This window comes from Lepisma saccharinum, chromosome 18, assembly GCF_977018435.1.
Source record: "Lepisma saccharinum chromosome 18, izLepSacc3.1, whole genome shotgun sequence".
Taxonomy (NCBI): domain Eukaryota; kingdom Metazoa; phylum Arthropoda; class Insecta; order Zygentoma; family Lepismatidae; genus Lepisma; species Lepisma saccharinum.
This window is the reverse complement of record NC_139246.1, coordinates 3,641,045-3,713,133: the sequence shown is the minus strand read 5'-3', so window position 1 is coordinate 3,713,133 and position 72,089 is coordinate 3,641,045. Positions and strand designations below refer to the sequence as shown.

At 37.1% G+C, this 72,089-nt stretch overlaps 4 protein-coding genes across 4 annotated transcripts in view; all 4 read left to right on the top strand.

Annotated features, from left to right (window-relative positions):
* LOC146002694 (mannose-binding protein C-like) overlaps positions 1–1,714 on the top strand; it is a gene marked incomplete at its 5' end in the record, with an annotated part of 2,115 nt that extends 401 nt beyond the window's left edge. The window contains one exon of the mRNA XM_083140654.1: positions 1,134–1,714. Coding sequence (XP_082996780.1) covers positions 1,134–1,327 — 194 coding nt within the window. The remainder of the gene's footprint in view (positions 1–1,133) is intronic.
* A 30,364-nt stretch (positions 1,715–32,078) lies between these two features.
* Positions 32,079–36,853, top strand: LOC146002633 (uncharacterized). The gene is made up of 4 exons (XM_083140595.1): positions 32,079–32,142; positions 32,815–32,947; positions 35,159–36,701; positions 36,812–36,853. Exons 3-4 carry the CDS (start codon positions 35,163–35,165, stop codon positions 36,851–36,853), a joined length of 1,581 nt encoding a protein of 526 aa, XP_082996721.1. The 5' UTR covers positions 32,079–32,142; positions 32,815–32,947; positions 35,159–35,162.
* Positions 36,854–36,946: 93 nt separating this feature from the next.
* Positions 36,947–67,693, top strand: LOC146002632 (uncharacterized). The gene is made up of 3 exons (XM_083140594.1): positions 36,947–38,546; positions 46,229–46,248; positions 62,975–67,693. Exons 1-3 carry the CDS (start codon positions 37,095–37,097, stop codon positions 67,050–67,052), a joined length of 5,550 nt encoding a protein of 1,849 aa, XP_082996720.1. The 5' UTR covers positions 36,947–37,094; the 3' UTR covers positions 67,053–67,693.
* Positions 43,830–49,892, top strand: LOC146002334 (uncharacterized). The gene is made up of 2 exons (XM_083140062.1): positions 43,830–43,894; positions 48,110–49,892. Exon 2 carries the CDS (start codon positions 48,141–48,143, stop codon positions 49,554–49,556), a length of 1,416 nt encoding a protein of 471 aa, XP_082996188.1. The 5' UTR covers positions 43,830–43,894; positions 48,110–48,140; the 3' UTR covers positions 49,557–49,892.
* Positions 67,694–72,089: the final 4,396 nt, after the last annotated feature.

The following is a 72,089-nucleotide window of genomic DNA, read 5'->3' as shown; positions in this document are numbered from 1 at the left end:
CCGGAAACATCATTGTTCAGCACCACGTGTGCAGTTGTACAGTCACGGACACTTCTGGGTTGTAATAATCCCATTGATTTTCAATGGAATCTTTACAACCCAGAACTGTCCGTGACTGTACCATTAACTCCCGTTCATTTGTGTTGCTGACGGTATCGTTGTCGGAGAACTCCCTCGCTTTACAGTACGTTTGGCAACGGTGCACCCGACGTTCATTTGTTTCGCTCCTTGTGACACGTAAATGCCCGAGTCCAGTCGAAGATTATTCCACTGATCCCTGATTCGCTCTTTTACAACCGCCAGCTGGAAACGCGACCAGTAAAGGTATTCTGAGAGTTGCATTGCAGGAAGTACTTCATTTCTCCTGGTAGTACGCAACGGTACGCAGTACCTGCATCTTTTAAGGTGAGAATAGAAAGTAATAAAGATTTATTTTAAAAAGAAATGTGTGTGTGTGTGTCTATGTACATGAATACACAATAATTTATGAACAGACCACAATGTTTTGAGTACTACTACATGGACACCTTAAGAAAATTTTCCAAGGGATGTCAAAATCGACATCATGTTTACACGAAGTGTTTTAAGGAAGATAAGATGAAAGATATGAGAGAAGTAGCGGTAGAGAACAAGAAGAAGGAGAGAATTCTAGAACCACACAGAGAGAGAAAAGGCAAGAGACGGGAAACATAAGTGAGAGAGTGAGATAGGAATAGGGAAGCGAGAGAGGGAGGGAAAGGATTAGAGAAGCTAGAATTAGAGATAGAAGTAGAGATCAGAGAGAGATAAAGAAAGGACACAGAAAAACGAAAGACATAGGAAATAGACATTTGAAAGAAACCAAGCAGAAACGCAGAGAAGAAAGAAATAGAGATGCGAGCAAGAGATAAAGAAATAGATAACCCATAGAGGGAGGAAGAAAATAGAAAAGCAAGAGAAAAAGAAACAAACAAGAGAGGAAGAGAGAGAGAAAAAAAGAACAGAGAAAAGCGAGAAAAAAAGACGAGAGAACTTGTCTGTGCAGCAAGCCTAAAGAAAGTTATGGTGAAAGTGCTTATAAATTTTAACTACCCCTCGTATAACCTCACAATTTAATGAACTTTGGGTAATTAGTGTACTTTTGTTTCCTGCAGGTGATCTCGTATATGGCATGTACAATAATTGGAATAGTGGAGAGCCTAACAATGTCGGGAATGAAGACTGTGGACTTTTACTTAAGACGGGAAAAGTTAATGATCTCAAATGTAACTATAGAAGATCCTTCTTGTGCGAGAAGTATGAAAACGATTGTACTAACCCAAATACATGTTGTGAGTCATATCATTAATATATCTTCTGTATTGTAATGCTTAAGTATCCACTTCATCATTTTCTATGCTTCTTGCACACGAAGGGGACACCAATCTATGTATGACTTTGTTCTGTATATTTTAAACACGATGATATACGTTACGTCACTTTCACTTACACAAATATAATAATTTTCACGCATTTCAGGCACCTGAATGTGCCGAATGTTATCAAATATTTCTGAAAAGTTATCATGTGTCTTAATTTAGTAATGTGTGTAATTATTAGTAAACAGTTATCTCCAAATTAGAATTAAAAACTAAGCCACTGCTTGAGCTATTATTTTTTCTAGCTTCTCAATAATGTCTAATTTAGCTTCAACTTACACTAACATTTAGCTAATAAAGTCTCACATGTAATTGGAATGGGGAAATAAATGTGTAATACATTGAAAGATATTTTTGTATTTTCTTTGTTGTTTTGCATTAACACTGTCTAGTTTATGCATCATGTTTTTTTTTCTATTCCAAATGATATGAAACCAGAAAATATTTGCAAATCACTTAAATAACTGCTACTGGTGTATTTACAATCTTATGTTCGTCTAATTCAGGATAAAATGTATCTTCTTTATAATCGTTACGTAAAGTGACATTACACCACATACTCTATGCAATTGGATACGATTGTCTATCGTAAATAAATTTTCATGCTTTAAAGGTTGAGGTGATTTCATTGCTTCCGAAGAAGATTGTTCCTAATTTATGATTTCAATGCCTTCACTTCTATATTATTGTTGGTTCATTACGCTCGATTTGTGATAGCTTTTAACACTCTTATGCAGCCCGCTCACCGGAGAAGAAGCAATACGACGCGACGCGACGCGACGCGACGCAACGCAACACGACACGACGAGTCACAAGGCGATACGACATTCATTCATTCATTCATTCATACTTTATTGGTTTTAGCTGTTATACCAGCTCTACACAAAGTGTCCTAAAAATATGTCATGCATGACACTGTTACACAAATTACAAATTTTGAATATATACAGTTTTCTTATACATAATTTATCTACATTATTATCATACAAATTTAAAATTGATAATAAATACAATTGTTAAATCTGGTGACTATATCAAGTTACACATTTTGAATATTTACAATTTTCATATGTCTATATTAATATCATGAAAAAATCTACAAATGATAAATACAATTGTTACATCTGGTGAGGATATTAAGCAGGATAAAGAAGTTGGAAGAGGTATTCCTTTTTTTATTAGATTCTTGAATAACATCTCCCTTTGAGTGGTATAAAGTGGACATTGAAATATAACATGATGAGCATCTTCCTGATCTAGATTGCACTTGCACATAGGTGAATTTACTAAATTAATTTTATATAAATGGTGATTTAAACGTATGTGACCTGATCTCAATCTTAGTATTAAAACTAAAAACTTTCTGGGTATATTAAATGTATAAAACCACGGAGTCTTATTGTTTAAATTTAGTATATTTTTATATGAATGACCCATATATGTAACTTTTTGTTTGACCCATATCTCCCAATCTTGTTGAATTTTGTTTTTAACTCTTGGTAACATATCTGTTGATGATAATTATATATTCGTTCTGCGATCCATAATTCTTGCTTCTTTAGCATTTTTATCTGCCAGTTCATTATAATGAAACCCTGAATATGCTGGTATATATGCAAAATGAATTGTCCTTCCCTCTGTAGTTAACTTACCATACAATCTTATTATGTAAAGTACCAATGCTGATGCCTTATATAACTTTTTATATGAAGATTGCACACTGTACAAAACACTTTTAGCATCTGTTAATATTAATATCCTTTTATCTGGAATATTATTAATGTACATCAATGCACGATATATTCCATATGCTTCTGCCGAGAAAATAGAATACTCTCCAGGTAGTCTAAACTTTTTAATATTTCCATTTGAAGAGTCTTTATTTTTTTATTTATTTACATTTTACTTGGGATTACCGCTAAGCAGTTTTTCCCATATCTATATATGTACTGTACATAAACTTACATTTTTTAGTACATTATTATTAAAAGATACTATGAACAATTTTTTTTTTTCTATTAAATAGTTAAGTCACATTTTCTAAAAAAAGATAACAATATATATCCAACTGTAAGGTTAGGTTCACAAATCAAAGATTCCAAACACTGAGGAAAAGGAATTTCACAGTTTATAAGAGTTTTATAGAATGTCTCTCTTTCTTGTGTGTATCTATTACACTCAAATAGGATATGGTGTATATCTTCCTTGTTGCCACATGTACAGTTTGGGTTTTGTAGAATCCGGATCTTTTGTAGTTGTATGTCCTGACCTAATACGATTTAGTAATACTATCACATTCCGTGAACCTTGAACCTTTGTAAACCAAGGCCTCTTTCTATTGAAATTAGCTATCCTCTGATAAAAGCTGCCTGCATTTTGAAATTCACCTTTGCACCATTCCGTCCAGTTTTCCTTCAACTTTTTCTTCACCCTCGGTAGAAGGTCTGTGTACCAGGTTTTCAACTGCAGTACAGGTTGAATTACCCTAGCTTGTTTTGCATACAAATCTGCCATATCATTTCCTAAATTTTGACAATGTGCTTTAACCCAGGTTAAATGAATTATCTTTCCCCTGCTCCTTAAATTTTGTAAAGTTTTTACACAGTTTATAATGTATGGGGAGCATTTAAATAATAAATCATAATTGGACTGAATTGAATATAATACACTTTTGGAATCCGTTAATATTAATATATTTTTTTCTTGCAATTTATATGTATAAATTAGTGCTTGATAAATTGCATAAGCTTCAGCTGTAAAAATAGAAAAATCTTCCGGTAAATGTATCATAATTGATTCCTTCTTCTGTACATCATAAACAGCACATCCTACATTTTGACTACTTTTTGAACCATCTGTATATATAAAGTAATAATCTTTCCATCTTTCCATGTAATCATATTTGGTATATTGTTCAGGAAAATAAATATCTCTATATTCACAAACAGGAAAATCTAGAGTATATATGGGCTTACTCCTTACTTTCAATAATTTTTGATGATCCTCATAGTACTCATTATATAATTGCACCCATCCTATATCTTCGCAGTTATTAATTTTGCCTGTATCATATAATTCAACCAAGTCGAATAGAATGTCGTTAAACGGATGATTAACTTCTGACATTGTTTTTAACAGATATTTAATAGACATTTCCCTTTTCCTATAACTTAAGTTCCATTCGCATGCTTCCATGTATACAGCAACATTAGGAGTACTCTTCATCAGTCCTAGACACTTTCGTAGAACTTTCCTCTGCATTACTTCCAAAGGACGAAATACACGTTCTGAAATTGTATTAAAGACTATAATCCCGTATTCTATTGTTGGTTTGTAATAGTTTTTGTAAAAATTCATCATGGTACTAGGATGACTTCCCCATTTTGTTGTAGCCATAGAACGAAATACATTGTAAATTACTTCTGCCTTTTTCACTAACATTTTTACATGAGGTTTCCATGTTAATTTACTATCAAATATAACGCCTAAATATTTCACTGAATTTTCTATAGGAATGTGTAACTTTTTTGTATATTGATTCACATTTTTCGGAGCTCCTTTTTTACTAAATATAATCAACTTGGATTTTTCTGACGATATATTCATAGACCTATTCTCAAGAAATTTCTTTATCTCTATTATTTTCGCTTCCATGTTGGTGACTCCTTTATCTACTTGCTTGACACTCTCATATATACATAAATCATCTGCATATTGTATAAATCCAAATGGCTCAGGACATATTCTTTGAACATCCATTAAATATATATTAAAAAGTAGAGGACTTAAAGGGCTTCCCTGTGGAAGTCCCCTTGTTATCCATCTAGGACCCTCAACTTTATTGTGAAAGTAAAAATATAAACAACGATTTTTTAATAGATTCCAAATTATTTTTAGATGCATATAAGGTATTTTCAGATTTTGTAGAATGTTTAATAATTTATTTATATTTACATTATCATATGCCCCTTTAATATCTAAGAAAGCAGCAATAAGACTACTTTTCCTTTTCATTGTATCATAAATTTTTGATGATAACATTGCCAAGGCATCTGTACACCACATTCCCTTCCTAAATCCAACTTGAAGCCTTGAAAATAATTCCTGTCCCTCTATATGCCAACTTATTCTCTTTAGAATTAATTTTTCAAAAATTTTCCCCAGTACTGAAGACAAAGCTATCGGTCTATAAGATTCTCCTTTATGTGGACTTTTGCCAGGTTTCAATATTGGTAAAATCATTTGAGTGTACCACGATTGCGGTACATTTCCTGAATTCATTATATAATTGTAGATGTTACAAAGATATATTATACCACATTCCGGTAAATTTTGAATCATCGAGTATGTTATTCCATCTTTTCCTGGAGTTGTGTCCTTGGTTCTAATTATTATGTCTCGATCATGATATTGGTGTATAATCCTTGTGAATGTCTATCTTTAGCACTGAAAGAGAAAATTTCATCAGGGTCATCTGCAGGTTCGTGTTTATTATTACATGTTACCTTCATAATAAATTCATCTTTCCAGGTTTCTTTGAGTGGTATTAATCGAGGGGTATGTGGTTTGCGGATTGATTTAAATTTAGCCCACACGGTACTGATACCCTCTTTGTTATTTATGTCTTCACAATACTTTTCCCACGATTGTCTTTTTGCACTGATATAACATTTCTTGGCCTGCGCTATTGCTTTCTTATAATTAATCCAAGTTTCCTGATTTGGTATTGTTTTATAAACTTTAGTAGCTTCAATTCTCTGTATTTTAAAATTTTGGCAATCTTTATTCCACCAGTGTACTATTGGATACTTTTTTACAACTTCCTCTTTTGCCCTTGTACATGATCTGTCCATAACAATACTAACAGAATCTACAAAATAATCATATGTACTCTTATCAATATTATTTAAATCTGTATTTTTAAATAAGATTGTAAGTAATTTAGAATATTTATTCCAATCAGCTTCCTTAACTTTCCATTTTCTGAGCGGAATAGTGAAAGATCTCACTGAATTAGTATCAGTATAAAAGAAACATGGATAATGGTCACTGGTTCTTTGATCACTGTCTGTTTCCCACTGAAATTGACCACATATATCATCTGACATGAACGTTAAATCTATAGCTGTTGGCCGAGTACCTAATCTTCCTATATAGGTAGCAGACCCGTCATTAATTACAGTAAAGTTGTACAAATCCATACATTCTACTAACACTTTCCCCAACTTATCTTCATCCTGATCTCCCCATATTGTGTGATGGCAATTGAAATCTCCTGCTATAATAAAAGGCTTTTCTATGCATTGAAACATTTGCGATAATGTATTTGTCGTTAATTTCTGTGACTCTGCACATGTAGGAATATATATAGATATAATACTAACTTTTTGATTCATAAAAGCAATTTTAATTCCTACGACTTCAATTTTGTATGTGTCGTATATAGACAATGTATAATCAAAAGATATAGGTTCAAATGGAGTGCTTTCATGAATCATAATTGCAACTCCTTTACTATCATCTTTAATCTTTTCATAAATCATGTGATAATGATTTACTTTAAAATAATTTATGTTTGATGGGTTCACAGAGATTTCCGATAAACATATAAGTTCAGGTCTATATTCATCTATTAATTTCACCAGATTTTGCTTTCTTGCTTTCAGTGATCTTACATTCCAGTGTACACCCACGAATGTTTTCCATTATTTTTCCTTCCACACCCTAAGGTGTCTCTCCAAAAATTTCCAAATCCTCAATAATTTTCTGCACCTGGCCATTTATTTGTGAGCATTCTGTTAGTATTTCTTTTATATTTAATAAGTCAGAATTTTTAGTTAATGTCGCCATAAGTTTCGCCATTAATTGTAACAAATTATACATAAGATCCTTCTGAGATGTTATGTGAGGAAAGTACACAATTTTTTTCTGTTCTTCATTGTTGTAGATTCCGATATTCACCTCCTGCAGGCTTCTATTTGTACTATCCACGTCTTCCTCATTATTCCTTGTCTTAATAACAGTTCCTGTAGACTTTCCATTTAATTGTTTTTGATTACTTTGTAATTTCTTTAGAGAACCTTTACTTGATTCTCCTTCAGAATTTCCATTATAATTCTTTGTTTGTGAATAGGAATTTAGTCTGAAATTTTTTCCATATTTATTTTCAAATTTGGAATAGTCTCTATGATGTTCTGGAGGAACTCTTTTCCATGAAACATTTTCCAAGTATGTATCTGATTTTCTTTCACCACAATCACTTAAGGCTTCAAATCTGTTTTGTATTGTTATGCTATTTCCTACAACACCAGTCTTTCTTGTGTTAATTTCACTTATTTGACTTTTGTTTATATGTTTTTTTATTTGATCAGCATATGAGTTGCCTTGAACAACATAATTGCTTGGAACATTACCTGTTATTACTTTCTCTCTTGCATCTTGCCGGGATAAATTATCATATGCCATAACTCTCATGATTTCTCTTTCCATTTCCCATTTTACACATGACTTATCAGTAGCAACATGTTCTCCTCCGCAATTTAAACACTTCGGAGTTTCATTACAATTTTCATGTTCCTCTCTTCCACATCTAGCACACTTAGCTTTATCCTTGCATATGGCTGCTGAATGTGCGAACCTGTAACATTTCTTACATTGCATCACATTTCTAACTTTAGGAGTAACATCGAAAATGTGACTAACCACTATAATCTGTTTAGGCATTTCTTGAGATCTAAACGTGATTGATATTAGCTTAGTAGGAACAAAATAATATGAACCATCATCTCTTCGAATTCTCTTTTTCATTCTTTCCACTGATATTACTGTCGGGTCTTCAATACTTTCCTTAATTTCCTCCTCTTCAAATTCAGTGGGTACACCATATATCAATCCTTTCTTCACCAATAAGGATTCTGGAATGAACACATCAATATTATTTACCTTATGAAAATGCATATTTTTCATGAAATTGTTAGCTTCATTCCTGGTGTAAAAATAAATCTTTGCTCTATATAAGCCACTTGGTTGGATATATCTGACCCTTATATCTTTCTTTCGCAATTCATTGCCTATTTTCATGGAGTTAAATTTCTTTTCTGCACCTTTTGTACTAGTCATTATTACTAAATATGGCCCATTATGTGTATCATAATACATTTTACACTTGTCTACATTATTTTCTCTTCGACCTTCTCCAAACGTGTGTACTTTATCTCTATTATCTAATCTGTCTATCCTTACCGCTTTTGCTGGAACTTGATCATCTTCAGAAGATCTGACTCTTTTAGCTTGTTTTCTAGATGTTTCTTCTATAATGTTATCTTCTATAACAATATCATTGTCTTCTACCAAGTTCGTTATAATTTCTACTTGATTATTAAGTTCCATATAACCTATGGCATCCGCCATGACGTTAACAAGAACTGCCTTACGAAAATCACATTAATGAGTATAATTCCTTTTACCGTAGTTTTAAACTTCAACTTAAATAAGTATATGGGATTAACTCAATTCCAGTCACAAAATTATCTCTTTATAAACAGCACTCACTTAATTAACAACTATTAATATTACCACAATATTACACAAACAGCTCAGTTTCCATCAACCACAGGCTCAAGTCCTATATGTCCATTTGAAGAGTCAATAAAAGCACATCCTACTTCTTCTTTATTTTTTGATGCATCTGTGTATATGAATCTATAATTCTCCCAATTTTGTAAATATAATTGAATATTTGCATAAACGCGATACGACAAGACGAGTCGTTTTGTTTGTTAGCTAAAATAGAATAGGAGATTTCGATCATGTACGCAATAGGCCTAGGTCTGTCTTTTATAATTTGGGAAGTGGGTAACGATGCATTATAACAGTTTACAGCAGAATTAGTGTATCAATGTGTATGTAGAATTGATATATCAGTTTATATGTTGTGAATTGAATATATTTCTAGCAAATAATTGGTTAGATTATACGAAATTAACCATTTAATATAAGATTCAATGACAACATTTAATTGCTGGCTTCAAGTTGCCCGAGTCTCTGGTCTGTGATTAGATGTCTCTGCCTGAAGTAAATCGATTCGCGCATGCGCAGATCGTTTCGTTCCAAACTGCTCCACGCAAGACGAAATTCCAAGGGCCTTCGTTGTATTGTCGCTAACCGTCGCAACCTGTCGCACGCTGACTCGGGTCAATAGTTTCGTATGGTGTGCGGCTGACCTTAACGTTCTTTTGCCGGCGACGTTACTAGCTGTGAAACTTCCACGTTGTCTCAGCAGCAAACAGTTTTTTTTACTGAACCTGTTTCTCTTCTCCAATCCACCCCCATTTTGGCATTGGATTCGTCCAGCCAGCGCATGCGCGCTTGCGATGTTCGGCGATAAAGGCAGACGGATTATCCCAACCAGCAAAAATCTCCCAGGAATATCCATTGGATATCCACAATGTCCAGATAAGATCCATGGATATTATGGATATCTATTGAATGTCCATTAGATATAAATTTCTGGACGTCTTATGATATCCAGAACTGGACATCTAAAACTCGACAAATTCTTGATTTCTAATACATAGCCTAAACGTGTGTAGAACTGGTTGTAAGAAACATTGTCCAATTCCGAATATCCAATACGTCGCCAGATCTCTTCCAAAACTGGATATCCAAAATACATACAATTCTGGATATCTAATACATGTATAGAACTGATCCAAAATTTGTTATCCAACAATGAACATAAATAGGATATGTTTTGAATATTAGAAAATGGTAGGAGTGTGCTGGATCTCGAAAAGTCGGGACCGGGATCGGGAAAAAAAATTATCTTCCAAATCCCCACTTCGCGAAATGAATTCCCTACTTTTCGCCATCCCGAGCAGTCGGAAAATACCGAATGGTCATTTTTAAAAGTCGTTAATTCTCGGCGTTTTCTGCATTATAAATGTCTGTAACTTATGGAAAATTGTTCGTTTTTGTACCAGAAATGCGAAAACAATCACTTAAAGTGAAAGTTACGTGTAGAATTCGAGATTTCCAGAGCTTCGGGAAATTTTGAACATTAGCAATCCCGAAAATTTCCCGACTTTGTCAGGAAATTGCGAATTTTTCCCCTCCCGAATGTCGGGATTTAAAAAATTTCCCGTCCCGACCCAAAAAGTTCTGTCCCGCACACGCCTAGAAAATTGTCATAGTATTCCCGTTGTGTATACTTTTTTTATATTTTATCTTGCAATTGAAACAATAATTGAATTGAAGCATTAGCGTTTCTGTACATATATGAAATGTCATTATATGCAAGAAAAAATATTGCGCTGCGAAGTTCAATAGAACACACATATAACACCCGAAATAAGCAGCTCTTAAAGCCTTACTTCACCAGGCTAACATTAGTTCAAGAAGGACCCCAACAGATGGCAATTAAAATATTCAACCATTTACCAAATGACATAAAAGCAGAAAGTATGACAAGTTTCAAAAATAAATTAAAGAAACTATTAGTTAATAAGGAATATTATAGTGTTAGTGAATATCTAGATTGTAAATTATAGAAAATTTGTAATTATATATTTTTATTTTATATGAACTGTACTGAACCCTCCAAATACCAATGTATATGGTTAATATGGAGTAATAAATTGAAACTTATTTACTTGTTCTATTTAGTGATTTAATATTTTTCTTCTTAGAATCAGAAAATTTCGATTTAGTCTTACTAAACGCTACAATACAATCGAGACTAAAATCGAGTAAATCCTACTTAGCTCAACCGGGAATACCCGTTCCTTATATTTAGCATAGACATATGTACTTTTTGTGTTCATACAATATCCAAATTACGTACAAAAATTTCTAAATCAAAGCATAATGTCCAGATTACGTCCCCACTTGATGTCCAAAACATGTTCAAAAGTGATCCGAAAATGTCCAAAACATATCCATTTCTGGATATCTTTTGGATATCACGTATGCGGACAAATAGATACCCAGCAGATATCCAGTGGATGTCAATTGGACATTCCTGGATATCTTTAGGATATTCAGAACTTCCGACACAAATATACAAAATATATCCAGTGGATATCTTTTGGACGTTTGTGTGCTGTGTGGGATATTGTACAGGTTTCTTATTACCTATGGCGCAGTTATAGGCTAAACACAGCATGAAATTGTTTATTTATTGCCCTTTACACAGTATCTTGACAATGATTGATCAGATAATAGTTTTGTTATCTTATACCTTAAAAGAAAATTAAGCCCATGTATGCAATTGATATGGGGTTCCATCATGCAGAGTTGGTGAAAGTGTCGTTCACTTTTTATGTTTGCATAGTTGAACATAAATCGACAGTGTCCATAAATCAATTATCAACTTAAGTGACCACACGCCAGTTGACAAATCACAGGCTAACTCTCCTAGTGGTGTCAGCCCACCTTATTAAGTTTAAAGATAGCAACTGTTGGCGTTTATACATTCAAGCTGCAGGGAGTGAAATAAGCCAAGGGCAGAGCATTGATAATAACACTGTGCAACAATGGTTTTGTTAAAAGTAAAATTTCAACGGTTCTTCATGTTTTGCCACCTGCTGATTCCGAAAATGAAGTCAGAGATTGTCAATCACCCACCATTTTTTTGTAACATTAAAAATATAATTCTGCATTATTATTGCAGCATGCAGTCCATAATTAGCTGATTGGTGTTCAATATTTAAAATACTTTTATGTCTTTGCTCCAACAATACGCTAGTAACTTTATGCCTTTGATGTCTGCATGAATGACAACAAGTAAACTTGTTAAACAATTCAACTGAAAAATTTGACAACGATTAACTTTACAACACAATGCTGTGATTTAACTGTTATGTCTACTTCTCATTTCAATAGCAAGTTGACTGGAGGAAAGAAGCTTTTCCTGAGTGTTCTTCAGTTCCAGTGAGTGTTTCGAAGCAAAGACAGAATCATGTTAAGAAGTTGCGTAAATGACAGGAACAATTTTTGTTATATCGGTGGTGAGTTGACCTTGAAAGCAAATAGGAGAACATTTACTCCTCGTGTAAGAAGAGCTTGAGTGTTAATTTGACAATAAGATAGACGAAAACAAGAAATGGGCCCCTGATATCTGTTGTGCGAACTGTGTAACGCTTTTGAGTGGTTGGCTGAGAGGATCTCGTTATATGCCTTTTGGAGTTCCTATAATATGGCGGAAACCTAAGGATCGTATAACAGACTGCTATTTTTGCTGACAAATATATCTGGGATAAATTCGAAATCAAGGCATACAGTGAAATATCCATCACTAGAATCAGCAACTCGACCGGTGCCTCATGGACCTGGAGTTCCCATACCTGCTCCACCAGATGACATATGTGTAACGGAAGAAAGGGAAAGTGTTCCTGACAAATGTAGCGAATTGCATAATGATCCTGATTTTGTGGGGAGTGTTTCAACAGCTGAACCTCACTTAATAACTCAAGAGGATCTTAACGATTTAGTTTGAGATCTAAAGTTAAGTAAGGGTAAAGCAGAACTGCTTGCATCGCGATTAAAAGGATGGCATTTGTTGGAGAGTAACACTAGAGTTACTTTTTTCCGGTAACGCCAAAAAGACTTTGTAGATATGTATGCTGAAGATAAGGACCTTGTTTTCTGTTGTATCATCGATGGTCTATTAGAGTCACTACGTGTTGTCCATAAAAGTGAAGAATGGCGTTTGATTTTTGACTCTTCGAAAACAAGTTTGAAAGGAGTTCTACTGCACAATGGAGATAAATATCCAAGCATTCCCGTAGCATATTGCTGGGGCATGAAGGAAAGTTATGAAAATATGAAACTGTTATTAACAAATACCTAGTACTGTAAATACTCTTGGCAGATATGTGGAGATTTAAAAGTTATTGCTATCTTCTCAGGATTGCAACTAGGTTACACCAAATGTTGCTGTTTCCTATTGGAATAGGACAGCAGAGATAGAAAAAATCATTGTTAAAAAGAACTGGCCGAAGAGAGAGTCACTCATCGCAGGACAGGAGAATTTTGTTCATCCACCACTTGTAAGTTCAGACAAAATCTTACTGCATCCTCTCCACATAAAGCTTGGTCTGATGAAGAATTTTGTAAAAGAAATGGATCGTGAGGGTGGTGGATTTATGTTCTTCAAAGAGAGGTTTCCGCAAATTACTGAGGCGCAACTAAAAGAGGGAATATTTGTTGGCCCTCAAATCAGGAAACTAATGAAAGATTATGACTTTGAAAAGAACCTAAATGAGCTGGAATTGGCTGCTTGGCAATCTTTGAAGGAAGTTTGCATACATTTCCTCAGAAACTACAAGTCAGAAAATTACAGAGAACGTATCAGTAATTTGATTCAGAACTATCATGCTCTGGGGTGTAATATGTCTCTGAAGATACACTTTTTAGACTCTCACCTCGTTTCTTCTCGCAAAACCTTGGGACTTCTCTTTTAACAGACAAAAACTTCAATTTTGTTGGACAGTGTACTTAGTGATAGAAACATTTAACTCGCTACATTTGTGAATGGTATAACATATTTAATAATATTCTCACAATTTTCTGAACTCTTACTACATTTATGATGAAATATCTTCACATTTTTTTTATGGATTAACAAAACTGCTCATTGCACAAAAGAGGATTGATTGTACCTGAGTATGCACAAGTCAATATAGAAAAAGGCGATTATATTTGAGGAGTGCACAACCGAAAAGTTGTGCTCCTTTCCTGAAAGGATTTTTCGCAAAGGTAATAAAAAAATTTAATGCCTCCTATTTTAAATGAGATATTGTTTTTAAACGTAGGTGTTCATAATTCTTTAAAGGATGCTCAAACATTGGATTGAGGCTGAGATGGAAACAAAGCAGACAGTGGAAGGAATTAATATTAGGGAGCAGAGGAGAGCAAGAACAGTAGGTCTAGTTATTTTAATTTAGTGTGCACAGCATAAACTATGATGCTTTATTTCAACCTGACCACTGAGTCGTCGAATGGGGATGCGATGAAATTTACCTTCATCAATTTCATAATATTCCTTCCCAGGCCCGTACTCAGGACTTCCTTCAGGGCTGGCAGATCCGAAAATTTGGAACTTAACTGCTGTTGGATGGATTGACGACAAAATGCATCGTACTGACAACAGTTCAAAATTTGAAAAAATAGTATTAAATTATATTTTATTTCAATTAGAAGCGGAAAAATATTTGTCCATCAGTTATGAATTAGTAACAAAGCTTTAAATAATTCTCTACTACTCAAAGCTTGGAGATATATATATGCATCTACAATACGGAATGACATTGCACAGCTCAAAAATAAACATAAGGCAGAAAAAAGACATGGTAAATTCCTATTGCCCGTTCGCACCTATTTAAACACTTGTCTGCATAATGTCACACCTCTTATGGGAAAGGAATAACAACAAGATTGAAGAGTACTTTAGTGCAACTCACATGATTTATGTACGTGTCTTTTTTGCTCTAGCTGTTGCTTTAGTGTCTCATTCAAATGTCTTATTATGACTACTGAACAAACTGTGGAACATGAAGGTTTCGTTGCAATCTTAGTATCTTATAAGAAGTGAATAATTGTGTATCAACGTTTGGACGTTCAAAGTATGAATATATGAATTATGGTAAGGTAAAAGTGAGAATATGTTGTCAGTATTCACACTTCTTGTTTTTTTACTTACAATGGCAATACTTATCTAACATCGGATGCTTGTAGGATAAAGTTTATGGCTTCCAAGCAAGTTGTAATCAACAACAGCAAGAACAATTCCTATATATAATGTGAGCAAATGGAGTGACAAAAGTGTCACAAAAGCATAGAACAAAGGAGCAATGATCCATCCAGCACCAACCGCGCGGCTTGCAACATGCACAGCGAATGAATTCACCAACTGGATTACTTCTCCCATAATAATTCGCATAAGAACGGCCTAGAAGATTCACAATCACAGGTGCTGATTTTCTCGTTTCTCCTCACACAACCTGCTACCTTCACTTGGTGCAAAGGTACATAAACCTTAATCTTAAAACTCAGCTAGCTTATCTACAGGGTAGGGTTATTTGTAGACAACGAAACCAGACAGGATGCCTTCCAATGGAGACGTTTAAACGAATATATTATGTAAACACAGGATACATGGAGTAAGAATTTTACATGATAAGCTACGTTCTTCTATAATTTTCTCGTTTACAGTCAATTTTCATCTCTATATGATTTTTATTATTTATTTTCTCTATTTGAATATTCTTCTATCTGGACTTCCTTCGTAATGGACAGATCTGGATCTGGACTTCCTTCTTGTCTTCTTTGTAAACTTCCCTCTGGATTTCAATTTGTTTATGTTTTGACTATTTAACGAATTCCTTTATCCTTTTCCAACTTTTTCCTTTAAGCTTTGGGAATAATACTAATATCCTCCCTTGCGGCTGAGATTGTAACGCGCCAACACTAATTGAGTACAACAGAGTGTATACTTGGTGCAAACGATTGACACGCGCATCCAAGTAGGTGCTACGGTTAAAATGCGCAACCAAAAAGTGCTGTGGGGCGTCGATTGGAACGCGCACGCCACTGATGTAAACAAAATTTCCGCTACGGGAATGGTAAATCAACCAAACAGATGCAATATCTGTTCAAAAACACAAACTTGTATCAGTGCTTTGCCTTCGTTAATTTTCATATTAACTTACATATGATCACTGATTTGATTTATAAAATGTATATATTAATTTATTTATTTCATATTTATTCTTTGTCTTCTTATAATATATTCTATTGTTTTTCATCTTTCCAATTTGCTTTGATCTTATTTATAAAGTTATTCACATATATTATGCCAATTCTTAATCTTGCACGCCTGGTGCTGCCATCTCTATTCCTCTTTGGCAAACTATTTACATTACTGGGTCCTATTGGGTACGTAACAATCCACAGTGTTTATCGTGGTCAGGTTGTCCGTCATCTCAATGGGTGTAAATGGAGTGCACATCGTCCCCTGAAAGTAATGCAAATATCATAATTTAAGTTAATATTCATCTCACATGAGCACAGACTACACAGTTCTACAAGGCTTTTGCTACCAGTGCCGAGTCCTAAATGCCAACGGAGTGTTATGCTCATCAAAGTGTGGGTACAAATAACCCGTGGTGGTTATTTAGGGCCAGAGGCTACCCACCGACTGCAAACTTCACACCCACATGCCCCAGCAGAGGTGTCCAATCAGTGAAGGGGTGACGTGTGGTCAGCACGACGACCCCCCAGTCGTTGGTGTAGGTTTCAATGACCGGGTTACGCTACTCATTCGTAGCTCCCCAATTTCCTTGCGTAAGTGAGTGGCCACCTGTACCATACATAGACCGAAATCTGAGGAGACAAGTTATTACGCTTCCCCCAGAAGACTCGAACCAGCGATCGTCCCGTAGGCGGAACCTAAAGCATTATGGCCTAGACAGCATGGCCACGGTGCGGGAATGTATAAAGTAAAGTATATGTTTGCATTTGCTAGTGTGGGCGTAAAGAAATTACGGTGAATATTAGAAAAAAAGTGTCTTTCACAACCTCAGAACAAAACCAAAATGCATTTTTTGTATCAAGGAAACAGATCTTAATCGTGTGTTAGCACTAAATATTCAATTCAAAATTCTCTCTTGTGGAAACACCCTTTCATTTTCCTTCATACTGGTGTCTCTCATATCTTATCTTCTCTTTGATAACAGAATGAGTATGTCATGGTTCTTCGTTGCTAAGTTGGCATGGATTTTTCATATTTAAGAATTATTAAGCAATAATTGCAATTTTTATGGTAAGTACTCTTAATATAATTTAAGTGTATTGAATATAGTAATATTAACTAAATCAGTCACTACATTACTCTGTAATGCAGAGTATTATAATCAAGTATTCGTCAGTATATTTTTATCTTAGCCTGGTACAGAATGGGTGTATGCAATATGGTGACATGACAGTACACACTCAACGTTTTCGTTTCACGGCGCCCGTAATGTTTCGAGATTTTTCCGTGGCGCCCAAGTCAGGATGTAGGCCTATCTGACACTTGTAAAGCTCAGTTAGTGTGGTGAGGTTGCTAGCCTTAAGTTATAAAATAAATACATATTTCAAATTCAGAAATATTTTATTTGAAAAAAGGACTAAATAAGCACATAGTGGAAAAATCATATCATTTCAATGAAAACATTGGGCCCACTATCATATATAAAGCCGTGAATGGGTTTACGTTTAAAAAGGCTAAAAAAGACTTCTTAAATGGAGGTAAAAAATCACATTCCAAACAGAAAAGATTGCTTTATGGTCATTTTTTTCTTCGATAGGCTAATCGATGGTCGGGTGAGTAGTAGGACATTTTGATAGATATACCCAACCTTCAACAACTCAGAAACTGCAAAGTGACCAGTATGGTGAATGGTGTTAGGTGACATGTATGGTGTGCATTTCTTGCGAACTGCACAAAGTAATTAAATAGATTTCCAACTACATTTTCACTTATGAATCTTGAAATATTATTTAGATTGCATTACAATATTAATTACATCCCATTCATCATATTTTGAGAAAATACACTATCAAGTATGCGGTGTGCTTTTATGGATTTTTAAAAACAGTGCCTTAAAACATACGAAGAAACTCTTCGACATTCTCGAGATCAATCATGGTAAGTAAAAAATTAAAAGTTTGACAAACTTTGCTTCAAGGCAATTTTCTGCTTAGAAATAGTAATCCGGAGAAAAGGATTTTTTAAAAAATATAAATATAGTTGTTAATATTTGTAAATATTTTAAAAGTAATTGTGAAGGTTAATGATAAAAGTATTGAGTGTAATGAATATATTCGTGGATACTGTTTGAATATTGACAGAATGTTTTGCTTCCAGCTACTAGTATTAAACTTTATATTCAGGATGTTTAGGAAGCAACATTTGAAGTTCCACCTGGAAACACGTCCCCAGCTCCTCCCTTATTTCGCCAGTGGTGACACCATTAAAACGGCTGCCAGGAAACACTACATTCGTCTTTCTATTGGTAAGTTAACTCAGGAATTATTTATCGAATTTATTTTCTTAAAAAATTAACCCATTTCGTATCTCTCACCGTTTTCAATCTACGCGTAAAAAAAAATCCTTGTTTCACAATTCACCCTGTAGCACAGTTAAATCCAAAGGTCATATAGCAAAGGGAAGATGAATTAAGAGCTATTATGTGCGTCCTATAAAAATACCTGTTTTCCTGCCATTTTCAATAAAGAAATTAGTAGACATATTGGATTTCTGAACTTGTTCATTTACACTCAATTCCGGAATATCTGGAGCAAACGAACGAAAACAAGACTCGGGAGAGCTCGAGGAATGAACGCGTGAGAGGGGATGTTAGTGCATGATGGGCAACGCGACTGCAGCTGCTAGCCGTTTGCAGCAGCGTTCACTGCTTTGCTCCGCCCGCATGCTTTCTCCTTTACTCTCACGCGAGGCCTTGCTCCACAGATTCCCGAGACAGGGTTTAAATCTTTTTGTCTTATGCCTTACAACTTTGGCAATGTTCCTTTTGAAACGCTGTTTCAATCTATTACAAGAATGATTACTTTTATATCTAGGGTTCTGTTCAACTTTGAGTTTTCTAAAAATCTGAGAAAATAGTGAATATTTCGGCAAATTACTTTAAATGGTGCATTTCATGCGGCAAAAAATTCATAGTGTAAAAATACCATTATATTTGTCCAGGATGCGAAATCACTGAAGATTGGTGGGGGAGGATGGAGCAGGCAGACAGACAGACACACAGACACACACTATATATATATATATATATATATATATATATATATATATATATATATATATATACATAATGCTTTTCAATAAATAAATATGTGTCAATTATTAAATAATCATATTATATTTCAAAATATAAAATAGCTATATTATATCCACTGTCCATCATTCAAAATTTGATTGCAAATTGAAGATTTTAATATGCCATGAACAATTATTTGCGTGACTAAGGAGGGAGGGGCAAAAATTAGGCACGTTAAGAAAATAATAATAATAATTTCCTACATAAAATTCACATATAAATGCTATTGCGTTTTTTATTAATACAGTATATTTGGTAAGAGTCTAGTTTACGTCCTTTTCATAAGGAATACGTGTCATATATCGTTGGAAAGGTTATTGTATAAGGAATTCAACAAACTAAATCCCAAGGTGAGGAAAAATTTCCTCGAGGAGAAAATCGAGAAAAACCCATGTTGTCCGGATATGCATGATTGAATGTACTGAGAACATTTTTCGATGATGAAGCACATATTTAGGGGTGAAATGAGTGCTAATGGAACCTTACCTAACAGGCCTAACCTAACCTCGTAGGCATACCTCGTTCCCGTGAATGGTTAGTGACAGAAATTGTAAAAAAGAAAAACTTACTTACCCTACGGGTGCCGGAGCGCCGGCTGTCTGCTAGCACGGTTTTGTAAACGGGCAAGAAGGACGTAAACTAGACTCTAGCCGTATATTTATATACTTTGCGGTAGCTGACGAAAGGCGATGAGAAATGGAGAAGAAAGAACAAGTCGAGTTCTAGGATTTGCTGGGTTCAGTGTTCTTAAAGATGAGGATATTTGTTGTCCGTTCTTTGTGTATGTATTCTATATTATTCCAGTAAAGTATATTCGATTCCAAAACTAATTTTTTATGTTTGTTGTGAGATCAAAAACTCTCCCCCCGGAAAAGGTTGGTGGGGAGGAAATTTAAGGACAAAATCGTTGGTGGGCGGGCAATTCCTCATGTCCCCCTCCCCCCCCCCAGAATTTCGCACCCTCTATTTGTCTTCGAAATTGCGACAACAAAAGGACCCCTTAACCGAACATGACCTTTTGAAACGTCAATATTTCACGAGTCACGTTTTAATAACCCATATATCCAGGGGTTTCATTTCAATGATCACTAGTTTCTATTTTCGAAAGGAAAGGAATACTTGGGTCATTATCTCTCATCAACTCTTCCCTCTCCTAGGTTCAAGTACCACAAAAGTACTCTTAGTTTACTTAATTCAATTTTAGTATATTTTTTTTCCAAATTAAGGATTCAACTTGGAGAACTTGCCGAACATCAATTTTCACATATCTTCTATTCGTGGGCATATTGTACCGCCATAAATATAACAAACGCTTACGAGTATGTTACAAGGTTGTCTAAATATTTTTTGTTCACACATTATATATTTGAACATATAAATCTAACTTTTGTAAACATAATTTAAAATCAATGACATTGTTAAACTTCATTATATTTTTGCAGTTCTGGCTATATCGTTGAATTAAGAGCAGTAGATTGTCTGAGGTACTTTTTACAAATATGGCGTTGAAGCATAAGAAGTGTTCAACGAATTGGAAAAGGAGAAATTACAGATGATTCTACGCATACAACCTACACAGGTAAACATTATGAGTTTATGACTCAAGGCTAGAACAATAGAAAACTATTTTTTTATGTGAAACTATAACACATGTGACATATACAGGCCTACTATAATTGATTCATTCGATTTCAAAACACTGTATTTTCCAAAATATTGCACATACAGATATGCACGATACATGAAAATAACTGTAAACTCACCAAGTTTGCATCGTGACACACCAGATGGCAGAACGAGTGCAGTGCCTGTACAAAATGTCGAAAAACCGAGATAAGAGTTTTTGTGTGTTGGAATATGCGAGATGTTCTGTTATTGCAGTGCAGCGTGCATTCAGAGGAGAGTACAGAAAAGAACCAGGGAAGGCTCAAGGAACGCATCAACGCTTCTCTGATGACCACTGACAGGGGATTGCTACAAAATGTATGGGTGGAACTCGACTACCACTTGGATGTGTGTCGTGTGGCCAGAGGTGCACACACAGAACATTTGTAGAATATGAGGAAAACTTGGTGAGTATACAGTTATTTTCATGTATCATTCATATCTGCATGTACAATACTTTGGAAAATACAGTGTTTTGAAATCGAATGAATCACTTATAATAGCCCCGTCACGTGTAAATATACAAATATTAAAAATAACAGTTTATGTGTGAAGGAACATTCAACATCAATTCGACGTTCCATTGACTCTTGTTAATCGTTATTAATGAATAGATAATGAATTAAAGAAACAAATATAATAATGGGAATTATTAATGTAAGCATCAAGAAAAAGTTTACTGTAATAATTCCCATTGTTGCCACATATCATTTTATGAGTTATATTTATGTCACAAATATCAGCAACACACATCACAACAAAAAAAACAACATACAGGATTGCACTCGTTAGGAACTCCATTGATATCCACGAATACATTTTTATTGTGTGCTACAGTGGGATCCACTAGTAGCTATTGCTACGCAAATTGTCAATGACTTTTTTCATTAATTTTTATCTTACATTCTATGTGTGTTTAAGCGATGGATTTTTATGTATGCTGGTGCAGAAGTTGTCAACAGCTTGTTTTGACTTTTCTTTTAATTCTTGAAGCTCTTATTGGGTCAAAAAGAAGTGAACGAACATGGCGATGGACAATTTGCAATGCAATACTCATGGATCCCACTGTACAAGGAACAGACAAGTTTACATTTTTCTGAATTTCGAAAACGTGAGCGCTGTTACATCCTAAAGTGCATTGAATATTGTCAACAGTAGTCTAATTAAAGCTGAATAGGTGTACAGAAGTACACATTGTGGTCACGGCTTCTTTTGCTAACAAGATGAACATGTCAATGATTATGATGGCTAAAACATTCTGATATGTTTCTTATTTTTTTATGAATTTCTCTTTAAAATAAATTTACATTAATCGTCGTGAGAGAGCAAGGGAATGTAACTCCAATTTATCAAATTTATTGGAGAGAGGAAATAATGTATTCTTACTAATATGTCATTAGAAGTGGAGATATGTCTATCCGACTCATAATGGAGTTCTATCAGAGGAATTTTATTTAAACGAAACTGAAAACAGCATTTTTGTAGTTACGTTCCACTGCTTCTCATGCGACAATTTGTACACAACATATTATTTTTAGTAACGTGCAGTATAATTTTGCGTTTACACAGCATAACTTCTTTGAATTTTATTATGTCAATTAGACACACACAGTGTGGTATTTGTATAATTGCTAGGGTGATTTGCTACCTGTATTTGTGCAAGGTACATAAATCATAATATTAAACCACGGCTAATATATCTTCAGGGTAGGGTTCTTTTTGAAAACGAAACCAGACAGGAAGCTTCCAATGAATACGTTTAAACGATTATAATTATCTAAACAAGGATGCATGGATTTGGATATTTACATAATAAGCGACGTATTGCTCCGATTCTGATTTACATTCAATTTGTATGCTTTTACGAATTTATTTCTTCTCTATAATGTATATAATCTTCAATGTGGTTTCTTCTGGACTTCCTTCTTTGTGGGAACTCGGATCTGGACTTCCATCTGGACTTCCTTTTCATATGTAAGTTTTCCCTCTTCACTAAGTTCTATTTTCACAATCTGGTAACACCTCACTTTTTCTTCATTCACACCAACTCCTAGAGGGTTACAAGTTCGAGGGTGAGGGTTGATGTCTACACCGCTTATTTCTACTCTTCTCCCTTGAGGCAACGACTGGAACGCGCCAACACTAAATAAGTCCAACAAAGTGTATACTTGGTGCCAGACCACTGAAACGCGCATCCAAGTAGGTGCAACGACTGAGACGCGCAACCAAAGGTAATGTGGTTCGCGACTGGAACGCGCCGTCAATGATATATATATATCAAAATTTCCACTAAGGGGATGGTAAATCAAGCTAACAGATTCGAGATCTGTTAAAAGGCAAGAATTTGTATCAGTGTTTTAACTTCTTTAGTTTTCCGGCATATTTACATATGAGCACCAATTTAATTTATTGAATATTGACATTAATTTATCGTTTTTATATATTTTCTTCATCCTCTTATAATGGATTCTATTGTTGTTCATCTTTGCAAATTACTTTGCTTTTATTTACTCTGCCATTCGCGTCTCTTATGTTAATCTTCAATCTTGCACACCTCGTGCTGCCATCTCTTATCCACCTCGGCAAACCGTTTACATTAGTTGGTTCTATTGTGTACGTAACAGATTTCATTAACTACATTTGAAGCATTTCGATATAAATTATGTATAGAGGGTGATTCATAAGTGATGGCCAAAATGTTGAGGGAGAGAAGTACGCATTAGTAGAAACAAAATGTCAGTGTCAACATGAGTCAAACCTACCATATAGTCTACTAGATGCCACTAGTACTAGTAGAGAATGAAATATCAAAAACAAAATGTACTCTACTGACTTGTTTGTTGGAAGTTTTTTTCTCAATTTTACATGAATCACTGAATTGATTGTCTATTCTCCCTTGAACATATACATTCCAAAGCTCAGGTTTATAGAGTGGCTCTGGGCCGAAATAGTATGTGAAAAACTTTGAACAACTATTATAACATAAGTTAGTACTCGTTAGCCAAAGATATGTGCATAAATAAGCGAGACGTTACGGGACGAAAATACCGGCATCTACGCCATGTCACGCGCTATCTCGGCCCAGAGCCAAAACGAGCGCAATATATATAATATTAGTTTCACTCAGCTCATTGTGAGTATACTGTACTCTGTATGTCCATTTCAGTGCAAATGATTATGGCAAAACTTCCTGTAGAAGAATGAGGATTCATTGGATTCTGATATTGTGTTGTCTGCAATATGAGACTTTGATTTGCGCAGAAATGGATACTCTGTGTGGAATCTGTACGTGCCATAGCACCAGAAGAATGCAAGTAAACTGCACACACAAGGGACTATCGCTTGTACCAGAGGTAACTGTGGGAAGCAGAGTAGAAGTTCTTGAAGTTGATGATAACAATATTACCCAATTACGTAACAATGTGTTTGATAATTATGTGACACTGCAATGGTTGTATATCGCAAACAATCACCTTACGATAATAGAACCTAACGTGTTTTCAAACTTATCGAACCTGTTTGGAGTTGACCTAAGTTCAAACGAACTACAAACTGTCCCTAAAGATTTATTTGTGAAGTGCGCATCACTAAAAAAGTTATATTTAAGTAGTAATCCAAGTCTTCATTTTCAAAACGATGGGCCGTTTATAATCTCTGAATCTCTAGAAACGCTTAGACTTAAAAGTTGCAATATTACATACATACCTACTATGGCATTTGCAAACTTGAGATCCTTGACGTGGTTAGATATCAGCTACAATCACTTAATATCAATACAAGTGTCTGTCTTGGTTCCTCTGAAAAGTTTAACAAAATTGGAGCTTAGTCATAATCCTTTGTCGTGCAGTTGTGAACTTATTGAAGTACATACTCTGTACGTTAACCATTCACTGACTAGCAATGACCAAAAAATCCTTTGCCTCTTGCGAAACAGTACCAAAATTGACTGGATCCATAGCAATTATGACATGTGTACAATGAAAGAAACACGTTCCACATTACCATCTACAAGTATAGCCATTGTAACGACGGACACCACAACACGTCATATCGAGACAACCAGTACCACATATCTTTCAACGTACATTACAACCCAGACAAGTACAACAGACTTGCTAATAACAGAAATGCTTTGGACAGTGTTGTGTATTCTTTTGTCTGTCATAGTCGTGGTAGTGATTCTCGTTTTGATTGTTACGAGTAACTGTGTAAAGAAATGCAATAACCATCAGAGCTTTTGCTGCTGCTTTGGTACTAGATATTCTCAAGTCAGTCAAATTTCGCCTGCTTGTATTAGAATGGAACCCCTTTCTCTGATCAAAGAACAGTGTGAGGAAGCTTTGCGTGAAGATGAAGAATCGTCCACTTACAAACGGTTCTCTGATCACATTTATGAAGAAATTGACTGAAAGTTTATAAATTTTCACATCTGCATGACTTGTGGTTAAGCTATTAGATAGACAGCTTGAACGTAAGCATAATGGATCCAAATTTCACCGAGCATCATGGAGTAGCCGTAGATCCGTATCAGAAACTGACATATTCGAGCTACCACTATTTCTGAACATGAAATTTTCCAACAAGCTGGATAACAGCCAACCCAAATGCAGAAATGGCACAGCAAATCGCGTGATACACAGACCATTTCATTGTTTTGAATATGTTGTGTAAAGTATAATTACGCTGTCACTAGCGACGTGTAGCCGACCTCCATGGACGAGTGGGTAACACAGCGACGCCAGAAGTCTCGGGTTTGAATCCCGGCCTGGGAATGGGTGTTCTTTGTGAGTGTCCCTTCATCAATTTCATCATATCATCACTCATCCTCGTCGTCGCGATTAGCCGAAAGTGGCAAACAAGCGGCTCTAATTAAATCACAATCAAACTGGCGACGTGAAAACAACGGCTCTCTTCAAGATTTTAATGAAGAGTTTTATCATTGGACGTCTGAAATATAAAAAATATCAACGGTTCTGCTCTGTTGCACCGAGTAGACCCATAGACGTTTGTGGGTCCGATAAACATAGACTGGATGTCCATTTTCTCCAGTTTCAAAGTGAACTTAGATTATTGTGAGATAAAATCGGTCAAGAAAAATACATACGGAGATCTGTGACAACAGCGTTCATACGACCTTGAGAGCGAATCAGATTTAACCTACTCACTTCTGGAAATTGATTGATTGATTGATTTGAAATGTTTTGGGTGCGTCGGCACTTAAGGCCATTTTGCACCCTTCCGTGTATACGGGGAAACATCCCCTTATCTAAAATTCTGACAAAACTAAAAAAGGGGTGTAAATAGCCCCTTGGGAAAAAACTAAAAGAGCAGGTTGTAAAAAGACCTGCACGAGTCAACACAACACATTAAAAAGTCAGAATAAACTAAAAACCTCCTTACAGACGGTGGAAGAGTCCAGCTCTTCGCAAAAAACTAAAAACATTTGTTAAAATACTGCTGTCATCACCCAAGAGGGATGACAAACAGCCCGAAAGGTTAAAAGTCTGCCGGAGGTAAGCAAGATGGACACATTCAACGAGAATGTGTCGGTTGCTTAAAACCACATTACAAACACGACACAACGGAGGGTCCAGCCCTTGCAGTAGGTGACCATGCGTGAGACGGCTGTGTCCTATACGCATGCGGGTGAGAATAACGTCTTCTCGCCGAGAGGGACGAGACGAGGAACGCCAAGCACCTATGGTGGGCTTAACAGCGTGAAGCTTGTTCCCCGTTTCCACATCCCACTCGTTCTGCCAAGTGTCAAGAAGGCGACAAATGAACACGTTCTGCAGGTCGCTAGCTGGCAAAAGGTGGACGAGAACATCGCCGTCTGGATAAGCAGACCTGGCGGCAGCATCAGCTGCTTCGTTCCCCTGGATGCCCACGTGGCTAGGGACCCAACAGAAGTGTACAACGGCACTAGCAGATAAGGACACAAGCCGTCTGAATATGCGTTGCGCTACTGGATGCCGGGAATACGGCGAATCCAGAGTCTGCAACACGCTGGTCGAATCACAGCACACAAGGACCTTCTTCAGACCGTTGACGTCTGCAAAGTCCAGTGCCTTTAGAATGGCGTACAACTCTGCCGTATAGATGGAACAGGCAGGATGTAGCGAGTAACTGGAACTTTCAGAGTCTAGGACGAAGGCACAACCAACTGATTCCACTGTCTTGGACCCATCCGTGTAAAACACATTAAAATTGGGGTGCTTCGCACGAAGTTCTAAAAACCTTTGCTGGTATACAACCATTGGTGTCTCTGACTTTGGAAGGGCAGTCAGAGAAAAATCGATAGAAGGTGCAGGAAACTCCCACGTAGGGAGAGGCGGAATGAGTGGAGAGACGCCAGGAAGATCACTGTCAACACCAAGTGCTGACAGGATCTCGTCTGCACGAACACCAAATGGTCTAGTGGCACTAGGGCGGAGCCGATACCTTGCCAGTCTATTCTCGTCTGAGACGGTGTGAAATGAGGGATGTGAAGGCATCGAGCGAAGATGGAGGAAATAGTTCATTACCAGCCGCTGTCTTCGCAGAGACAGCGACGGCTCAGATGCCTCTACGTACAAACTGGCGACTGGGCTGGTCCGAAAGGCACCAGAGCACACACGTATACCAGCATGGTGGACGGTGTCTAGGATGCGAAGTCTAGATGGGCGGGCAGAAGAATAATAAGTATGTAGTAGGCTATATGAAGCACACGTTCGCAATTGCGCACATTCAAGTGCAATTGCTGTAGGAACACCAGGCACACAGCAACAACGAAGGTGAAGCGAGAGAAGAAAACAAATGACTGTCCATTTTAGTTTATGGGTTTGCCGTTGTCTTTCTCTTCCTGGTATCACAGTAACTTGGTTTTTAACAAAATAAAACTTAAATATATGGGGTTGTTTATAAAAGCAAGAAAGCATTGTTGATATCCTACAGCATTATTCAACTCCCTGCATACTTGATAATTCTGGGTTTGAGATCTGACCACATATTTGTGATACTCTTTCAACACCATTATTGCGATTCGCTTAAACAAGTAAGTAGAACACATAAATCCTGTTGTGATTACTTATACATTATGGAAACATTTTTAGCATTACTTCATCCACTTTTACGAATTAAAAATACTATTGATTTAATTCATTATTCATCCAAAATTAATGTGTTACCTAAGATTGTTTTACAATACATTAAATTGACCTTAATTTTTCTATCACTGGTGCTAATTTATGTTAACACATTTATATTTAAAAATATATAAAATAAAATGTTCTGTTTATTAAACAATTATTTTCATAATATAAATGGCCCTTTAAGACACATATTTGGATTGTTTATTATCACTATAGTCCCTAAAGGTTACAATCCTTACCCACATCTGTTCTTTATTGTACACAAATAAATGTAAAAAAAAATAATTATAATGTAATTCTAGATACTGTATTGACAAATAAATCTTGGTATTTTCATCAATTCAATAAACGTTTGAAGAAATTGATAATGTTATCACAATTACTATTTTTCTTAAAAAGGTTATTTCATAAAACATATAACTCCTTTATATATCTGCACATCTTGCTGCGACGCCAAGGGTCCCGGGTTCGAATCCCGCTCGGGCTTGGTTGTTTGTGAATGTCCATTCATCCATTTCATCATTTCATCACTCATCCCCATCTTCGCAAATTTGCCAAGAGGCACAAAACGCGAAGTAAAATAAACTAAATCAATCAATCAATCCTTTATATATCTAACATTAATAATGATATGTAGGATATTGATGAAATAATGAGTCTCTGTCTTATGATACAGTGATTGAAGGTCTAAAGCTTATTTGCTTTCTCGAAAAGAAATTGGGTGACTACTAAGGAATTTCGTATTATCTTCAATAACGTATTTATACGTAAAAATGGATGGATATGGTTGCCAGAATACAGAAGGTATTAATTTTTGTACTGTAGCCGAGAAACACCGATGAACATTTGAATGAGCATTAACATGGGAATACCAAATTATTAATATTGTTTGTTGACAAACAAAAACGAACAAAATTTACTAAATACCTATTACAGTTATAGTCTTCTAGCAGTGGTGGCAATAAGGGGCCGAGGGGGCAGTTGACCCCACTTTTCTCCAATTTTGCCCCCGCACTGTGCTATCTATAAAGGAAAATATATTGTCTTTGCCCCCGCCTCACCCCCCCCCCCCCAGTTTTGGCACTTTGCCCCCGCGGTTTTGGAACCCAATCGCCGCCACTGTCTTCTAGTATCGAAAAAAAGACCAGATCCAGTAAACGGTACATTCCGACTCCGGTGACAAATTAGTTTTATTTTTATTGACAAGAAAGAACTGCTCGTAATATTTCCTATTAAATAAAGTTGGGGTTGATGAAGAAGTTATCTCGGGAAGCCAGGTGATCTCTGGATACACTTCCGAGCTTTCAAGAGCTAACGTCACTCTCATCTTCAGACGTTGTTATAATTGTGTGATGAAAACTACTGGCCCCAAGATTTCATATTATGTTACTGAGAAATATTGAGAACTTGACACCGATAATATCCTTGAGAGGCATTTGTGCATGTACATTAAAGATAATAGTATATTGACAGTGCACATATTATATTAGGCAGTATAGTTTTATAGTACTATAACAATGATATAAACTAATATAAGAACATACAAAACTAATTTTATCTTTATATTCTTGTTCGATAGTACATTTGTATTGTAAAAGTACAATATTATACAGTATTATAGAACAGTATTATGTAATGTATACAATCTATTTTGTTATATAAAATTATTTAATTTCTGAAATTCGTGAACTGAGCAGAATAGAGTATATTCGAACACTCTCAACGTTTTTGTAATTATTTGATAAGAAATTGTGTAACTGGATGCTTAGAGTGTACCAAATGCTCCTTTTTGGTATGTAGTTAGCCACATTTTGGGAATGTATTGTAATTGTGAGTATCTAAGTTTGTTTTGTTTTGTGTATGAAAGTAAGTGTTTCAAGAAGGTGTAAATTTTGAAATGTTAGTTAAAAAGATGTTTCCATGTTTCGGTTTCATGTGCATTTTGCTAAAATAGACAATGCTGTTTCTTGTATTTTAAAAATCCTCTGGGATTGTATCGAGTTTTCCCAAAATTGGATGCCATATCTCAAAATGCTTTCCAATGTTTGCAAAATAGTTAGCGTATATACCATGTTGAAGCTATTTTAGAAAATTCTTAAGTAATAAAATGTGGTGTTTAGTATATTGCATAAATGATCTGCGCTGTCTTCAACTTCGCTCGAAGTTACGAGAAAAATGCCTAAAAAATACAGTCTGCTTGACTGAAGGTCTTGTCTTCTAAATATCTTGCTCTTAGTAGTAACCAGAGCATCTAATTGGCTCTAATCCTTGCATTTAGCTTAAAGGTGTAGAATGAATATAATTTGTTTCTTTTAAGATTGCAACAACCCAAGTTTTGTCGTATCAAAAGACTTATTAGTTCTGTTTATGTTCATTTGACCAAATGTTATTCGTTCATTGTATAACACCGCCTTTATGGTCAAAGTAGATTTCTAGTGTTATCACTCGTATAGGAGGGCCTGTATGTTCATATGATAATTTTCTGTGCGAGGTTGGCAACTCCGCAAAATTAAGCGAGTTGGTGACAATGGGAAAAGTTAGAGATTTTATTTTTCCCTTGGAGTTTGGTTATAAAGCAGAGGAAAGATTATTTTACTGTAAGTCTAAGTTTGTGATTTTTCAAGGCATTATGTGAGTAATCTTGTGACTATTTCTTGTTTCTAATCTGCTGCAAATAGCAGAGTTGAAATTTAAGTGAAAGATTTGCGTATGCAAGGCTTTCTAAAGTAGACATCTGAGTGGAAGTGTCTTTTAAACGTGTAGAGTATAGAGTGAAGTGTGTTAACTAGTTTCTAGTCAAATCAATTTACTGTTAATAAAACGTTAATTATGTGATATTAAGAATGTTACTTAAACCCAGCAAGACCCTTAGTGTAAAAGAGTTATCGTACTCCTAGCCGGGGACGTAGCAAGATGTCTTAAATACTGACTCCCTACCCATAAAATTTAATGATTTGGTGTTTTAAGTCCAGTTTATGCACAGTACGGCTAATCACGACTGAATTTAAAGTGGAATGCGAACCACTATGTGCCTCTACCGGGTATCGAACCCGGAACCCCTTGATTACAATGCGACGACACTACCACTGCACCATAGGAGAGGCCCATACAGTTTAAAACTTGAATCTAGCTTTACGTGCAGATACACGAATTAACGATTTTGTCAGTTCTGACTTAAGAATTTATATCTGGCAAGCACCTTTCAAGTTTCTAGGATTATACATTCGTTATTACAGCTGGATTTGATGTACTTCTGCCTGTCTCATACTGCAGGATATTGAGCATAACATTTACTGGATTGAAATGAATAATTGTGTCCGTGCGAATAATGCATCGAAGTTCCATATTTAGGAATGGACTTTATGTGTATCAGGCAGTGGCGGCGATTGGGTTCCAAATCTGTGGGGACAAGGTGCCAAAACTGAGGGGAGGGGGCAAAGGCGGTATATTTCCCTTTGTATATAAGGTTTAGCATAGTGGGGGGGGCAAGAATGGTAAAAACTGGGGGGCAACTGCCCCTCATCGACCCTCCTAATCGCCGCCACTGGCTATCAGGTGACTAAAATGTGTGGGGTAACGTTATTCAGAGATCCTGACCAATCTATATATCTTCCACGTACTACGCAGCAGAGGTGCAATTTGGCGGGGTAAGGGTAGCTCGTGCCTCCAAACTTTTCAAGTTTATTAAAATTTACAAGTACATAGTATTTTTACTATCTTCCTATAGGACCTGAAGAGCAAAGTAATGAGTAATTTTTATGATTTCGCAAATGTAACAGTTATTTAAAAAAATAGTTGTGGACGCTATTTTTATGTAATAGAAAACTTTTTGATCCTGCCCTTCCCCCAAGGTATGTCCAAAGTTACGCCCACACTACGCAACAGATGCGTAAAAAACATTATTTTCATTATCATTCAAATTCCCTTATCATTCAAATTACCTTATCGAAGGAGGTGAAGTTCGGTATGCTGATAAGATACTTGATCAGCCAGTTGAAGTCTACATCATGTCGTGTGCGTTGTTCTTCTTGAAGCATCTGATTCTCCTGCTTTCACTAACACCACAAAGTAAGTTGAATTTTTAATTAAACAGAAAATTGTATTTTCTTAATTGTAGGAATATTACAAGTAAACTTTAGACCAATGAGTAAATTGTAGGCAATACTTTTTTCAAATTCAATTGTTGTGGAAAGTAATAGAGAACCCACAGTAGAAGTTAGTTCGTTTAATCTGTTCAATGTGTCCTTCAACCACGCGCTACTTTTGTGTGGATGAGTTCAGTACAATTATGAGTCAAATTCCTACAATTTGTAGAAATTGAAACATATTAATTATTTAACACATAATACGCCATCCTTCGTGTGCGTAGTAATGGCATGAGCTGTACTAAATTTGATAAGATAAGGTGAAGCAAATAGGATAAAATTATCTCAGCTGTAAAAATTGAGTAAATACTCATGTATCTGCAGTAAACATAGGATGTACTGTACATGGTCTATTTGGTTTAGATACCAAAGCCTGAATTCAACCGCATCCAGCATGCTACAAATCTTGACCAAATGGTCGCGTACAACCTTTGATAAAACTGCTTGTCAGGTTGGACCAGCCGCGCTGAACCATCTTAACGGTGACTAAGATGAAACGGAGTACACTTGATAAGTAAACAGTTAGATAATAACTAACCACCTGATTTCTTTCGTATTTGTGTATCTTATCTTAAGAAATTTTCTTCATCTCCAGGTTACTCGCAACGATGAGGATGAATGGTGATTGGACGGAGATAATGAAGGAACAATCTGAGCGAAATTTCCATGTCTTATCCAGGATTCCAATCCAAGTCACCTCTTTACCATTTGTAAAATTTGTTCGCAAGGTATGTACGGCTGTTCTTGTATTTGATGAATATATTTATGAAATACGTAGTTAAAGGTATCGCCTGTAATGCTCCTGTCAAAGAACGGGTCCTTCAATGATTGAAAGCTATCAAATGAATATGTGATAGAGGTTGGTGTTCGCATGGAGAGACAAATGAATGGGTCAATTTGTAATTATCTGTTTGATGAAGTATTATTAATTGCAACCTTCCAAACCCTCCCGGGATGAGCGGGAGGCTGCCGGAATCGAACTGACTCTCCCGGACAAACTTTGTTACCTCCAGGAATGACGATATTTAATATTATTCTATTACTTTCTTTTCGTACGCATTTGTCTCTGTGTATCTGTACAATATATTTTTTTGTTTACTTATGACCTGCGATTGTGAAGCTGCGTCCACATAAGCGTAACAGAACACCGTTCCGTAACCGCGTAGCCTTATCACGCGTTCGTATCTGGACGGTATTGCGTATCTTGCACGCGCAACCAGAGCCCGCAACAATTATGTTACGCTCAGTTCCATGACCTGTCGGTTTTTCCGCGTCGCATCAAAGGGATCAACGCGTTCAAGTTGCAGCAAGTCTGGACGTGCATACAACAGAGACGCGTAACACTCATTCCGTGACAGACGAAGAGAAACATGGAGTGGACCCAAGAAAGTACTCTAAATTTTATTGAGTTATACAAAGAGAAAGAGATCTAATGGGATACAAAACATCCCAGGCATTTCAACAAAATTTTAAGACATGATGCGTGGGAGGAGCTGGCGTCCGAATTGAACACAACGCACTGTCACAGCCAGTCTTTTTTTGGACCGAGATTGCTTCCCAATATCTAGTATTCTGTTTTGCTACCTTAGGCCCTATCAAGCTTACCTGTTGGCGACAGGTAAAGTTTTTGTACTGCCCACTAACTGATTGAAACTTCATATCCGCCAGCAGGTTTGAACCACCATATTTAGTTCTACGTTTGTATAATTGCGTTTCCCACCAACGTCTCTGTTTTCCTTTCCTTTTCAATGCGTAATGCAGGTAAATGTACGCTGCAGCTACTTCCATGTTCGTACACACTCAACTGGTGGAACGCGGGAATGTTTCAGTTATGGACTCCGGTGCGGATTCATGCCGTAACATCGTCGCGTACATTGCCCCGTATCCATCTTGATACGCTACGCGGTTACGGAACGGTGTTCTGTTACGCTTATGTGGACGCGGGCGGCTTTACATTGTCTTGATCAAGTTGATTCAATTTTGTGTTCACAGTGGCAAGACCACAAACAGGCAACAGCTGATGTTCAGGTCATTACTCTTCCAGAAAATTTTTAATGTAAAGTGTTTGAAAGCTGTAAATAAATCTCCGGGAATTTTAATCCTTATAAATGGCAAAGCCTAATCCCTAGAGAAACAAGTAAATATCGGATGCTTCACAAATACTTGAGTCCGGGGTTCGATACCCGGTGGTTGCACAAGTGGTTCGGATCCTACTTTAAACTGTAGGTCCAGTCCCAATTAGCTTTACTGTGCATAAAGTGGACTTAAAACACCAACTCAAACCAAACAAAAAATACTTGAGAGGATGCAAAAAGATTATTGCAAGTAAAGAATTGTATTGGACTTACGTTAATGAAACCAGTCCAGAACGAACTAGGAGCTGAAACAGTTTTCTTTACACCTACAAATGTTCAATGTGTACACCATGGGTGACACGGCACACATCGACACGATAGTCTACTTCTTGCCACACTCGGAAAAACATGGACCTGTCGATAGTGTCTATCGCTGCGATGATACGCTCCCTCACGGCTACGATATCACGCGGCATCGGTGAAATGAATACCCTGTCTTTGAAACCCCACAAAAAGAAGTCACACGGTGTGTAAGGTCCGGTGATCTTGGGGACCAAAACATTGCACAAAACACTAGGAGTGATGTGGATAATTTGAATGTCGCCTAGCTGCAGAGATATGAACCCTCAGCTTAAAGAAACATACACGCACATACTGAGTCCCTCGTTCGTTCTGGACTGGTTTCATTAACGTAAGTTGAATACTTTACTTGCAATACATTTTTGTAACCACTCAATTATTTATGAAACATCCGGTATATTTCTTTACTAGTCTCAGTCTTTTTGTTATCATCTCGCTATCGTGTTTTGATTTTGCTGCTTTCACATCTTGAACTTGAATGTCTAACACGTATCTTCTTTTTAGAGAAATGTTCGTACGAAGATATATACAACGAGAATACACCTTACGTAGAGGATTACAAGTAGATTGGAGGTTGTGTCTCAAGAACAAGAATCATAAAGGACAGACAGTTTTACATCTTGCCGCCCTGGGAGGGAGCGTGCAGTGTGTTATTTTGTTGTTAAGTGCTGGAAGTGACGTAAATTCCTTGGACAACAATGCATTCACACCACTCCATGTGGCAGCTAAGAAAGGTATCAGTGAGTGTGTGAGGTTCTTGTTGGAGAATGGATCAAGATTTAACATTCGCTCTACACACGGGCTTACACCTTTGCATGTCGCAGCTTCGTTCGGACATGCAGATTGCGTTCAAGAACTTGTGCGAAAAGGAGCAGATGTCACTGCGACAGACGACGAAGGATACACGGCTCTGCATTTTGCGTGTGAGAAAGGTTGGGTACACTGTGTTAAGTTCCTGGTAAAGGTAAAGTGCATTCTCCTTAATATACCCAACAACCAAGGTGAAACTCCACTAATGCTTTCCATAATGCATGACCATAAAGACTGTGTTGCTGTTCTGATGGAGCACGGGTGCCATTTTGACTATTATCAAGTTCTTTACTGGGCTGTTGAATCGTCCGCATATGATTGCGTGAAATTGTTGATGGATTGTGGGGTTGCTGTGGAAACCGTCAACTCAAGAAGTACGACTTTACTGCACAAATCAGTTCAGTGTGCAAACGCAGGCATATTCGAATGTTTATTGGATTTCGGAGAAAATGTAAATGTTTGGGATAAGGAGGGAAATTCATCCACTCACATCTCCGTTGTCTCTGATTGTAGGGAAACGATGAACTTTTTAGTGATGTCTGGTGCTCTTCTTGAATCTATAAATAAAAAGAAGCAGACGCCATTGCATTTGGCAACTGCTATCGGGTGCAAGGAGTCTGCTCTATATCTTGTTCAAAAGGGACAATCCCTAACTTCAAAAGACAAGAATGGTTGCAATCTACTACACGTCGCATCTGAAAACAACCGCATTGATTTAGTTCAATATCTCATATATAAGGGTGTGTACACAGATGGGAAAGACATTTGTGGCAGAACACCTCTGCATTTAGCGGCATCAAAAGGATTTAGGGATTGTTGCTCCATTCTTCTATGCTATGGTGTTTTACTACATTTAAAGGATAAAGTCAAAATGTCCCCTGTACATTTGGCTGCTTGTAATGGGCACTTTTTAACTTTACTGGAAATCTTGAAGATTAACGTTTCACTTAATTCCAATGTGGATTTTGAAGAGCATTTGTCCCTGGCAACAGGGAATGGCCACTACGAGTGTTTATATTTTATTCTAGAATATTTACATTCCGATACTGTACATGTCTCTGCAAGAGATAATTATTTAGAAAATGTTGTTGAAATTGCTGCTGTGAACAATCAAATTAAGGCCATTAAAGTTTTATCAAAATACTCCAAGGCTGAAGAAATGAATAAAGCATTACGTAGCGCTGCTACGAGAGGCTCATACGATTGTATTCAGTTGCTAATAAATATTGGATGCAACGTAAACTCTACGAATAATAAAGGGGAGACTGCGTTGCATCTTGCTGCTAAGGCAGGACATGTTACATGCATTTCAGCATTAACGAAACATAATGCGAATGTACTATCCAGATCAAGGGATGGTATGACACCATTGCATCTAGCAGCCATTAAAGGCCATGTTAAATGTTGCGAGTATCTGTTACGATACAGTACACTGAGTGAATATGCGGATGACATAGGTCTCACACCGCTAGATTACGCAGCGCAAAATGGCTGGCGTCATTGCACGCACTGTCTTCTTTTACACGATTCGCGCGAGAAAAGAAAGAAAACTTTGAAGGATCCGTTACTCTACGCAGCGCGGTTTGGATTTTCTGACGTAATAGATATTTTAACAACAGACACAGGAAACATGGAGTGTAGAAATAAAGACGGTGATGCGGCCATACACATTGCAGCCGAACATGGATTCGTCGAGTTTGTGGAACTGCTCTTATCAAAAGGTGCACACGTTGACAGCAAGGGGAATTACGGCAGTAGTCCTCTGTTTCTTGCAGTTCGAAGCGGATACAAAGAATGTGCGGTTACACTGATTGATAAAGGAGCAGATGTAAACTTTGTGAACGAGAATGGGTGGACCCCGCTTCACTGGGCTTCGGACAAGGGACATTATGATTGTGTTTCCTTGCTCCTGTCCAAAGGAGCGTCGGTAGACAGCCCAGGGAAGAGAGAGAGCACGGCGTTGTTCTTAGCAGCCAGAAGTGGGCACGTGACGTGCGCGAGGTTACTCATTGAGAGTGGAGCTGACGTCAATTTTTTAAACAACCTTTCCTGGACTCCCCTTCACAAAGCATCTTGGAACGGAATGTTGGAATGTGTCAAGCTCCTGTTGTCTTCTGGTGCTAAAGTGAACAAGGAAGGGAGTGGTAAGAAAACGCCATTATTTATCACGGCAGGAGCAGGAAAGGTTCAATGCCTGAAAACTTTGATTGGGCACGGCGGAAACGTTAATCACAGGGACTACAAGAAGCAAACACCCTTGCACTTAGCAGCTGAGAACGGAGAGATGGAATGCGTGATACTTCTGCTTGAGAAGGGCGCAGAAGTGGACGCTCAGAAAATCAAGTCCGTGACTCCATTAATGCTGTCAGCTAAAGAGGGACATACCGAATGCTTGAGGCAGCTATTGCAATATGGAGCTAATGTCAATGCTGTAGATTCGTTCAAGAATACGCCTTTACATTATGCTGCGGAAGAAGGCTATAGCCAGTGTATGGAACTACTCTTGCAAAGAGGAGCAAAGGTGAACGTTAAGTCGAAATCTGGTGTCGCACCGTTACACCTGGCTGCACAGAATGGTCACATAAATTGTGTGAAGCAGTTAATATCCTGTGAGGCCAAAGTGAACGCTGTAACAGGCAAGAAAGAAACTCCGTTGCACTGCTTACTACGAGGAAAAGACAAAAATGAAAATTCTTCCGTCAAAACTGAATCACCAGGAAAGACAAGCAGGAATAACAGGACAAGTACGAAAATGAATTCACCCAGTAGCAAAGTACGAGAGAGAAAGCCCGCGAGTAATACTTGGAAAGAGGACAAACGTAGAATACGAGATTGCCTGGTAGAGCTACTGAATGCAAAGGCTGACGTTCATATTGTTGACAATGATGGGAGAACTGCTTTACATTTGGCCATGCTAAATGGGTTGGTTAATTGCGGTAAATTACTTATAGCAAAAGAGGCTGATGTTAATTGCAGAGACCAGAATAACAAAACTCCTTTGCATTGTGCAGCGGAAGGGAGTTATTCGGAGTGCATAAAAATTCTCCTTAATGCAAATGCGAGCGTGAATATTTCAGAAAATTAAGGGTAAAAACCTATACACTATGCTATTTGAAATTGTACAAATGAAACTGACAATCTCCTACAGTACGGACCTGATCTCAAAACGGAAATTATGTGCACAAATGTCTGCAGTTACACATTACAGACGAAAAGGGCTATATATAGGCGCACTCCATGTTGTCTCACTCATTTAACATGGCACTGGTGTGAATTGGAAAGGGTAAGGTTGTGACACGTTTCCCCACTATGGATCTGTAAGTTAATAACATAATCTCATGAAAAATTTGGTGAACAATGGTGCTTTAGTAAGCACGAACACAATGGAAGGTCTCACACGTTTACACTTCACGATGGGACCTGGGTGTAACACCTGAATTGAATTTTTGCTGTGTACATATGTTTGTACCAGTACATTTTACTAGAGGTAATAATTTTATTTCATAAATCAAACTATTATTCATATATATTTTAAGGATAGAATTATATTAAGTAATGTGCATATTTGAAGACCACACGAAGGTATTGTGCGTGATGTTTGTGTGAGTGTGAACATGTGTACCTTGGCAACAAGCCAATAGTTTCCAGCAGTAGACAGATCCTAGCAACGAAAATTGACGAAAAGGCATAGACGAGTTGAAGGGTGTATTTTTGGCAAAAGTGTCACTCCTTAAGAATAGGGGAAACCTTGATGTTCCGAAAATTTTAATTGGTGAAGGACCAAGTGGTACTTATTTAGGTAGCTCTGTTTATTTCAGATACTTTTTGTACGCACATTCCAATGTAAAATGCTTATTGCTGCACTTGAAATCATTTGTTAAAGAAAACAAATACATTTATAGAAGTTACAAAGAAAAAGTTTCTTAGGAACCGTGTGTATGTCATCAATTTGGTACAGTATGTTGAAAAAAAATGGCAACTATCAGGAGTTTTGGACACCAGAAAGAAAATCTGTTTATGCAAAATGGCAATGCTGTTTGTCTTTTACTTCATTATTAGTCAAATAAAACACTTGATAGTACTCTGCAACTGTTAATTTCTTTCTTAATTATTCAACATGATGTTCAACATGGCAAGCAGGCCACACTGAACGTTAATTCCATTTGCAGGTCACAATGTGGTATTTTCAATATTTTTCTAATTTTTATATGTGTATTCACACTGCATCAGTAACAAGTCATTGAATTGGGTCCACCATATTTTTGGAAGTTGATCCCACTGGTATATAATGTACAAATATGAAAACTTGCCATTTAATTTGCATGAAAAAGTTTTGTGGTTGTATTGATGAGCTGTTCCTTAAATTTGTTACAAGAACGAAAGAATATCGTGAAGATAATGAATGAACTTGATGTAACTTTTTTTTATCAAACAACACTTTCTTCAGAAAATAGAAGATACCATTGCAAACTGTGGTATTGAAATTTCTCGTTGAAGTCTCAATCTTTAATGCATGACACAACACCCCAGTATGTTGTTCACCACTTTTTTCCTATATATTTTTTTTAACTGGGGCTGTGATGATTTTCACCTGCAATGAAGCAGGTGCCGTGCTCGGAGAATTTCATTTTGGAACATTTTACAGTCAGTTTTGTTCTTTCTAAACGTGATACACGTACACAGTCCGGCACTTAAGTAATGAGACTGATTTTATGTTTTCCCAAGTGTTTTTTCTATATGTGAAGTAGCGTGTTCGTGGTCTACAACCTGGCAACAATCACAACACCCCATGAACTTGCGATGGACAATCTGGGAGTGATGCTGCCATGTCGTGATGGAGCTGTAAGTGTGTCGTTACGTAATCTCTATGGAGCAGCGAGTGAACATCAAGTTTCATGAGAAACAACCTTAAAACTGTTTGCAGGAATAAATATTTCTTGAATTCCATTATTGTGGAGCATAAAATGGAGCATTTTCTGTATGGTTCTCGTACGAAGCGACCAAGCCCAGAATAGAAGTCGCTAAATTTACCAACAGGCAAGAAAATGCAACTCCTAATGCCTATGCTGAAGGCAATATTGTGATTTTTCTTTAATAGCCAAGACATTATTCATCATGTACTTGTTCCAGTGGATGAAACTGTGGGTGTCACTATAGTGGTTCTCTCATGATATTGTAAGATAACTGTTCTATCCGATCTTAGTATTATGAATCGAGCAGTTGGTTCCTGCTCCACGATAATGCACCATGGTTGCAGTGGTTGTCTAGGTATTCCTAGCCTGAAACAAAAAGTATGTTGAATCATCCTCTCTACTCGCTTGATCTATCCCCCTTTACTATTTCATGTTCCGTCAGTGAACCTGATGCTAGAATTACGTCCTTCTGATGAACACAGGTACATCAACAGGTTGTGGCGTCGACTCTTTAAGTCATACCAAAACCAAGACTTAAAGATCGCTTCAATCGTTGGCCAACAGTGGCAATTGCTCTATTGATGCAGGAGAGATATATATTTTACTAACTAATAAACAGGAAATGTTCAAATAGTTTGTTTCCTTTTCATTTGATAACGCCCGTCCCATTACTTAAATGTTGGACTGTGTATATGTACGTAGTTTAAGATGGCCACATTAACAAATTCATTCATTAGATAGATGTTCAGTGATGGTTGAATTTAGTATTTCCAGAATGACAATTATATTAATACAATTGAACATCTGGATTTCAGACATCAAAATGCCTCCTCCATAAGAAAGTCGCATTGGCATTGCACAGGAATGTCGCTTTACTTCCAACGTTTGGCTAATTGCTAAGATGAGGATAATTCATTATTACACTATTGTAAATTGATAAAAGGATACCCATGTCCAGAGAATCACGCGTACCTAGAATTTCTGGCCGTAGGATCACAAGTCGAACATTCAACACACTCAAATCGCACAATCATTTCGATCCTAGCAAAGTTAACAAAACGTTTATCGGTTTTCTGTTATTTCATTAGTATGAGCAGTTCTTAACTTCTCATTTGCAACAACATTCTTTAAATATTTCTTGCTTTTCTGAACTCCCAACTTGCTCACTATTGCGATACTCATAATTTTTTACTAATGGAACAATAATGTGAACTGTATAGCTTACTGCAGTTATCATACATCTAACATTACATTGACATGGGTTAGGTGGCAGAGCAGCCTATACGCCGCTTAATAAAGAAATGTATTGTTATTATTATTACTATTATTAACAATGAATGAGACTGATGCATTTCATTACAAGTCCATAGTTATATCGAACTTGATAGCTAAAACGTGCATTCCGAGTTCTGACTACTTTTACCAAATGTTTTTATACGTGTCTTTAGGATAACTGGGAACAGAAAAGGATGTTTTACTCTGTGTAAATGAGCTCAGAAATATCGCAGAGATTTTTCCTTGTCGATATGAATATGATGAGTTTATAATTGAAACTTTATATAATCTTTAATGCCTACTAATAAAAATGGTAACGGTTTCTTTCATATCTTCAGAAAACCGATATTTAAATATGATGATCTTCTGTCACCTTCTTGACTAGTGTAGATGGCTGTAACATTTCTTCAAGAGTTCCCGGGTACACCCTTGGAGAGAAAGGCTGCCTCGTGTCGGTCCGCGAACCATAGGTTAAGAACCCCTAATTTATTTCACAGTATTGCAAAATGGCGACATTTTTATCTAATGGTGAATTTAACAGTTAGACACGCACGTTTCCGATAAAATTTAACTGGTGTCAATTTGTCAGGTTTTTCAAGTAATTTTATCATGATTTAACCACGCCTTTCTTGATTCTAGATAGCGATACCTTAAACGTATTGAAACAAGTTTTATTCATGGGCGCGATACTAGTTGAAAGGAATTTACTTTCAAAATTTCATAAACCTTAGTTTATTAACAATCCATAAACTTATCGTGACATCTAGTATGTATGATAAAATTCCGAGTAGATGCCCCACCAATGGCGTGCCCAGGTATTTCGAAAAGGGTGGGGGTACGTATACTTTTTGTTTTAGTAGTCCCTAATCTTGCCAATTTTTTTTTTTTTTGACAGTCTTATTTTAGAAATACTGATCCAAAGGAGGGTCCTTTGGAGTAGGTCCCTTTCGACACGGTGAGCTTATGCACTATATAAAGAGAATGATCATTCCTTCTCAACGGCGTGAACCCAAGGAGTCTCGACTCATAATGTTATGATCATATTGGATTCAGATTCCGAACTTTTACACCGCAGAAAACGGGAGAAAAAAGAATACATTGTGTGTTGTCACACTGACTCCATCTACTCTGATTGATTGATTTGATTTGTATACTTCACTTTTTGTGCCACTTTTGGCTAATTTGAGAAGATGGGTATGAGTGACGACATGATGAAATTGATGAATGGACACTCACAAACATCCATGCCCAGGTCGGGATTCGAACCTGGAACCCCTGGCGTCGTAGCGCGATGTGCTAACCACTCCGCCATGGGGGCCGGCCACCTGCTCTGATATGCACGGCCGTGTTTCACTGACCACCAATTTGAACCAAATCTTTTTCTTTTTTTGGTCCAATTCTCCAGTAGTGTACTGTCGTGCGCCCTTGACGCTTGACTTCTTGCATGGTTTGGGTGACAGCTGTGGTCATTGAAGAGCTTCAGTACGAACGTAAACCATTAGACACACACAAATCAAGAACTATCACGGAAATTGCAAAGCAAAAACTACATTTTTTTTTATTTTAAATCTTCCAAAATCTCATTGACACCCTCTGTTCACCCTCTCCCATATTTACTTCCAGTAAAGGGTTCGTGTGGCGTGTCATTTCGTCGTGTCACGTGTTGCTATCGCTTGCGACTTGGTCTGAAATCCCTTATGGTTTCAGTTTGGGAATTTAGCTAAACTCTCTTAAGAGTATTTGAGAATTAAATCCTTAGAAAAATATTTGGATATAAAAGGGATGAGGAGACATGTGAGTGGAGAAGGTTACATAATTTAGAACTGCATAATTTGTATTCATGTCCAAAGAAGAGAAGATTCTTTTTGGGAAACCTGATGGTAAGAGACCGGTAAGAAGGCCAAGAAGAAGATGGAGGAATAACGTTGAGATGGACCTAAAGGATTGAAAATATTGGATTGATTTTGTCCAGGAGATAGACAGATGGAAGGCTTGTGTTTCGGCAGCCATAAACCTTCGGGTTTAAGAAGGTTAGAGAGTTAGTTAGTGTCTTATCATAACCTTAACTTAGAAATTCTTCACAGGTTGTATTGTCCATTTGAGACTGCAATGAATAACCTCGTAATCTTATCTGTATTCGAAGTCAAGAGATAAACTAGACGCAAATGGCGTTCTTTCTCCCAGAGTGCTGTTCGGTCCTTCTTACGAATTCATATAAGTGTCCTTTTATTCAAATTTTAAGGTGAGTATCATATTTAAAGTAAACGTTCATCATACAGAAGACCTAACTTATAAGTAACAATGCAGAAAAATGTCTCAAATAGCAGAAATTAGTCTTAGTTTGCTCTAACTGTCAACTTCTATACCCACGTCACGTCAAATGTTTTCATGTACAATTGGATCATAGTTTGTTTCACTTATCAGAATCAGAAAGTCACCTTCAGATACAAAGTCGTGTAAGTTGCTAACATTACGTGAAATTTCTTACGGGAGCCTTTTCTTTAAATTCTTCAACTTGCCATTGACTTCTCGTTTGGAAGAAATTTCTCGGAACTACAGAATTATAAATGTTAGGTAAAAAACGTAGGCTTCACCAGGACTTAACCTCATCTTGCAATTCTAGCTTAAATGTCTACGTAATACAGTGCCCTGGGGGGAGGGGGGGCAAACATCTTCTATACAGGGGGATAAACAACACTTGCTCAAGGAAGGCGTTCCTTAGATTGACACGCACCTTCAGACTTGAGTGTAAATGTCCTATGTTAGCTAATTTCTCATCATCGGACTTCTCAGGTTTTGCTTAACACGGAAGGAACCACAACTACTTTGATTACACTAACCTCTACGCGTGCAGAGAAATATGTGTTTCACTATCACAAGTAACAAAATTCAGATATGTTTTCAATTTTTATCTTCCTCGATCTTAAGAAACCTACACACTTCCACAAATATTAAGATTTATCGGGTCGGGTACCCTATTCTAAACCCTCGAACTTTCAATTATTTTTTTCCTTTATGAAGATTATGTGATCCTAATTGTGAATAAAAAAAATGGAGCGCGGAGAGAAGTATTTACGACTGTACAGCCGTTTAAAGTTGAAATTTTGCCGTTTGAAATTGTTGTGTCCAAATTTCCCACCGATTCCGGGCTCCGCCCCTGGGGTAACTGACTTACCGCCTCCTACCGCTACCGCGGCCCCGCCTTTATCTACAGAGTCCCTTTTAAAGACATGTTAGAAATTGGCCGGAGTCACCTGCCCCAACACTATTTCTCACTGTTTTCGGCATTGACACATGAAGATACCAAAAATGAAGGCTACAATTAAACCTAAGAAGGTAACTTACCTCTTTTTGCCAAGGCCAGGCACTGAATTGCGGGTCGAAGTTATATTTGTAAGTCCAAAAATGAAGTAACTCCTACGTCGAAAGTCCTTGTTGTCCTTTTCCACAGAATACCACCCTCCACTCCCTTCCCATCATAAAAAAAAGAAGTCGCAAATTAACCCACCCAACAAGTCATTTAGAAAATACAACCCTCCCCTTTACGGCCTGCAGTTGCCAAAAATAAATAATTAATTCGAATTTCTGAAGTCGCATAAATGAAAAAATCCAATGTCTGAAATGTCCAACCCGCCAATATATCACACAAATAACATATCGCAATCGCAAATGTTCCCATTGCACAAGTCAATCATAAGAAGAAAAAGGAAAAAAAATCAGACGTGGGCCTGTGACATGAATCCATGATCCAAAATCTTCAGACTTGCGCCTGTGACATGAATCCATCATCAGCCATCATACAAGCTCTGAAAAACCTTTTTGACGTTACACAAGGAATTTTAATTTTTTTTAAAAAAAAACGTAAGTTTCGTGTTGAAAACACTGTTTGTTATGAGGAACCAAATATTTTCACGAAAATATTTTAAATGTGCCTGAAATCGAGGGTGTAGAAAGGGGTACCGGAGCCGATTTATCAACGTTAATCGCATAAAAACACTGAAAAATACTTAATATGTAACTTTCTAATTGTTACATTCAATATTACTACTTTTTGCCATCAACCAATATCTTCATTATCACATGTTGTTGTCTTTCAATCTTCTAGCTTCTCACATTTTTCTTAGAGGTTAACATGAAGATTGGTCGTCAACCACAAATGTTCAGAAATGCGTCATAATGTCAGGATTATTGACAAAGCCGTTGCAAGGTTCATAGATGAGGCATTCATTTGCAGGTTGCGATTAGGAGAACAAGACAAAAGGCAACACTTTAAAAAAAAACGAAAACAATAATTAATTGACAACTAACATAAGCCTGCAAGAGTAACTGGCACTGATTGGTTCATTGATTTGCTTTATTTTACTCCGCTTTTCTACAACTTTTGGTTAATCGCGAAGACGAGGATGAGTGGTAATATGATGAAATTCATGAAACAACATTTACAAATAACATCCATGCCGGGAATTGAACCTAGAAACTCTGGCTGTGCTAAACAGTCCGCAACGCATGTCGGCTCGACATTGAAAGCCAACAACAGAATATATATCACAATGTTTTTTTTCTTTTTATTCCCCAGAATGCCAACCCAGTAGCCATGTACTAATACGTGGGCCCCTATCAAAACTAATGTTTTATTTTGAATTAATTTAAGAGGAAATAACATTTACTTTACTTTTTATGGAAAATTTCACAACTCCTTTTCCATGGGGCAAGTGTCCTTCCAACCATCTGCTGGATTTCCCCATGATACTTTTTACTACGTAAGAAGGTACGAAATTTTAATCGTATGTTAGAGGAAGAAGAGTTTCTTTTTCCATCCATTGCAGAATTGCAAGTGCCAATGTGCTTGTGCCAACATATCTCTTCCTCTCTGCGCTCATAATTTCAATATTTCCGGTTGTGTCGCATCATAGTACAAAGTGATCTTCTCTTCATTTTAGTCTCAATGCTTGTTTAAATCTAAATTCTAATTCGGTAATTAATTTTTACAAATCTAAGGATAACTGGATAACCTAAAAGATGTTGAAACTATCCTTCAGACATACAAGGATAATGTATGTCAACTGGATACTCCTTTTAGGTATATGGAAAATAATAAGCCTTTGAAAAGGTAATGCTCTCCCCTGCACATTCCACATTATGTGAAAGTAAGGTTCCACATATTATTGGGCTTGTTCTCAGGTCCGGATTAAGGAGGGTACTATTGATGCTGCAGCATTAGGCCCATTCCTGAAATAGGCCCAGATGAAAACAGACGAGAATTTTCCGAAAGCTGAACAGTTTTCTTTTGCTATATTAACCTGAAAATGAATCTTAGAATGAAATTTGGAGCCCCAATTTCGGACGCCTAGACACAACGTTACTTATTATACAGTTACTATTATTCTTTGCGCTGTCACGTAACTATAACGTCATTGTATTTATTGTTCACCGAAGATTTCAAGCATCAGGCGCTGCTTGTTCTCACAGTTGTTCCAAGTTACCGATGAATTAAAAGTATGGGAGAGACGATTTAGGTCCACTCCTAGAAGCGAACCAGGATATATTTATAGATTTAAATAACCTGACATTAACGCTAAATCATGCACGTATATCACGCATGCATTAAAATTATAGAATTTGAAAAAAATACATGTAAAGGAAAATGTAAGGTTGCAGATAATAATATGGGAGTGCTGGGGTTAATTGTTATAATGTTGAAAGAGGTTTTAATAAATATCGGCTATCGACGTAGCAATATTATATATCTTGTATATCAGCTATTCAATGTGAAAGTGGGCAAACAAGGTTAACTTTATTTATATTGAGAGTACCAATTATATGAAAATAAAGGGAAAACTATGCAGAATTTAGAATTAGCATTGTTCCATAATCCTACACAGTAAATAATGTGCACGATGTCACACTCGTCACAAAATTTGTCACACCCGTCACAGGTCAAAAATGTTTACAAAAAAGTAGGTAGTGATATTTTTAGAAACTGAAAGCATCTAAATGTCGAGTAAGGTTTGCTTTGTGAAAATAAAATTAAATTGTTCCAGTAAACCCATATATTTCACAGAGTTTTCTGAAAGACTGAGGAAGGTCCTAAAGTCAAGTCTCGGAAGTGTCACATCTGTCACAATTAGAAAAATGTATTTTCTGTAGCTGAAAATTGAGATGGAGGAGGAATATTATGAAATAAATTAACTTTCATGATGGAAAATGAAATTACATGAATTGATACAGTAACATATTTGAAGGTGCTAAAAAAATCATTTAATAATGAATTTGTATAAATATCACACCCTTCACAATAGAATTGCCCATACGTTTTTCATTCGTTCAGAACAAATTCATTATTTTTTCTGTGTATGTACTTCTGCAAATGAAAATTGATTTTATATTGTAGATATGTTCCTTTTGGATTTCTAATTGAAACATTTCCAATAATGTAAAATCTTCTTTTCCGTTTTAGTTCAATGGATATTTAAAGAAACCTCAGCAGAATGAAGATTTATTGGATTCTCATAGTTTCTTGCCTTCACATAGTGGCCTTGAAAAGTGAAAGGGATGTTTCTCTGTGTACACTGTGTCAGTGCTACAGCAGTAAAAGAATGCAAGCAAATTGTACCCACAAAGGACTCACCAACATACCGCAGGATATTTTCAGAACGGGTACAGAAGTTCTGGACGTATCGCATAATAACATATCCGTATTATATGACAATGGACTTGAAAACTTTCCTAATCTGCTATCATTATATATTTCCACAAGTCACTTAAAACTAATAGAGTCTAATGTGTTTACAAACTTAGTGAATTTGTCCGACGTAGATCTTACTTTAAATGGACTACAATATATCTCTCCAACATTGTTCGTTAATAACACATCGTTAAAAAAGCTCTATTTGAGTGGAAATCATAATCTTAGTTTTCAAGAAGATGGTCCTTTTCTAATCTCAGAATCACTAGAAGTGCTTAGGCTAAGAAACTGTGGTATAAATCATATCCCTGCCGTAGCATTCAGTAAGTTGAAGAGGTTAGAGTCACTTGATATCACTGGTAACCAACTCCAAACTTTGCAGACGACTGTGCTGATTCCACTAACCAGTTTGAGGAAGCTGGAATTGATTGGCAATCCCTGGTCATGCAGTTGTGATCTTAGCGATGTGCGTATGCTGTACTTGTCCCAGTCCATGAAGAGCAACCATTATGAAGTCAGTTGTCTTCAAACAGATGGTACAAAACTTAAGTGGATCTTAGAAAGTTCGTTAACATGTGCAAAAAATGACACTACGTTTACATTACCAAAACAATCACAAACAAGCGTGACAGATACCCATAATGCAGTGTATACTGAAGACGTCACAGCGACATCGTCCATTGGCATCACACAATCCGAATTCTACCCTGTTGGCGTTCACATTCCACAAACAAAAGGACAAGAACATATTTTAGCAAGCAATGGATTTCTGTGGACCACGCTCTGCATAATGTTGACTGTTCTCATTGTTGTCGTTATCCTTATCTTATTGGTTACTTTCGGTAAGTGCAAGGGGCTAAATGAGGAACACAAATGTTATTGTCAGTTGTTTATAAGGAATATTTGTTCTCGTTTTAACATTAAATTTTATTCCCCGGTCAATCAAGCGCAACAAAGTATTAATATGGTTGGGCTGCATAGACCACATGGTGTAGATGTCATAGTGCACGAAGAGGTCAACACTTCGACTGGCCATGGAACAAGGCCGTTACCTGAAATTAACACTGTAACCGAGGATTCTGAAGGCTATCTCGTACCCAAAGCCTGCAACACTTTACTCGAAAGTAATTCAAGTTCAAATACATTTTCTCAGCGTGAAGACTACGATAAATCTGCATACAGCCAGTATGTAAATCACTTTTATGAGGAAATTACATAAATCAAAACCCAAAACTGTCGCAATGACTTGATTTCTTAATCACGTTTGTCATTTGACTAAGAAGCAAAATGGAGATTATCACACATTTTCCATGAACTGTGCTTCCGATGTGCCAAAAAATCAAGGTGTCGAGTTATGATGGTAGTCGATATCCGAAAGAGAAGTCCCCGTACCTCTATACTTGCATGTATCCTGTTTCGACCATGTTGAGAACTGGCCGATTTCTTGGGAATTATTTCGTTTTCGCGGTTGGCAACCCTGCTCTGAAGGTCACATGGAACGCTCGCTCGAAATCGTGTGTCAGTTGTTGCGCCATGGCCGTTGTGAGCGAACATAGTTATAGTGCTAAGGAACGGCTAGTGACGTGTGTGGATGTGCACGAACAATGTACTGTTACGTAATGCAAAGTTCACAAGTATGTTATGATGTAAATATATAGATGTACATGCTACAATAAATAAATATGTTGAATATATTTAGGGGTAGTGTGTACTATGTAATATAATCTAGAGGAACGGGGAAGTTTGATAACAAAGTGTATTAGCACTATTAGTATAGTAATAATAACGCGTGTCCACAATGAGACTCCAACATTTTGAAAGTCTATAACTTTTTCATTTTAGATTGTACAGCTGTGATTCCGGAAGCAGCAGAAGCAGAAACTCAAAAAGTTTATGTGGTAACGTTTTAGTGCGCGGAATAGCCGTAGTGGCGCTGCAACAATCGATTGTTTGAATATGGAGATTCCAAATGAGCGTGCACAGGTTCATTCGAAAGGAGTCCACAGAAGTCACTAAGACAAGCAGTGAAGAACTGTGTGAACTGTCGACCGTTTCATACCAAGTTCTCTTGCTGCTTGTCTTACTGACGTCTGTGGAGACTCCTTTCGAATGACCTCCGCATATTTTCTGCAACCTGTTCCTGGATTATGGGTTTACCACCACCCTTTCAAAACATTGCCGGTCGCCAAAAACTGATCACACCACTTCTTTATAGTCTTGAATGTCAGAGGATCATTATTGCACACACGACGAAAGTTTCGTTGCACTTGAATAAGTGATTTCGTTTCTGCATACCACCACACAGCCTGTGCACGCTCATTTGGAATCTCCATTTTCAAACAATCGATTGTTGCAGCGCCACTACGACTATTCCGCGCACTAAAACGTTACCACATAAACTTTTTGAGTTTCTGCTTCTGCTGCTTCCGGAATCACAGCTGTACAATCTGAAATGAAAAAGTTATAGACTTTCAAAATGTTGGAGTCTCATTGTGGACACGCTGTATATTAATTGTTAAGGTTACAATACTCATTCCTTTTGAGTTTATTCCGGACAAATTACAACTTCTTCATAGAATTTATTCAATTTTAATAAATGTCGTCATGGTAATTATTTCATTATATTACTAGAGTGCTGTTTAGGATGAGAGGGATGAGTATTATAGTTGCTTATGTAGGGGTAGTGTAGGAAGAAAACTGACAGTTTATCAAGTAATTTGCTACTTATATCATTATAACTGTACATTTTATTCAATTTTTGTTATGTTTTTAACGAATGGATGACCAAAGACACGAATGAAACGTCACGATACATGATATAGGAGATTGGGGAACGTGTAGCACATGTGAGAGAATTGAAGACTAAAAGTGGTAAACGTTGTAAGTGCCAAAAGCGAAAGTGTTGGGAAATCGCATCGTTCCGCACATCTGCCCGTAAGAACGTGCACACTAGTGACCTCTCTACATTTCACATGCACCACATTATAAAGTATGACACATTTCACAGTTTAACGTGGAAAACGGTGTTTGAATTATTGTGGCAATTACAGCGTTTACCAATTTTAGTCTTCAATTACATAGGGATAATAAAGTAAATACAAGAATGATAACTGGTGACAATAATGCAATACAAACACAGAAAATCAATTTTTATTTAGGTAATATAATTTAATGTTACTGAGTGTGGAGTACAGCAGTGGCGAGATACCGAACTACGTCCAATATTTCTACAATTAATTCACTAGAGATCATTATTTATGTTACCTATTAGATTTGTCATCAGTCTACCACCGTTGCTACAATTTACGGATAGCAGGAAATCTCTCTGGTCTTATATTTAGGAACCTTATAAACAATTGCTCTTTTCATAAGATTTCTACAAAATGTTACCTACACTATGTGAAGCGTTAGAAGACCTACTGTTCAATTTGCAAATAGCCTTAGACATGTCTTCAAAAATTACTGGAATGTTAATATACTTAACATACGTATGGATCTTACCATTTACAAAAAATATATTCAAAATCATTGACACGCTGCTTTTATGTCAATTGCTATTATCCTCGTATCTTCGAGGAATCGCGATTAGATCTAGATAAAATTAAAGCTCACAATGTGACACGAGCTGGGATTCGAACCCATAATTCTAGGTTTTGATATCATGTGTCGATGCTGGTCATTCCCGAAACTGGGAAAATATCGAAAATCAAATACCAAGGCTCTTCTAATTAAACTATTCACAATAAGTAATTTCATACTATGGAATTTACCTCGATATGTTCTGTTACCAGCAGGGGTGCTGCCCATGATTTTCGAAAGGGTTTTTCATTAATCATCTCTTATTTTACCATATTTTCCTTTCTTTGAACATTCGTTATTTTAAAGAATACTGAACCAAAAGGGTTATGCCCACCACCAACCCCCTTTGGGCACACCATGGTCAATGGGTACGGAATTGGACATCGGCATATTCTCTAGTTTAGTGGTTAATTTTTTTTCAACCTACTATTGAAGATAAATGACATAATCGCATAATTTTAATTTACATGGATTGTATATACAAATTTTTATGTTTGTAAAGTAAGTTTCTTAAATAGCCAAATTGAGGCAACTATTTTAATATGTATTTTATTTAATTATGTATTAATATTTATTTTAATATACATTTTATACTATGTTGTGTGTATAACTTCCCATACTGAAATTTGAAGCATACTCATCAAGTTTCAACTTATATACAAATTTTTATGTTTGTAAAGTAAGTTTCTTAAATGGCCAAATTGAGGCAACTATTTTGATATGTATTTTATTTAATTATGTATTAATATTTATTTTAATATATATTTTATACTACGTTGTGTGTATAACTTCCCATACTGAAATTTGAAGCATACTCATCAAGTTTCCAGTTTATATTTATAAATTATCCAAGGTTCCAAATGAGATAAATGTTTGCAAGTACGAAACTTATCTTTATCACTGACATATTTCATGATATGCCAAGAGTGTTTAATCAATATTGAGATTAACAAATATAAGATTAAGCACGTCCGTTTACGCAAGAGTTATTCTTGTCTGTTATCTGAGAGCATATTAATATATCACAGTATCAAAGGGTTTCTTCCAAATAAGGTGAAGGGTCGAAATAGTTCTAGTGCAGACGCAACTAGAACTATTCAACTAATCGCCAATTTCTGCTTACCGGAAACTTGAGACTTACTAAAGCTAATTTTGTTGTATAATCCTGGAAGCTTTCCTGGAGGCGAATATTGAAGAGGTTTTCTCGGGCAATCAAAACCTCTTCAATCTTGTGGTAACCTTACGATAAGATATGTATTCACAGACAAGAACATACCCGTCGAAATCAAGACGAGTACATATGCGTGATTCAATCGGTATAGTGGCAATTCATTTGTTGAGAAGCAGTGACGTTACATTTGTTTTAGTGGGGTTTAGAAACTTACAAACGCATTAACTTGTCTGTTACAATAAAATTATAAGATAATATCAGAAACCAAAAGAACATTGTATCAGATAATAAAAGTAAACAAAATATTCGTTAAGATTAGGGCTGAGCCGATACCGATGTTTCGGTATCGCCCGATACCAGCGGTATTGGCATCGGTGAGTATCAGTTGATTTTCTTTTTCCGATACCAAAGATTTTCAGTGGCTAGAAGAACGGGCAAAGGCAACAGCTCGTCTCAACATTTGTCATTTTTAAAAGTTCGTTCAACCTTCCTTGTGACAGATTGGGAGACCAGCACAGGAAGTTCCATAGATTTGGTCTGGAAGCTGGAACATCGTCCTGCCGGGGTGCTGGATTTCCCGGTTGAGGTTCCGGAAGAAATGCTGGCCTCCGGTGGTTCCGGGATGACATGAACATCGGTTAGGGTTTTGCAGAGAGAGAAGTTAGTATAAAAAAGAAACTGTTCAGACATGAGGGGGTCTCTATCATATCGATATATTGGGTTGGTGTGAATGAAATGTCCGCTTTGGCGTCTGGTGGGAAACTTACCTCAACAACACAACACAGGGATTGACTGAGGTCACAGGTCTAACGTTATAAACTCTGTATATGTCCAGCAAACAGGCTGGAGCACCCAGACAGTCAGGAAGCAGTGTGTTGCTGAACAGGGTCATCTGAAAGTGCACCATGGAGAACACACAATTGCGAGTGATTTGTCTTTACGAATTCAAACTGGGACATTCTGATCAGCAAGCCACCAAAAACTATAACAGTGCATTTGGGCCAGGAATGGTAAATGAACGCACCATTCGCCGCTGGTTTGTCAAATTTCGTTCCGGTGACACAGCATTGCAAAATGACCCCCTTGGCCATCGACCAACATCATGTTCGGATGAGCTCCTCAGGAACGCCGTTGAAGCGGATCCTCGGAAAAGTGTTCGTGCCATTGCAGACAAGTTAGGCATACACCATACCACTGTCGTTCGGCGGCTCCGTGTGACCGGTAAAGTGAAAAAGTTGGACTCATGGACACCACATGATTTGACACCGGTCAACAAGACTCGCCGTCTGGAGGTGTGCAGTTCTTTTGAGTGTAAGGAATAACCGGGATGGTTTCCTGCATCGGATTGTCATTTCAGATGAAAAATGGATCTGCTATGACAATCGTAAAAGATCAGGAGAATGGTTGGATCGTGATCAACGTCCAGGGCGGTTTACGAAACCACCTCTCTACCCACAGAAGGTGTTGTTGCTGGTATGGTGGTCTATGGTGGGTGTGATCCATCATGTCTTTCTCAGGCGCGGTGAAACCATCAACGCAGATGGCTACAGTGCTGAACTCCATGAAATGCACCGCAAACTTCTCCGCAAGCATCCAGCAATGGTCCACAGACATGGTGTCCTCATGTTGCACGACAATGCTCGCCCACATGTCGCGCAAAAGACGGTGCAGGCTCTCCATGAGTTGCAATATGAAACCCTTCCTCATCCAGCATATTCTCCCGACCTCTCTCGCACTGACTACCATCACTTCCGGCATCTTGATCACTTCCTGACAGGGAAAACCTTCGCTGATGATCGGGCGGTGCAACATGCCGTTCAGGAGTTTTTTGCGTCGCAGACTCCAGACTTCTTTCGCCATGGAATCCAATTGTTGGCTGAGCGATGACAAAAGTGTGTGGCTGCAGACGGCGACTATTTTGATTAACCAGGTATTGTAGTTTTGATTTTTTTGAACTTTGGCAATGACGCACGTGGGCCGGACATTTCATTCGCACCAACCCAATATAAAAATAATACTAATAATAATCGTGGATAATAATAATATTATGAAGGACATCCTCTTCCCTAAGGGTGCGGCAAGGGTTTCTCCAGAGGGTAGTTACAGTCGTGGAAGAAATTAAATGTCCTGGCCTCTGTTGTCCACGTTGGCAGCAATGGTGGGCCGGAGGGGGGGGGTTTACTTTATCGTACAAGGGGAACAATTGAACTAAAACAAAGACAAAAGGGGCGTAAAGTGAATAAAAGGGCGGGGGAAATCGAAAAATGAATCCAAAAGAGAAGGGCAATAAGGCAATATATATGTTCCTTCACGGCGGCGGAAATGCTATGAGTAACAAGATTCGTTGCGATTAGGCAAACGGTATCGGCTTGAGCGACGATTTATGTCGAGAAGGTGACCTTGTGAGCGTACGAAATAAACGAAGGGTTATTTTAAGGGTTAACGCCGAAAGTTGGGAGATTCGTTGGGGTTGTCCAAAAAGAACCTTGTTATGCGACGCTAAAAAAACAAAAGACATTGGTCTAGGCTAAAAAGATACACAACTTAACGAACTCATGTCCTTTCGTACCATAGAAAGCTCCGGGGAAGGTAGGGGGGGGGGGATATGTGGACTTTATACTCCCAATCTCGAGGCGAGGTAAAAACTGCGAGCCACGAACATACGCAGGAATGTCGTGCATAGCTCCTGGATGGTGTAAAACCGTGTGAAAGCTGAATTGCAATTATCCGAGGCGATGCAAGGATGAAATTCGTTCGATGCTGGTGGCTTTTCATTCGCGACTTGTCTCGAGAAAGTTCCGTCTTTAGAGATAAAGACGGAGAATTTAAACCCAGAACACGAGGAATTGTAACACTGGTCGTCCAAGCTAAACACGGATGGAGAAAGAGAGAATGAATCGAGCCGTAACTCAATACAGGCGAAGTCCATTCGACTGAAACCAAAAAGCTGCCGTGATACGAGTCTGCAGCTGGGAGCACCGTTGTAAGAGAAGGCAGATTTCACGAATAGGATTTGCGAGCGATTCCTGAGAACATTAAGACAATTAATGTGCGAACTGTCGCCATTATGCAATCGGCTTGCTTGATGCACGGATTAATAATAATATCTCCTCTCATAATTACTTATGGAAGAAGTCCTCTTACACTCTTCATTAACTTATTTACTTATTACTTATTGTCATTATTTGCGTACAGACCTCTGTCCATCTATAAAACGTCCGTATCCATATAACCGTATTTGACTTCGACTTGGCTCAGATCCGTGCAATGAAAATGATATGCGTAAGAATGCTGAAGTATTCTATTAAAGCCATGCTGGTCCAACATCACACAAAAATAGCGAAGAATGTACTTCTTCTAAGTCATTGATCGTGTGCTCAGCACACAATTGATAAAAGAAAAGCCAGAAGCCTTGGCTTACGTAGTTCTTTCTCCTCTGTTTGAAACAGAGGGTGCCCCTGGGGGGACTGTATATAATAAGCGCATTATTTTGTTTTTAAGCATATCATATGTGAGACTGTCTCACTGTGCGCTAACATAAGACTAACTCCTAGAGTTTCAAAATATCGTACCGTTTTCTCTTACCACGTTCCTTTCGCTTAGCAAGCGAGTGGCCAAAGGCTGCCATAGCCTCTCAGACTTCATGCGATATAAACGTACTTGGTCGTAACCATAAAAGCGAAGGGGAATCAGCAATTTATACTTTTCCTCTTCACTTCTGTCTTTCCTGTGACTACCGGTACCGGCTATTTATTTCCGCCGAAAGCCGGCCCCCGTAGCGGAGTGGTTAGCACATTGCGCTACGACGTTAGTGGTTAGCACATCCGGCCTGGGCATGGATGTTTGGAAGTGTCTATTGATCAATTCCATCATATCATCACACATCCCCATCTTCGCAAATTAGCCAAAAGTGTCATAAAAGCGGAGTAAAATAAAGCAAATAAATCAATCTATCTATAATTTCCGCCGAGATTAGATTGAGAACATATGGCTTTGAATGACAGTACTAAGAAAGATAAGCAATCGCGACTGGACCTACTTTTTAAAGTGGGACTATGTGCCTCCACTGAGAATCGAATACGCGATCTGTTGATTACAAGGCGACGGTGACACCATCGAAAAGGCACCCCTCTAAATATTTATGTCCACCACTACTTACAATAATGTACATAAAATATTCATCAAGAACTTAACTTGACGTACCATCATTATTTTTGATATTCAATATATGAACAGTAAAATTGGTAAACGATGTGCCAAAATAATTCAAACACCGTTTTCCACTTTAAACTGTGAAATGTGCCATGCTTTATAATGTGGTAAACGTGAAAAGTGGCTGGAAGCCCTCTAAGTAGTTCAAAGAGCGTGTAAAGAGGTCACTAGTGTGAACGTTCTTACGGGCTGATGTGCAGAACGATGCAACTTCCCAACATTTTCGCTTCTGGCACTTACAACGTTTACCACTTTTAGTACTCAATTATTCAATTTTTTTTACTTCTATGACTTAAATTTTCTTGCTATGAATGTTGTTTTTACACAAATATTAGCGGTCGCAACTACACGTAAGCCAGATGATGAATATTTGCTATTTTATCTTTGATGTTATAGCGTCTTCTTTACTATTTATGTAATAACAATATTTTTTAGTCAAGATAGAAAGAACAAAATAGTATTAGGTTGTCTTTCCTCCGTTTCTTAGTCTGTGGTTACATACAACAATACTCCATACGCATTAAGTACGAATTAATTAATTTTCGTATTATTACAAAGAATTATACGTATTAACGTATTGAGTACGAACAATTTTATTATTATATTTCTGAGACACTTGGCTCGGACTGGCTCCCCAAATTATATATTTCTAAATACGTGCCTAGTGATGTGACGAGTTAGTATGACTCGGTAAGTAGCCTTTGTTATTTTGTACTGGAATTATACAAATATCGGTATCGGTGGGTATTGGTATCGGCTCAGCTCTAGTTAAGATACACACGCACCGGAGGAGTTAATATTCCACTATTAGACTTTCAAAGTAAATTTCAATGTAGTCTAGTATATTCACGGAAAAAGATTACTGCGTCCCATATCATACAAAATTCGATGCATTTGAAGTAATTTTGAAAGTACTGAAATGTGTTTGCATTAAACCGATTTTGAATTTGAATACTTGCTTCCACCGTCAACCTCTGTTCGATGATGATTTTTTTTTACATTGACAAAAATGTCATTCACGACGGAAAGTTTCCGTACAGTATTAATATTTCAAAATTGTTTTTTCATTGTGTTACCTTGAGAGTATCATCGCTCTGTACTACAACCATGAAATATCGTTTTCTTCTTATATTGTGAGCCATGTTTTTACGAACAAATATTTGAGCAAGAACTGAAAACGTATCTGAGAATAAAATTATAAGTGTTAAAAGCAGCATTGCTCAAAGAAGCTGCTCTTCTTACCAACAAAAGACACTTAATTATCTGAAGATTTCTTATCATCACAGAGATAAGACGTCATTTCCATTGTAGACTCACCAACAAGAGAATGTTGAATTCTCTCTTCGCACAGTTGGATGGAATTTTCCATTAGAAGTATCATACACTCTCATTCTGTTCAGCCATGATGTAAGTATTATATCTACTACACTGATAATGTGCTAGATTATATTGTACGAGTATGAAACACATTTCATAAAGTTCACAATAAATTATTTTAGAATATTCTGATGTTAATCTTATAAATGTCAAGAGAAACCACAGATATTATAATAAAATATAAAAACTAATTCACTTCTGTTGTTTCGTAGCGTTCCTAAGTTTATTAAAAACTTATATATTTACTTTGGTTGTTAGAATCGTTCTCACCATATTAAACAATATGGCGAGAGAAAATTATAATCTTACTTAGAATATAATACATTTCTGACCAGGAAAACGTACATGTCCTTATTTCCAAACAGCACAATTTTATAAAATCAAAATTGCCAAAAAATGTAATTCATAGAATATATCATATTTCCAGTGCACATTATCGTATAATAGAGAGTGGCATGTATGCAAAGAAACAAAAATCACTTTTCTTGTTGCGTGTGCGATATGAGGTTATTATACATATAATCATAACTGTTAGTGAAAATAAGATATAAGTATACATTTAAGTAACTACATTATTTTAACTGTATAGGACACTGTAATTCCGTATTTTCATAATCACAATTATTTTAAAAAAATATTCTACTAGTTTTCAGCTTCTGAAGAAGTTCTACTCAAATAAGCTATGCATGTTGTTCATTTTGACGTTTTTCCAAACACACAAACAGTTTAATAATTTTCTACGATTGAATATCACAAATTCACATACGGTAAGAGGTGGCCTTTTGGAGACCCTCAAATATCAACTTCTCTTTCACGTAGGCTGACGAAGTCCTGCCACCTGGAGCCGCAGAAAGTATAATAATTTGTGTAAGTTTGTGTTGCGTCATCCATATGTATTTGTGATTGCCCGATCATGTATCTCATCACCATCGCTGCGATTAACCGAAAGTGGCAGAGAGGCGATATAATCTACTTCAAGTCAAAGCACCAAAAGAACATTTACTTAATGTCTTACTATGCTTGGAAACCCATAACGTAGGACTTAATGAATGAATTAATATTTGTTTTAAATCAATTTAAGTAACCCAGGAATTAGGGAAGTCATGAATACATTGAATTGCTTCACAAAACAACACACATGAACAGGAATTGCAAAGACAGCACCATCAGAGCTATCCGCTTTGATACTGGAATACAGAAGAGGCGAACGAACAGGGCGGAACATGCGCCGCTCTTGTCTGAGCATGCGCAACGATTTGCTGGGCAATGTCTTCGAAAATCGTTCCAACATAGGAATTGCAACTTATTTCTTCACTCACCTGGCTTGAAAATTGTTCAGAATAAATGGGTTGCCGTTTGAAGAATAGGCTATTAAAATACTAGATATAATCAGGTATTTGGACCAAATGTACATAATTATTTTTTTTTTAATTTTGTGCTCTATTTTTTATAGTTAATGTTTCTGAAAGTGTTTAAGGTAAAATTGCGCAAGCTGCATCTTCTTTTGGGCTCATCGTTATCGTCAAAACGCATTTTTTCGAAATTTTCAAAATGGCAGACATTTTCTTTTTTTCTTTTTTAAATCTTCCCCACTCCGATCTTTCGGTAATTTATCTCTGGAGTTACAGGGGGTGCCAAGGAATGTAATAATACACAAATTATCTTTCCTACGATACGATACTACGATTTTAGCTGCATAGGACACTGTATTTCCTCCATATCATAATTATAGTTTTAAAATTATGTTACTACTATCGGATTAAAAATTATGAATACTCAAATTGTGATTCCAATCAAAAATTAAGCACTAGACCAACAGACAAAAAAGCTACATCTACATCAAAATTGAGCTTATTCAATTCCACGTTAATCTATGGTAACCATTTTTAGTATACCTCCGATTGTTTATCGTGGTGAGAACACAGAGTGCAGTTTTTTGTGTTTTCCAAACGATCGCTCTCTTTGAAGTTCTATGAATGAAAAAATTGTGGTAAGATCGTGATGAAATTTAACTACGGTGCAGGTAAAAAGTAATAATTACAATTTTTAATTTTCATTTCTTTATAGTCAGTCAAGAATCAGTAGTTATCAATTTTGTGAAACAACTTTTGCTTAGTATTGGAGTCATACAAATAAGATATTGGCCTTCTGTTGAACCTATTTGCAGATGTCTTTAAACATCATTATCACGCACATGGCGAAACCGATTTTATACAGATTAATATTAAACGGAATAAAAGTGTGCGTTGAAAGTGACAACATTGCACACACTGTAGCTACCCGACTCGTATTAACATACCTCACATTCCATGGTTTAATTAGCTCACTGTTTTGACTTCTGTTTCGATTCTGGCGTGTAATGGTGAATCCAAGTCTAATCCGTAGTTACAAATCGTCGCATAAAATCTGCTTTATTCTTCTTAAAACGCCACAAATACTGTTCTGAGACTTTCATATGAATGCGTTTTGAACTGGTTACCCAAGGTTTTTCATTCTTCATGCAAAATACAAGGATCATTAAAAGAAGTGATTACTCAACAATATGTCTGTCGGAGGTCACAATTGATGTGGTTGTTATTTTAATCAATAGATGCCAAGGTAATGCAGTTTTGATTTCTAATGCTCATACTATCGAACCCAGAACAGTAACTCTCGAGACAATATCGCGAAGCACATGCAGTGCTTCATTCCGTTCATCACTTTGTAAGACAGCAAAGTTTGTATAACCATGTAGTGTTTTTAAGAATATATGATCGTTTCATAGCGGTGAGTGTCATTCCACTAAACATCCGTAGTGCATCAAACATATGGAATACAACTTTATGATCCTCCGCTCCAGAGACTAAGGTTTGTGCTACAACGCGACGCGCAGCACGTGAGTGCAAATTCCTTTCGCCGTCCATCGTGCAAACTTACACAAAAACTCACATTTTAGTCCAACAGAGACACACACACATATTTGTGCTAAACAACAGAACCGTACACACAATCCACTGCTTGTCACTGGTAGCACAATCAATTCTGAATTCAGATAATGGCTTTATTCCCAGCTCAACACGTGACACGTAGTAGTTCCGCATATTGTTGTGTGCAGCAGCATCGTGCTTACTGTAGTTTTGAGTAGTGCGGTCTAAAACCATTTCTCACAAAAAGAACATATTGCGTTCATCAAACTTCAAGTTGCACGTGAAAAAAATGCTGTTAAGGGTTACAGAGGCCTTGTGGTGATGAGACACTTCCATATCCAACAGCGGTTCACCATTTTGATTCGCTAAGACGGCGGAAGTTCCAAAAAAAAAAACGCCCAACAACATTAAAGTGATGCTTCTTGTTGCCTTCAACTACGATGTCATTTTCCTTTGTGACAGTGTCAAATCGAGTTACCGTGAACAGTGAGTATTGAAGTAACTTTCTGGAGAATCACTTTCGATCAGTTATTCTTCGGAAACTACCAGCACTTCTGGCGAGACATCCTATTGTGCTGCAGCACAACTCGAGGTGTCATGTTGCAAATTTGGTGGAGGCAACTACTCGAGCGATGGGATTGGGAGCTAGAGCATCCCTCTAAACTCCAGACATGAGTTTCTGCGTCTATGACTTGTTTCGGAAACTAATAGATCCTCTACAAGGCCATCGATGACATAGTGCAGGGCCTTAGGGCGGTCTCTCAGTAATATACGGAAAAACGATTCTGCTGACGGCGGGATAAAATTGCCGGGAATTTTTCAAAATATGCTATACTCGGCCGGAGACTATTATGAAGAAATACAGTAACTTCGTCCTCCACAATTATGAAGTAAAAGTTATGAGCATTTAATCCATTTGCTGAAATGATCCTAGTATATCCTACGCGTTCTATAGAAATACCTATAACCTCAACAGTATCACGCTCTTTATAAATCACCGGTCATTTATTACTATATCATGTATTTGCTCAATGATTTCTGCTGTTGCTTTTTCAACGTGCTTCCCGTGGATCATGTTCAAGGCTGGTATGGCCACATTCAAATTCAGCAGCCCATTTCTTAATTGTTGAAGAAAAAGGAGAGGAGTTCCCATAAAGTTCTATTGTTGCAAAATATTATATTTTATCCACGCAACATATCTGCCTCAGAATGCTACTTGATAGAGAAAAAAGCGACTTGAAATTTTACAAGTTTACTTATGACAAATGCACTAACTTAGAAAAAATCTTGCCGGTAGCATTGCCATTTATGGTCGTCACCGGGAACATTTTAGACTACCCTAGTTTATAATCGCCTGATCATTGATATTGCAACGTCTTTATATATTTGCAGGGATTCTCTGCGGAACTTCCTAACATGGAGAAGCAGTTCGAAGATTGGGTATGAAATGAGCGTTAATTCCATCACGATAAACGGGCAATTGCTTATCAACAGAAAAAACCGTAAAGGACGAACACCTTTGCATTTTGCATCCGAGAGAGGAAGTGTGGATTGTGTCAATATGATTGTAAAAGCTGAAAGCAACACTAGTTCTCAGGATGTCGATGGCTTCACACCGTTGCACCTGGCTACAGAGAAAGGCAATACAGAGTGTGTTAGGAAATTGAAGACTGAGGAAAATATCAATCTTCATTCAGCAAAAGGTCTCACACCTTTGCATGTAGCTGCCATACATGGGCACGTTGACTGTGTTACGGAACTTCTCGACATGGGAGCTGACGTCACTGAAACAGATAATGAGGGGAACACACCTGTTCATTTAGCTTGTGTCAAAGGATGGAGTAAGTGTGTTGAGGTGTTTGTGAGAAAAAGTGGTAAGTGCATTGATTCGGGAAACAACAAAGGCGACACACCGCTCAAACTTTGTGTGTTGCATGACGACGTAGACTGTCTTCATGTCCTGATACAAAGTGGATGGAAGTTTGAGCTTCGTACTGTTCTTGAATGGGCGTTGGAATCAGATGCAAGAAAATGTCTGCAATTACTCCATGGTTGTGGTGTTGCATTCGAAGTATATGATTCAAGAGGTAAGGTATTATTGCATAAAGCAATTCAGAATGGAAACCAGGAATTAGTTAAATTGTTAATAAATTTAGGAATGAATACAAATTGCTGGGATAAAGATGGTAATTCATCAATTCACAGTGCTGCTATGGCTGATAACAAAGATATGTTAATTTCTTTAAGTGACTCTGGGGTTTCGGTAGAGTATTTGAATAGGAGACAACAAACTCCGTTGCATTTGGCAACTTTTAGTGGCGGTAAACATTCTACTTTATTTCTTGTTGACAGTAAGGTATCTCTTAGTTCTAAGGACAAGCTAGGTAATACTGCATTACACTTAGCGGCTGAAAACGGACATGCTCATTTGATCAAACATTTAACAGGATGTGGGGTTAACCAAATAAACAAACTGGGAAGAACACCTCTGCTTGCAGCAGCTTCGAAAGGACATACTGAATGTTGTTGTAAGCTTCTACATGAGGGTGCTTGGATATATTCAAAAGGTAAGGAAACGTCAGCTTTTCATACATCAGCTCAGAATGGCCATGTTCTAACTTTGATCGCACTATGGAGATACGGCGCATGTCAATCCAATCAAGCATTTTGCGTGTATTGCTCAAGTCCAGTTGTTCAAAATGGGCAACGTGAATGCTTGTATAGCATAATGGAATTGTTTGCGCGCCGTTGTGTAAATTGCCTTAAAAAAGATGAAAGTTTAGAGCAGATCATTAAATGCTCAGTGGTGAATAACCAACCTGAGTGCTTTGCCTTACTGCTAAAATATGTTACGAGAACGAAATTATTAAACAAATGTCTGCACGTAGCGTCTGAAACTGTATCGTCGGAATACATTCAGTCTTTAATCAGATTTAAACCCGAAGTAAATTCACAGAACAAAGACCAATATACAGCTCTGCATATTGCATGCATGTCAGGAAATGTCACAGCTGTGGAAAAATTAATAGAGCAAAATGCGAATGTAAATTGGAGAGAAAAAGACAAAAAGACACCTTTGCATCTGGCAGCTGCTAACGGCCACATTGAATGCTGTAAAATCCTTCTAGAAAATAAGGCATCCTCTCAAATGGTGGATAAAAATAACCTAACAGCACTGGAGTGCACACTTGAAAATCGTTGGCGTCATTGCACACACTTTCTTCTTTTACACGGTTCACGTGACAGAAGCCAGAATAAAATGAACTACCCCCTGCACTTTGCAGCATATTTTGGATTCACTGATCTTATAGATAGGTTGACTAACCAAATACAAGAACTGGAATATCAAAACAGAGTTGGGAATACACCATTACATGTAGCAGCTGAAAATGGCTTTGCCGAGTTTGCGGGAATGCTCTTGTCTAAAGGTGCTTTCGTTGACAGCATAGGGGACCTTGACAGTAGTCCTTTGTTCTTTGCAGTTCGAGGCGGACACATAGAATGTGCGAAGTTGTTGATGGAGAAAGGAGCTGACGTAAACTTCGTGAATGAAAATGGATGGACACCTCTCCATTGGGCTTCGGACAAAGGAGAAGTCGAGTGTGTGTCTTTACTTCTAGCTAAAGGAGCTATGGTTGACAAACCAGGGAAGAATAACAGCACAGCTTTGTTTTCAGCAACAAGAAACGGTCACGTGGATTGTGCCAAAATACTATTAGAGAATGGAGCCAATGTGAACCATATGGACGAAAAATCGTGGACTCCTCTGCACAAAGCATCATGGAACGGGAAGCTAGAGTGTGTTCGGCTCCTGTTATCTTGGGGAGCTAATGTGAACCAAGAGGGCAGTGGGAGAAAGACGCCTCTGTTCCTCACTGCAGGATGTGGAATGGTAGAATGTCTAGAAGCTTTGATAAACCACGGAGCAAATGTTAATCACACAGACTACAAAATGCAAACAGCATTGCATTTAGCAGCTGAGAATGGGCGAGAGAATTGCGTTTCATTACTTCTTCAGAAGGGAGCTGAAGTGGACGCCAGAAAAAATAAAGATGTGACGCCATTAATGTTAGCGGCAGGAGAAAACCGCTCTGAATGTGTGAGTCTATTGTTAGGCAACAAAGCCGACATCAATGCTATAGATGCAGAAGAAAAATCTGGTTTACACTATGCTGCAGCAAAAGGTAATACAGAGATCGTTGAACGGCTAATAAGTATGGGATCAGCAGTGAACAGCAAATCGATAGATGGTGCAACTCCGTTACATCTATCAGCTGAATGTGGAGAAGTGAATTGTGTCAAGAAGTTGATATCTTCAGGGGCTGATGTAAATGCTACAACAGTGAACAAAGAAACCCCGTTACACAGTGTCATGAAAGATAAAGAAAACTCTCTCACAGTTATGGTAACTCGAAATGAACCGAACAGCAAAACAGCGAACAATAGAAGTGAGAAACGGAATAAAAAGAGCTTGGAAGCAGACTTTAACACAAATAATAAACGTTCAAGAAACAAAAGTCAAAGCACATTAGAACTTACTTCAGCAAAAGCTGATCCCCATGCTGCTGATATCGACGAAAGAAAACCTTTGTATATGACTGAACTGAACAATGAACCGAACAAGAAAGCAGCAAACAAACAAAATGAGGAACAGGATAAACTAACCTCAGAAGCAGAATTGAATACGCATCAAAATGTTGATAACACCAATTATAAACGTTCAATAAACAGAGGTCAATGTGTAGTGAAACTTATTTCAGCAAAGGCTGATCCTAATTCTGTTGATATCGACGGAAGAACACCCTTGCACTTGGCTGCATTGAACAATATGTATGATTGTGTAAAAGTACTAATAGAAAAAAAAGTAAATGCTAATTGCAGTGACAGAGAAAATAGAACTCCTTTACACTTTGCAGGTAAGAACGGCAATTTTGGTATCATGAAATTACTTCTCAAATCTGGAGTCAGTGTGAATGCAGCAGACAATTCTGGTTGGCAACCCATTCACTATGCAGCTTCTATGGGAAATGATAGTGAAGTAATTAAGTTCCTCGTATCGAAGGGAGCGGATGTTAAATCTGAGAGCACGTGTAAAAGAATCTGCCCCATGCACATAGCAGCTGAGCAGGGATTCCTAAGTCACGTCAAAGCACTCATTTCGTGTGGTGCTAATGTGAATTGTAAAGGAGGTAATAATAACCATACTCTTCTTCACTACGCTGCTCTACTTTGCCAACATGACCTAATAGATGTATTGCTTAGTAATCATGCTGCTGTAAACGGGAAAACGGCTGAGGGCTTTACAGCTTTACACATTTCTGCAAGGAGAGGATGCGGAACTTGTGTTAGTAATTTATTACAAGGAGGTGCTTCTCCCAATATCCTTGACTCCAATCACAAAACACCTTTAGCGTATGCTAAGGAATTGAAACACAAGCAATGTGCCAAAATTCTACGTGCCTACAAATAGTTGTGTTTATTTTGTAATGTCTAATCATACTTTCATACTTTATTGGATTTTTATAGGGTTTGTTGATTCATTAGTTATATTTATCAGATGTATTATGTGTAATCGAGGAACTTTTTTGGGTATGCATGTGCTATGGAATCGAAACACAAACATTTTATCAAAAATTCAAAGTGCCTATCTATAGTTATGTCTATTTTGTAATGTTTAATTATACATTCTAATTGTTACTTTGTATGGTATATTAATTCATTAGAATATGTTTATCTGATGTATTGCGTGTAATGAAGAAACCAATTTGTGTATAAGCAATTAACATAAAATCCAATCAAATGTTAAAAATCTGACTTTAATAAATTATAATGAAGAGTTGCTTACACAGGTGGGATCGTTAAGAAATACATTACACGTTTGAAATTCTTGTTAAGGTCCATTATTTAATAAGTGTAAAATAATAATTTTTATATACTTGATGAACGCAGTAATTCTTAAATTTGATATAATATTACATCCAAAAATGTTTAGAAATAAAAGTGCAAATTGTCCATGTTATTATTGTACATGTTGTTATTACATTACTGCCATTAAAGCGTGTAAGTATTTGCACAATTATATTTAAAACATAATTACGCTACTGTACATGTTCTGCAGAGAAGCACAATAAAAAAATAATTAAACTTAATTTAAATTTATATTTTGATTAAAATTTTGTCAATGTTCATTTATAATTATGTAGAGGGTGAAATATTGGTTTGAGTTAGTGTTTTAAGTCCACTTTATGCACAGTAAGGCTAATCGGGACTGGACCTACAGTTTAAAGTGGGATCCGAACCACTTGTGCCTCCACCGGGTATCGATCCCGGGACCCCTTGAGAGGGTGAAATATAATTTTGAAGTAAATTATTGACTGTGGCCTCCACTGTACGCGAATAAATATAAATGACCCATTCCATGCGAAAGTGGATGAACAAGGTTAATTTATTTCATTCAAAATATAATCACTTTTTATGTGTGAAATTAAAGGGAAAACTATGCAGAATTTGGAATTATTAATACAAACTTTAGTTTGGCTTTTAAATAACATATTGCTTCATGTCTCGAATGGCTACATACTTGTATATAATATTGGTCTCTGCATCTCGTTAAAATCACAGATCTTAACAGATTTCCATTAAAAGATCATGATGTATCCAATACAAGATACATTTTTGCATATTCGATGGATAATTTCTAAAGGAGTATATTTACATTATTTAATTTTAGAACTTCATAATCCTTTCGGGGGGGTCCGGATCCCCAGCAAACCAATTCTCTTTTCTGAATTTTGTCTTGCATAGTTATTATGACAAGAATGTGTAACTATAAATTTAACAAAAGTTGTCATTTCACATTAAAGAGGAATGCTTTACTATTTCAGTACAATTCTTCGAGTTGGTTTTGAACCGCCGTGAATGGTTACTGAACGATGACACTAAGGAAATGAAATAATAATAATCATAATATAAAAACGAGTCGAGAGAATATAACTAACTAACTAACTCCCTAGCCTTCTTAAACCCGAAGGTTCATGGCTGCAGCAACACACGCCTTCCATCTTTTCCTATCTTGAGCAAGTTCTATATACTCTTTTCCATCCCTACCGATTTCCCTTAGGTCCATCTCATCGAGAGAATATGCAAATCTAATATTTCTTTCTTCAAAAGATAACCTAAAATTCATTATCTTTTGTTTTTTATATTCTAACCGCCCGTCATAAGTTTAGTGGGGATGGGTGAAGTGAAATATTCTAGATTATTTTTTTTTCTACTGCAATTGTGATACTACACTTGTATAAAGTTGTAAAATGAAAATATAAATTGCAACTTTTGTTGAGACCGAAGATTTCAATGAGCTCTAAAGTTTATGATACTAGGTATATAAACAATACTTCCTAATTTTCTAAATGAAAGCTACGAACTGTAAATGAGAATGGAAAACAGTATTTATTCATTGAAGATTAGGCACACACAGGAGATGTACTACGTATATATTTTTCAGCAAAAAATGCAGGCTCAACCGTGCCATTGCTCTACCACTGAGCCACCGAGCCGGCCTGATTTTTCACTCTCGCTGTTTTATCTGCGCGGAATCTCGTCTCTGCCAGTGCTACCGCAACGGGATCTGTGACCAGGCCGGCTCGGTAGCTCAGTGGGGGCGCAGTGGTATCGTCGTCGCCTTGTAATCAAGGGTTCAATACCCGGTGGAGGCACATAGAAAAGTCGACCTCCGTGGCGGAGTGGTTAGCACACCGTGCTGCGATGCCAGGTGTCCCGGGTTCGAATCCCGGCCTGGGCATGGATGTTTGTGAGTGTCCATTCATCCATTTCATGATTATTATCTATGATCCCCATATTCGCAATTAGTCAAAAGTGGCACAAAAGCGAAGTAAAATAAAGCAAATCTTAATGTTTCCATACAGAATATTCGTACTAGATTTTAAGATACATGTTTTCAGTTCATTTGTTTGTGTTTGTCCAACTGAGAAAAATTGAGAATTAAGAAAACCGAGATATATAAAAATTGAGAGAAAGTGAAAATTGGTGATACTACCGCTTAGGGGTATTCTACATAGTATTTATTCATGTATTTTGTTCTGTATTGTAATAAAAAAATGGGAATTGATTCTTTTTGTCAGTCATAAAATGTATATAATGCTTTATGTACGATAGAGCAACCTCATTTGCCTTGTTTGTTGAGTGATCGAATCATTCATTCACGTTCGAAGGTTCCAAGTTCGAGTCTGGCATTTTTTTCGTAACCACCTGCATAAGAAAATTATCAACAGATTCATTCATTGATTTGGATTCTTTTACTTCGTTTTTCTGCCACTCGTGGCTAATCGCGAGGATGAGTCATTATGTAATGAAATTAATGAAGAGACCCTCACAAAGGAACACCCATGCCGGGATTCGAACCTGTTCGACGAAGAAGATTACATGTATCTTTCTCATTTGCAAAAATGACTATAATTCACTGCGTTCGTTTCGGCTCTGGGCCGAGATAGCGCGTGAAAAACTTTCGTTACGGAACGAAAATGCCGGCATCTGCGCCATATCACGCGCTACCTCGGCCCAGAGCCAAAACGAACGCACTGGAAGACATAAAATATGTTTTCGCCGGTCCCCGTGGTGGAGTGGTTAGCACATCGCGCTACGACGCCAGGTGTCCCGGGTTCGAATCCCGGCCTGGGCATGGATGTTTGTGAGTGTCCATTCATCCATTTCATGATTATTATCTATGATCCCCATATTCGCAATTAGTCAAAAGTGGCACAAAAGCGAAGTAAAATAAAGCAAATCTTAATGTTTCCATACAGAATATTCGTACTAGATTTTAAGATACATGTTTTCAGTTCATTTGCAAAATTGCGTAATGAAGAGCAAGATAAAAAATGTACATGAATCATGCGAGATGGAATCGGAGAAGAGGAATTTCTCCGCACTATAGAATAGAAAATATCTTACAATTGTAGATTTCCACTTACCCAAGTCCAATGGAAACTTTGCTTCCATTTCTAATCATTCTCTCAGGACCTTTAGTGTTTTTTCGTAGTTGACTGCGTCTTCATTGAGCTGATCCAGAAAATTCAGTCGTTCCTCTTCTGACGATGGTGTGAAGGACATCTCTGTTTACCTCTTCTCTGCTGGAAAATACAATGGAAAACAACTTCAGGAATTATATCATTTCGAAATCGTACATAAACTGACAAACGTAAAATACAAAGATCAAGGTGTATGAAGCAGTCTTTCAGAATGCATTTGAAACTGCAGAAAAATATTTTAACTTGCACTAAATAAATGAGTTCGTTCCCGATGCAGTTAAATGTGTTAGAAAGCAGAGCTGGTATAGGAAATGAAGGGTGCAGTAACGGGCCGTAAGAGGTGATCTTGTGGTAAGGCACCAAAAAGTCAATCTAACTTGCACGCAGTACACCCTGGTTAAGTGCAACATTGCAGGCCAGCGAGGCTTTGGCGTCTGAACCTATGGTCAGTATAATCTTTCGAAGGACTAAAATTAAACGGTGTGACTCAGTTGTTAGCATATGCAGATGATGTAGACTTATTAGGGGACGATATAAATACAATTAAGAATAATGCTAAAATATTTTTCAAAACTGCTAAAGAGATAGGTTTGGAAGTTAACAAAGAGAAAACTAAATATATGTTTACAGGCCGAAACCAAGTGTTAGGTAATAATCAAAATTTAATTATAGATAACAACTAATTTGAACCAGTTTCCAAATTCAAATACTTAGGAGTAATATTAACAAATGAAAATTATATTAAAGAGGAAATAAAAAGTAGGCTTAATTAAGAAAATTCATGTTACTTTTGTATTCATGAACTTTTGTCTTCTCGTTTAATATCTAAGAAATTAAAAGTTAAAATATACAAGACAGTAATTTTGCCTGTGGTATTATATGGGTGTGAAACTTGGTCCCATACATTGAAAGAAGAACATAAATTAAGAGTATTTGAAAATAAGATCCTTAGGAAAATATTTGGACCTAAAAGGGACGAGGAGACACGTGAGTGGGGAAGGTTACATAATTTAGAACTACATAATTTGTATTCATGTCCATATATTATGAGAATAATTAAATCAAGAAGACTTAGGTGGGCAGACCATGTGGCACGAATGGGAGAGGAAAGAGGAGTTTACAGGATTCTTGTTGGGAAACCTGATGGTAAGAGACCTATAGGAAGGCCAAGACGAAGATGGAGGGACAACGTTGAGATGGACCTAAAAGAAATCGGTAGGGATGGAAAAGAGTTTATGGATCTTGCACAGGATAGGGACAGATGGAACGACTGTGTTGCTGCAGCCATGAACCTTCGGGTTTAAGAAGGCTAGAGAATTAGTTTAGTTAGTTAGTTAGTTAGGGCTGTGTTGTACTGTGTTTTGTCCTGCTGCCCCTTTTCAGCCTCAGCATTTAATTGGTAAGAATATTTTAGTCCTCAGAGAGAGTATAGTTTGATATCGTGTTAAGCAATGATAGAA

Coding starts and splice junctions, on each gene's coding strand:
- LOC146002334 (XM_083140062.1), top strand. CDS start 48,141: ATGAAGATTTATTGGATTCTCATAGTTTCTTGCCTTCACATAGTGGCC.
- LOC146002632 (XM_083140594.1), top strand. CDS start 37,095: ATGGAGTGTAGAAATAAAGACGGTGATGCGGCCATACACATTGCAGCC. Junction 38,547..46,228: donor GCGTGAATATTTCAGAAAAT/TAAGGGTAAAAA, acceptor TTTATTCCCCAG/AATGCCAACCCAGTAGCCAT. Junction 46,249..62,974: donor AATGCCAACCCAGTAGCCAT/GTACTAATACGT, acceptor ATATATTTGCAG/GGATTCTCTGCGGAACTTCC.
- LOC146002633 (XM_083140595.1), top strand. CDS start 35,163: ATGTTCGTACGAAGATATATACAACGAGAATACACCTTACGTAGAGGA. Junction 36,702..36,811: donor TAATAAATATTGGATGCAAC/GTAAACTCTACG, acceptor TGTACTATCCAG/ATCAAGGGATGGTATGACAC.